Source organism: Lactuca saligna, chromosome 7 (genome assembly GCF_052625555.1).
Source record: "Lactuca saligna cultivar CGN05327 chromosome 7, ASM5262555v1, whole genome shotgun sequence".
In the NCBI taxonomy this organism is placed as follows: Eukaryota; Viridiplantae; Streptophyta; class Magnoliopsida; order Asterales; family Asteraceae; genus Lactuca; species Lactuca saligna.
Window position 1 is genome coordinate 56,498,114 of NC_136423.1, and position 72,089 is coordinate 56,570,202.

Sequence of the window (72,089 nt, forward strand, 5' to 3'; positions counted from 1 at the left end):
AAGTAAAGACCATGTGGGGTAGCCCATGGCAGTCCAAGTAAAGACCATGTGGGGTAGCCCATGGTATTAGATGTAAGACCATGTGGGGTAGCCCATGGCAGTCCTAGGTGAAGACCATGTGGGGAAGCCCATGGCATTCTTACAGGTTTTTGTATGCATGACTTATATGTTATATGTAGCTTTTATAGCTAGCAGGATATGTGATACAGGTAGCTTTTATAGCTAACATGATATGTGATGTGGATTGTGTGTAATGTATTCTTTGGGAAACTCACTAAGCTTCGTGCTTACAGGTTTTGTTTATGGTTTCAGGTACTTCATTTTCAAAGGAAAGGAGCCGGCTCGATCGCAGCGCATCACACTATGCTTTCCGCACATGAGATCTTTGGGATTACACTCTGATATTATTTTATGATGACATGCTTGATTATTCACACTGGTTTGACATAAGATATTATTATGCCTGTTTTATTATACTGTTGGTTTTGTAATAACTTAATTAAAATGAAAATTTTGGCCTGTATTTTTGGGATGTTACACTATTAAGTTATACTATCTCTTGAAATGTTAATTGTGCATTGAACATAAATAAACTAGGATTGTTGTGATTCTTTCTTCATTTTTGTTTCTTTCCTAATATGACATGTACCAATTACCAGATGAGCATGTTTAAAGGTGGATCAATATTATCTAAATGTGTCATGATGACGGAGAGGTAAGGTAACTAAACTATATACTAGTGATAGTAACTCTCTTGTTTCTAGCAAAGTCATTGAAATCAATGAACAACTCAACATCTATTAAATTATTAGGTTGGCTGACATTTTACAACCAGACAATGGATTGGAGTGAAAATGACATGTTCATGGATTGGGGTATCATTCTAGAACTAAGTAGGAAGTATCGAGGATGCAACAATTGTACACTATAATGGAGTAATGAAACCATGGTTAGCATTGGCTTTGAAAAATATAAAATCTATTGGATGAAACATTTCAAATACGATCATCCATATATGCAACCGTGCAACGTAGAATAGCTTCATATATTTCATATTGTAATTCACTTGTGATTCACATATGAATTACATGTGATTCACATTTAATCACATATGAATTACATGTGATTCACATGTAAATTACACATGAATTACATGTGATTCACATGTAAATCACATATGAATCAGATGTGATACACTTGTAAATCACATGTATTTCACATATTAATTACATATAAGTCACATGTAAAAAACATATAATTTATATGTAAATTACATGTGATTCACATGTAAATCACATGTAATTCACATATGAATCACATGTAATTCATATACATGTAATTCACATACAAATTACATGTGATTCACATGTAAATCACATGTAATTCACATATGAATTGCATATGATTCACATGTAAATCACAAATAAATCATATGTGAGTCATATGTAATTCACATATGTATTTTTGCGAGTGTTTTTCCATCAATCATTTTTTTTAATTTTTTTGTAGATTTGGAAGAAATTTGGTGAATATTGAAGAGGTGACAAATGATAAATTGAAGAAAATATGGAAATATTGACACGAAGATATGAAAACTCTTTGAAATTTTGTAGGTTCTTTTTTATATTTTATATTGTATCGAATAAAATAATTATTCTATTATGTTTATAGATTAGTAAGTAAATTGAGTTTTCTTATGATTTATTACAAATATTATAGTATATGAAATGTGCATATATGCATTTGTAAAAATTAAATGTACCAAAAATGTTGATTTTTTGGTTAAAAAATTATAGTATTTTTTAAATATTCCAGTTTTTTTTATTGATTTTTAAATGCTTTTTAAAAAAATTGCAGTTTTAAAAAAAAAATCAATTTTTTTTTCAAAAATTCATGTTTTCTATAAAAAATTAAAAATACGCACTTTAAAAAAAACTGAAAAATACTATTTTTAAATAAACCCGAAAATTTGATTTATTATGTAATTTTTTAGACATTACAATTAATATTTACAAAAACACAAAAAAAAATTAAACATTAAATGAGATTAATAAGATTACGACCATGCTCTTAGTTTTGATCAAACGCTCCACTTTTAGTTCACGGGTACTCGGAAAACTATGAGTTCTCAACCGGTCTCATATATATATACATATATATATATATATATATATATATATATATATATATATATATATATATATATATATATACTATCTTATAAAAGAAATCTCATTATTTCTAAAAATATATTGAATATAATAATATTATTTTTTTTAAGACGTTCAAATCATTAAGCTAATAGTACAAGTAGTCATCAATAAAATAATATTAAATTTTAACCTGTGTTTTGAATACTTATATTTCTCAACAAATTCTATCTCATTCCCTGAATTTCGGATAATTCAAAATTTAAAACCATCAGAAAATACATGTTGATTCAAATATCCCTCCTGCAGATGACTCTTCTTAACAGATTTTTATTTTAATCCTTACTTGTAATTGATTTCATCATTTTTAACTTTTTTATTTTTATCTTATAAATATATTGGGTGAAGGCTTTATTATATCAGGTTTGTTCCTAAAAAGGTTTTTACTATGTTTCTTTAATGTGTTGGCTTTGCAGGTTCAAAGAACTTAACCAAGAGGGTCAGTTAGAGCATTGTATTATCATTAGTTTGTATATTTTGGCATCTTACTTTTGCAATAAAGAACGGTTAAACACAAGATTTGAAATGAGTAAGGTAGTTTGTATATTTTTCATCTTGTTTAGTCTAAAAATGAAACCTTTTTCATCATTGATCCTTATAATATCAAGTTTCATCACATGAATTTTCTGATTATGGTGATTATTATCCTTATTACAAGGTTCTATATAGATTTTGTTCAATATTTTAAGGTTTTGAGAATCTAAATCAGTATGAATATTTGAATTACATATCATCGTTGAAAATGTTTTAACATATTTTTTATTCGCTGCTCACCGCTTTGCGTGGGTAGACGGCTAGTATATATAGGGAAAAGTGAATATACGCTTAAGGGTATATAAGCTTACGTACCCAAACTCACTATACTACATCGTTTTGTATCATATATATATATATATATATATATATATATATATATATATATATATATATATATATATATATATATATATATATATATATATATATATTGTAATTGTCCAATGTTCTTATAATTCAACTTTTAACTTGATTTACTTCCAAAAATTTTATCAATTTCACATTTATATTCCTCTTACATAATTTTCATTTTCAACTATAATATATATAACCTAGTAGTTGTTCGGCAAAAAGACGTGATGTAAAAGGAAGATAATAATGAAATATCGAAAATTTTGAAAGTAAATCAAGTCAATGGTTGAAGTTTAAGAACATTATAATGAATATATTAAACAAAATGACGTATTATAATCGGTTTGGATACCTAAACTTATATACTCTTAAGGGTATATTCACTTTTCCCATATATATATATATATATATATATATATATATATATATATATATATATATATATATATATATATATATATATATATATAATAAAACTTACATGAGACAACCAACAAAATGTAAAGTAAATCAATGATGCAAACAAACATAATTTAGAGAAAATCTATGCTTGATCTAGTTGAACGAATCTATGCTTGAAAAAAATCAACAAATGACGTCCATCGGTTATAAAGAGAGCATCTTTTTGTGTTGAATGCCAAACCATTATGAGTTTTCCAACATAACCCAATCAAGCGAAAATAAATGTGTCTGAAAAAAATCTTCTTTCTCTCCTTGCAATGAAACGGGGACTTCAGAACTCCAAAAAAATCATCTATTAGTCGGTTTAAAAATGGCCAGCCTCCTCCAACTTAAGAACCAATCCCGTATATGAATCTAATTTAAAAGGAAGCCAACCCCAATATTTTCTTAATTTAAATACTCAAGATTATTACTTTTGGTATATTATTAAAATCAAGATTGAATAGTTAACTAATCATTACTTATTTAATTTTATAATAATACTAATATTACTTTTACTTAATTAACAAAAATCAACGATTTTCTTGATGATTTAGCAATAAATTTTCGTTTACACACACACACATATATATATATATATATATATATATATATATATATATATATATATATATATATATATATATATATATAGCCGGTCCAAACTTATATGTGGTCCGCGGTGAAAAGAAAAAGAAGATCCCTAAAAAACAAATATAATAAAGATTAAAAAAAATATTATTTATTTTTCGGTATAGACGTGATTAATTAGCAGTAACAAGCAAGCCAAATTATTTATTTTTTGAGTTAATTTGAGTTTGAACCAACTTTATGCCCTAAAAATCATTTAGGTAATAATTTTTTTTATATAAATATACATATATACACTACATTGTACCCGTGCAAAGTAGCAGATCTTAGTCCAAGCACAATATCCTTCCACCGAAAATCCTGAAACTCTGAACTGAAGAAGCAGATTCCCGAAACTCTGAACTGAAGAAGCAGATTCCCGAATCACCGCCGAAAATCCCGAACTATTCAAAGCAGCAAAACAATCATTAGTCCAAGCACAATATCCTTCCAAGGGTAAATTGACCATTTTACCCTTAACCCAAACTGGTCCAAGACTAAGGCCCAACACCAGAATATGAAGGGCCCAACACAAGGTAGGCTTCTCAAGTCCACTAGTGACCCTCTAATGGCCCAATTTGCTACATTGGACCCAATCCCTTAATGGGCCTCATCCTAAGCCCACAATATATTTCTTGGTCCATATAATATGATTTCTGATGGCCCACTAAGATCTAAAGACCCAAAGTCTAAGGTGCAGCCCACACCGAGGCCCAAATACTCAAGGCCCAACTGGCAGCGTTACGCGGGGTGTAACTCAACGTACGCTTAGCATACCAGCTCCGTGATGAGTACGTTGGGCATACCTGCACGTACGCTCAGCGTAGTGCTCTATTAAGTCATTTCCTCATTAAGCACTTACTACTCCATTCCAAGGGCTACAAACTCAGATCCAGGTCTTATTTCACGACTTAAACCATAAAGTCACTGACTTGGTGACTTAATATGGCTCAAACCAACTCAAACTTCCGAAATGATCTTCTACATCCAATAAGAGTACTAGATCTCATGCATGGGCTTAATAGAACCCCAAAGGTTGGAACTTTACTGCTTATGGGACTCATATGACTATAAGGGAGGCAACCCTGGTCTTAGAAACGAGCTTAACCCACCAAGACCCAAACTTGGGACCAAAAAGGTCCATAAATTTGTACTAGAGGAGATCTAAGAGATTAATCATCAAAATCAAGACTTTTTACCTTGCAGAGGTCCAAAATTAAGCACTTATCCCAGATCTACAAGCTCTAGCTTCAAAGGTCCCTCCTTGCCAACCTTCTTCTCTTTGCTTCGAAGCTTTAGTCCACTAAAATGGGTTCTCCAAGGTCAAACACACCCAACAATGGAGGTGGGACGACTATCTAGGGTTTCTGACGATAAGAGAGTGTTTATGGAGGTGAGGGTTGGAACCATTATGTTCCTTATATAGTGGCTGGCCCTAAATTTAGGGTTTTTGAATGATAGACGTACGTTGGGCGTACGTCGAGAGACCTCCATGACAAGTGCTTGAAAGGTAGAAATATTTTACTGACAAGTGCTTCACAGAGCATAGATAAGAAAGGCTATTCCTTAAACCAAAAAAGAAAAGACGAGCTAGACATCTTCTATCGGCGCCGGGTACCCCTCGGGTGAACCCTCAAGCTTGCCAGTTGATGCTCCATGTTGAGAATGTGTCGTTCATAAATTCTCTGGCAAACCCGGAGTTCTATGACTTCAGCCCGAGTCGCAGCAAGCTCTTGCTGCAGGGCCTCGTGGTATGTCGCACACCTCTCCCCTGCATTTTCAAGATGAATGGTGCGAATGGTATGCATTCTCGCATTAGCATTAACTTCTGTGATTCAGTGGAGAGTTTGTCCTGCCCTGAATTTTGTTTCGGGCAACTCTATGGATCAGGATTGGCAAGACTCTGTCTGCTGAGCCTCCTTCGCTCAGGCCATAAAATCTTCAGTCTCCATTGAATGTAATGGGCTGATTCTGCTCTTGGCTCCATGTTTCCAAGCTTTCTGCCCAAGGAGGCACCGGGCCCTCAAAAGCCGGATGAGAATTAGGATTTGGGACAGGAGCCATCGGGGGTAGGTTATTGACCTCAGGCTCGGAGTCTGAACTATCAGAGAAGCCTTCAGCCTGGTGATCATCCAAAAGGATTAGGTGGTCATCTTCTGGCTCTTCTTCATGTCATCCTGCATTGCCTTGCTTAGGGAAGTACGGGTCGTTGTGGGGATGGAATCCAGCCATGTTATCTACGCGAGAAGAGGAATAAAGAAATAATTAATAGACGTACTAACTAAATAATTATAAAATGATCATTATTAGTTACTTCAATACTTGTATAGTACATACCAATTATATGTAATCAAAACAGGATAGACCTTTGAATAAGTGACTCTAACTCCAAATCCACAAGGAACAGAGAGTTAAGCAAAGATTCACAGATTCTAAGTCTATGACATCCTAGTTACATATAACCGTAGTGTATCCGCTTAGCAATTATTGACCTACTAATAAAGACCTTTAGTTCTCAGATAAGTAATTATGGTAACACAAAATATTCCTATAGTATTTTAGGTTAATGTTCTTTTCTAATGTTATCACTGTAGTAGTGTTGGTAAGTTTTTAGACGTGTTGCCATATCAAAACCATTCTCGGGCATATGCTAATCACTTCTCGGACTATAATAGTTGATCAGGCTATGTCACTCCCAGAACTGACCATACATCCCCAAGCCTACTTGTGACATTCAACAATCGTAATACTTTTGGTTTGTCCTAGTGACACTAATTTTAGTATGAATGCATGTATGTATACTTAGTTAAATATTTTAGTATTTAAAAGTATAAATTCTTGGTCAGAGTATTTTAATCTTGTTGTGTTTATAGTTTGTATATCTTTTATGGGTTGACATGCTCAATTCACTATAAACAATGCTCTGATACCAATCTGTCACACCCCAAAACCGGAACGACGGAAACATTCGTAGGTGTAGAACGTCATGTACAGTATCACAACACAGAATAATAGTAAACAAGCAAACAACATCATCCATTGCATTAATAATGTATTTTAATACAAGTGTTCTGTATAGTTTATAATACACCAAAAACATGAATAAAAAATATAAGATGAGTCTTGAATGTGCTCCATCTTCTCAAAAGCTGGCATCGGTACCTGTCGACTGATGACCTGAGAATACAAGTTATTTTGAAAGAGTTTATCGGCTTTAACGCTAGTGAGTTCATAAGCATTTTAGTTCCATTATTGTATCAAAATGTTTGTAATATTGTTTGAAGTATAAGCTTGTAAATGTTTGTAGTAAAAGTTTGTAAATGTTTGTATCTCCTAGAAAATCCTATATTTTCTACTAATAGTAGCCTTCTACCAAGGCCCGAGTGTTTTTTAAGTTTGTTTCTCGCAAAAGTGTATAATTTTCCCAAGTGTGACTATCATTAACAAAATATAGTTTATACATTACCGTTTATGTGAGAAGATCACAAAGTGAATGCAATGGGAAAATATTATAGTACTATAGTGTTGTATTATAGTAACTACTTTTGTACTAACTACCTTCAACCGGATTTTTATCAAGGTATAATGTGATACGATTGTACCATACTATCGACTAAAAACACGACAATGAAAGACGTCAGAAGAAATGACATTTGGCACCCGAAGACCTGTAGGTCCCACTGTAGCTAGCACCAAGGTGTTGGATAGTTAATCCAATATAGATCTATACGCAAATTCACGCTCTCCCTTCAAGAGACTCTGGATACAAGTCGAGCCATGGCAGTGATGACATGCCTCGAAACAGTGGCTCACATTAATGTTATAGTATACTTGTATATGTAATGTATGTATTAGAGTATTGTTTCTCGTTATAGTATTCTTTATCTGTTTCTCATCATAATATATGTGTATAGTTTCTCATAAGATTAAGTTCTCTTAGTTTCTCATCATAGTATATGTGTATAGTTTATCATAATAGTAAGTTCTTTTAGTTTCTTATCATAGTATATGTGTATAGTTTCTCATAATAGTAAATTCTCTTAGTTTCTCATCATAGTATAGTGGTATAGTTTCTCATATAGTTTGTATTGACTCATGAATGAACTGACTCTTTGTATATTGCATTGAACTAGAAGTAATGAATAGTATTTTCCTAAACTATAACTATTATAGTTTACTAGTAGAATTATTTGTATGACTGGATGTATTGAACTGAGATAAAAATCTTTATATCTATACATATATACATAATATATAACTAAGGATCCAACGACACTCGGACAAATAACCCGGTACTCTAAGTCCACAACCAAACGAGGAATAGGAAATAAAGTGAGTTATCAGTCCTAAGTCCTTCAAACCTTACTTATATGACTATATATGCATTAGACATGGTTTTGACAATATATAAGCTTGAAAGATGTAAAAGAAAAGGTTTGGCATATAAAATTGAGTTTAATAAAGAGTTTAACATGTAGAAGATTTTGATAAATAGTTTGAAGTAGTTTGCTTGGTAAAACAGTTAAAAGCATAGTAAATCCATTTATTTGATAGTTATTAATCGCATGTGATTGGTATAATAACTATAATGTTTCAACTTGTATTCCACATATAAAAGCATTTAAAATCATTTAAAAGGTTGAGTAAGGGGTGTGAACTCACTTGTAGTTTATTAATCGCATGTGATTGATATAATAACTATAATGCTTCAACTTGTATTCCACCTATAAAAGCATTTAAAATCATTTAAAAGGTTGAGTAAGGGGTGTGAACTCACCTGTAGTGAGTAGCTTGGATGAACAGGTGGTGTAAGATGCTAGGTGTCAAGTGAAGAATTGAGCACACACACAATTCCTAGTTATCACATAATGACACATATATGTATCTAAATAGTGATTATACCACTAAGTAAGCAAGTAAAGACACCCTAGAACATGGAAAAAACTTTGATTCAAGTGTTAGAAGATCATAAGGTTGCATCTAAGGATTGTAGGGTCTTGCTTTGGAGTTTATGGTCCAAGAGTAAACTCCCCATGAGTTTACGGCCTAGGGTTTGCAGCTCTAATGGGTTTCCAGTAGTCAACCCATGGTGACTTCTACCATTTGATGTTTAAGGTCATATAAGTGTATTGGGAGTGTTCTAGACTTGGTTCCAAGGCTTAGGAAAGAGTTTATGGCAACATTGCACCCATCATTAGGGTTTACTGCCAAGGGAGATTGCCTTGGCCGTAAACTCCCTTTGCTCTTGGATTCTTGGTGTTTTCAAGTCCTTAATTCATTATCCTAACTAATAAACATGTAAAGGAGGTAAGGAATTACAATTTGAAGGCTAAAGAGTGGTGTTTTCAGCCCAAAACACTTTTGTGTTCTTGGTGTTCTTGAAGATCTAGATCAAAAGATGGAACTTGTGGATGGATTCAAGTATGAATCAAGAAGAAGTGATGTAACAACACATAGATGGAAGGGTTTACTTACATTTGTGAAGATTGGAGGAGAATCTTAAAGATCCTTGGGAGAGAATCTGATTTCTCTAGCTTGGAAGGTGAAGAATGAATGAAAAATGACTAAGTGTCATATATATACAAGGGGTTTATGACCACCTTGAGTTTACGGCCGTAAACTCAATGGTTTTGGCCGTAAACTCCTCTCTTGAGGGCTTAAGGCTGTTTGATAGTTTATAAGTTCAACTGAAACTCCCCTTCACTTATCCCTTTGATGTATTTAAGATTAAAAACACCCAAACGGACTCCAAAAGTGCTAAAAGTTAGCAGAAGCAAGTTTGACTTTGATTGAAATGTAGGGTTTGTAGAAAATAGAAATTTCGGGTTATCACACAGAATCAACAAGTAGTTGGACCTGGTTCTTGTAACTGTTAGGAGAAGATCTGGATCTAGGAGCAAATTCAAACTTTACATTCATTTTTGATAGACAAAAGGTGTGTATCACCTAACTTTTTTTTAGTACCATTTCTAAATACATTTGGGTAACTGATGTTGCATACATTGACTGTTGTTTAGGGAATAATACCAGTAATGGAGAAGGTATTCCCTAATGTAGAACACAGGTTCTGTTTGAGGCATATCCAGGAAAACATGAAGAAATAGTGGAAAGGAAAATACTTAAGTGGCCAGCTTTGGGAGTGTGGTAGAGCAACAACAATAAATCATTTTAACAGAGAAATGGATGAGTTGAAGAATATCAATGAAGAGGCACATGCTTGGGTGTGTGAGATCCCAACAAACACTTGGGCTAAATCTCACTTTAGTGGTAAGTTTCTAGAAATTTGTTGAAAAATGTTAATCTTCCCTATTGTGTGTTTACTATATGTGTAATTGTCTTCTCTGAATATCTATTATTTAGGAAGGGCACATACTGATTATTTGTTGAATAACCTTTGTGAGGTATTCAATTCTAAGCTAGATGAAGGTAGGGATAAACCTATTATCACTTTCTTAGAGTATATTAGAGAGTATCTCATGAAGAGGTTATGTGTGGTGCAAAAGGAAATAGATAAGTGTGAAAGAAGGCTAACCCCTACTGCAGCTACAATGTTTGAAAAGATTAAGACTAATACAGCTAAGTATGTAGCTAAATACAATGGGGCAGGAAAGTACCAAGTGACAAGTAGGGATGAGCAGTTTGTCCCAAATCCCGATCCCGACCGGTACCGTACCAGAACCGGTACCGAACCGTACCGAATTTAAAAATACGGGACGGTACTTGGTACTCCAAATACATGAAATTTGGGAATCGGTACCGTGGGTACCGGTACTAGTACCAGTACCATTCCTGGTATCGGTACCGGTGATGTTAATTCGGTTCAGTACTCGGGATTAACTTTTGATCAAATTCGGCATTCGGGAAATCGGGAACGAGACGGGTTGGTACTGTCACAACTAGAAATTTTGGTGCCATGTAACTACAACACTTATAACAACTATGAATCAATAACATTAAAGCATGCATGATGATTATTCTATAACAACAAAACTTCATCAAATACTTCATTCTAGCATTACAAATGGTCAACAAAGAATTGGAAACCCTTGAAATTCCGGATTGAGTCCACATTGGACTAGGAATTCCTTATTGGGACTAATGGACTAATAAGTTTCCAATTTGTCTGTCTTGAACCTAGAACTCTCAAATGGGCCCTAGTTGGACCCATATACATGAAACTTAATATTTTTGGGCCTTATGAGCCCAAAATATACTAGGTTAACTTTAATGGGCCATAATGGGTCACAACCAATTTATTTTAGCCCTAATGAATCATAAAAATTATACTATGATTTAATTAGGTCAAGCACCATCTAACTTAACTATAATATGGGATTAAGCATGCAAGGCCCAATCATCTTCTCTTTCCCCCTCTCCATTGTCTGCCCAAGCCCACAAAGAAGGAGGAGTTGACTTTTAGTGTGCCACCTCATTTTTACTTAATGGTTTTCCATGCAATTCCCATACATCCAAGTAAACATCTCATAAATCTTCTCTCTTCCCCTCTCTCTCTTTTCATCGAACGAGAGTAAGAGAATACAACACACACACACACCTCACAAAACTCTCTCTCTCTCTCTCTAAATCACTCAAGACTCATCCCTTCTTCTTCATCCAAAAATCTCGAAATTTGCTAGTGTTCAAGAGGTTTTCATCAAGTAATTCATCATCTAAGGTAAGTTGATGTTAAATCTATGATCTAGTTACTTCATTTCATCAAAAATCTCTTCTAAATCTATTCTAACTTGTGATCTTGCACCTTAGAAGTCACTAAACTCGAGATCTACCAAGAAGACTTGCTAGGATCAAAATTTTCTTCTTTTCTCTCTTCACAACCGAAACTACAACTCAAGGTGAGCTTCATACCCCTCTCTTTTCGGTTTTCATATGTTTTATGGGGGAGAATACAAGAAAATGTGTAGATCTATGTGTATATGTATGCTATGTGTGATTTTATGCATGTATGTGTGTGATTTTATGTGTTTTTGTGATAAAAACATAACCAAAAGGGATGTTAACTCGAGATCTATGACATGAGAAAGGAAACAAACATAATGTAAGTTATTTTAAACTAATCAAGTCAAGAAAAATAGCTTATAAGGTTATGAGAAACATATTCTAGCATAAAACCCATTTTAGGGCTTAAATTGTCAAAAATACAAAACTTGGGTTAAAAACTGTCAAGTCACGGTTTCTTGAGGTTCAATAGGGTCAAAACAGTTTCTATAATCATTTTTCTGAAGATTAGAATTTTCAAAGGACTTGAAATGCAAATTTTTAGCTTAATGGGCTAAATTTGGGCTTTTCGGCCCAATAAGCCCATAATTGCGAAATTTGCAGTTTAAAGGGGCTGAAATGTAACATTCTGCAAATTAGGGGATAAGAAGTGTAATAAAACTATTTCAAAGGTCAAAAATGCTTTTCAATTCCAAAAGGACCAAAAATGTAAACTTTTTAGATTTTGGGCCAAAACTGTAAAAGTTACGAAAAATGGGTTTCTAACCGAGAAATGCCATTTTAGAAGGGTTAAAGCTGTTAACAAAAGCAATTTTGGGTTAAAACTGTCTTTTCAACAAGTTTATGATACAAAAGTGCCAAGAAAATGTTTTAAGGACTAAAAATGAAATTCTTTTATATAAAGGACTAAAAGTGTTATTTTTATAAAAGAAAGGTAGTAAAGGTCAAATTCTACTTTTAAACAAATTAATACATTAAGACAAAATACAAGATCCACGACTACCGACAAAACGTAAAACAAATACACATTCAACACCAAATATCGTTATAAACGAATTGATTCGGTCTCGAATCAATACAAAACAACAATCGTTAAATCAGAACTCTTCAATAGATATGTGATGACTACAATGAGTAAATCTACAAACTTTGGGCTTATTAGTCTCAAATCATGCTTTTTGGGCCTTGCAGGCCCACCAACATGATCTTTGGGCTTAAAGGGATAACGCTTATATGTTATTGGGCCTTCAATGACCCAATATTTTATAAAAGGACTTTCAATAGCTTTTCTGTGCTAGTGGGACAAAGTGTCCCATTAGAAAAGCTAGTAAGGTCACAGTAATCAAATGCGAGTTGGACCATCGTTTCTTTCGCATCCATGACAACCTAAGGTACTTACGATAATAGTGGGACATAATGCTCCCCTTCTCTTCGTTCGTTAAGGCTTACGAGAAATCAAAGTAGACAAAATTAGGACGATATACAATGTGGATTAATCAATATTCATTCGTTAAGACAATACAAAAATCAATAATCACGAATACATTTCAACAATCGGAAAACATCGGGTTTTCCAGGGAATTCAATACTACTATTTCGAAATTTAATAACTATAATAAAAAATACCCTTATATATATATATATATATATATATATATATATATATATATATATATATATATATATATATATATGTTTTTGAAATCACTCATGCATCAACTTATGGATCTTCACACTTTGATAAACAAAAGTCTTTTCAGAAAATACTGGATTGTTTGGGTTTTACAAACTACACAAATCATTTTATCACAACATTGCTTATGAACTCACCAACATTTCATATGCTAATGTTTTTCCAAAATAACTTGTATTCTAAGGTAACAGGTAAGCGGAAGAGTAATAAGAAGTAATGTTAGATGTTATGTTGTTAAATGTACTCAAACAATTTATGCTATGAAGGTGTAATGTTAAAACAATGTACTTGATGTGAACAATCCCAATTGTAATATATTGATGCGTGGTGACGTTTATGTTATGATTCATGTATATTCATTGTGATGATATTCAATTAAAGTCACGTGAGCCCTCAGACGTTTACGCCGTCTGGTTCGGGGGTGTGACAGGTTGGTATCAGGGCATTGTTTATTGTGAACTAGCATATCTAACCACACATTGATATGCAACGATAAACCGAGAAGGGACTAACTTAACTTTGAACAAAACAAATAAATAAAAACACAACTATAAAACATCTTTGCCTGTGTGAATTAGGAAACAAAATATAATATCAAACCAAACAAGATAATGTTATCATCTCGGGTAGGCCGGGACTATACATGGTCGTATTAAGGAGAGGATGTAGCCTGATCAACTACATTTCCTCCAAGGTGTAACTATCACATGTCCCCAGGAAATCGCGATGGTAGGAAGACCTAAAAACATACCCCTTTATCACAAAAAAGAGAACATCAACTCGATTTATATGTCTTAGGAATGATATTAGCATGTTTATACACCCTTGCAGACAGCATGGCTAGTTTCCATCACCCAGGAGATCCTTATTTCCCTAATCAAGGGTATAACGGATGGTTGGAAGAATCCAAGGAGGAACCTAAGGAGGAGTCTGAAGAGGAACCCGAGGAAGACCCCGAGGAGGAATCTGAAGGGGAACTTGAGGTGGAAGACGAAGGCGGACCTGCCGAGCCAGTGGTGGACCAGGAGGAGGAGGAAGCCAAAGGAGGTCTCGAGGAGGAACCCAACAAAGACGAAGATGGTGATTCGGACGCAGAGTCTGAAGTCATCAATCCCCTTATCCGGTTAGGGGGGCCGCTTATCGGGTAGGCCCCACTGGTCCTACACCTCCGTAGGGTATCGACCTTTGGAGGTGGACCAAGCAACAGGGACAAGGACCCCCGTTCGACATGTCACGCGAGTTCTATGACCTGAGAGATGGAGGACCGGCCGATCGTGCTCTTCCGATCATGGTGAAACGATTGCGGAACAATGGAGACCTAGCTCAGAGCACCAGATGCGGACTAGGTTCGAGCGTGCAGAGCAGGAGGCCCGAGAGGTTATCCGAGAGTTCCACATGAAGCAGGTAAGGTGGGAGTCTTGACTCCAAGATGCGGAACGATAGGTGGCTCACTTACAGGGAGTATCCACTTCCACAACACCGCCGCCTGGCACATCTCACCAATACTAGGATTAGCCTTGTCATTGCCTAGTATTAGGCACTATGATCTACTATGTACCACCGGCTCTATGTTTAAGTGATTATAACACTACTCATAGAGTCCCTATGCTGCCGAAATTGCACCACTTATGTATGATCTTTTGAGAAAAAAATTCATGTATCAAAAATGCGGATAATATTAATGAAAAGTTTTATGTGTTCCACTGTGATGTTGTATTCTGCTATGCGTTATATATCCATGATTGTACGCTAAATTGTAAAACTGCTTAAGTTCGTACCACACACCTAGTTTATAGGATCACAATCTCACAAAACCATAGGCACTAAACATCTTTCCGTTCCATGACAGAAAGATGCCTCGACGACCAACTCGCGGTAAACTTGGACCAACCCCTCCAGAAGTTGACTCAGCTGCATTCCAAGCAGTTGTGTCTGCTGCGGTCACCGCAGCAATGGCATAGATTCACCAAGGAAACAATGGAGGAGTCAACGGATAAGGGGCAGGAAGTTCGAACAACGGAATCAATCAAGGACCAACCAAAACATGCTCATACAAGGATTTCACCAATGCCAAGCCACAAACCTTTAATGGCATGGGTGGTGTGATAGCCCTAAAAAGGTGGATTGAGAAGGTGGAATCAGTTTTCGAAATATGTGAATGCCCCGAGGAATTGAAAGTGAAGTTTTCCGCGTGCACCTTTGTCGACCATGCTCTCACCTAGTGGAATGGACATATAGAGGCCATGACTCTCCCTGTAGCCAACTCTATGCCATGGACGGAGCTGAAGGAAATGCTGATGGCTGAGTATTGCCCTCATGGGCAAATCCAGAAGATGGAGCAAGAGCTGTAGGATCTCACTGTCCGAAACTCTGATATCGATGCATACATATCAAAGTTTAGCGAGCTGTCATTATTGTGTCGTGGCATGATTACGTCTGAAGGAAAGAAGATTGAACGATTCATCTGGGGATTGACCTCGCTAATTCAAGGGAATGTGATCGCTGCAAAACCTGAAACGTTCGACAATGCCAAGAGATTGGCCAAGAAACTGTACGACCACAACAACAAAAAGTGCAAGAAGCTAAAAGAAATTGAAGGCAAGAAAGAGAATGACAACAAGAAAGGAAAGAACAACAAGAGAAAAGGGCAGCAAGGCTCAGAATCGGCAAAGAAGCAACAAACGGTGACGATCAATGCTGCCACCACTCAAGTACCCTTCACACCACATGCTCCAGCCTCAGCTAATTCAAGTGCTCCTAGGCAGTATTTAGGAACTCTTCCAAAGTGCAACAAATGCAGTCTCCACCATAATGGAGAATGCATGGAAATGCATTCCACCAGTTGCAATCGGAAGGGTTACACAGCAAAGTATTGCAGGACATATCCTCCGCAAAGTCAACCACAAGGAAACAACAACAACGACAACAACAGTAGCAACAACCACAACAACAACAACAAAAATACACACAGGATCAAGCCCCACCTTCTATGGATGTGGAAGGACGGGGCATATCCGTCGGAATTTCCCCAACACCAACAACCCTGGGAATGCAGGAACAGGAAGGGTGCTAGCTATGGGTCAGGGAGAAGCGGTTCAGGATCCCATGGTTGTTACTGGTATGTTTCTCCTAAACCACACTTACGCATGCATCCTATTTGATACCGGAGCAGAACGGAGTTTTGTGAGAAAGAAATTCAAACACTTGTTAAATCAATAACCCCAGAAGCTTAATGAAAACTTCACGGTGGAAATGGCTAATTGGAAGACAGAATCCACTGGGGCAATCTATATTGGATGTACCTTAGCCTTAAATCACCACGTCTTCAAATAAACTTAATGCCTGTTTCCATTAGGATTTTTGATGTTATTATCGGCATGACTTGGTTAAGCCCCCATCATGTTGAAATTAATTGTCACGAGAAGGCCATTCGCCTTCATCTCCCAAATCATGAAACCCTAGTTGTTTATGGGGACAAACCCAGCACGAACCTCCATCTTATCTCGTGCATTAAAGCGTAGAAGTACCTACGAAAGAAGGACTTGATGTTCCTAGTTCACATAGTAGACAAATCCAAGAAAGAGGTCAACATTCAAGACATCCCAGTAGCTTGTGAATTCCCGGATGTCTTTCCTGATGATCTTCCGGGGATACCCCCAGAAAGACAAGTCAAGTTTCAAATTGACCTTGTACCAGGAGCTACCCCCATCACCAAAGCGCCCTACAGATTGGCTCCTGCGGAGATGTAAGAGTTGTCCAGCCAACTCAGTGAGATTTTGGATAAAGGATTCATCCGACCCAGTTTCTCACCTTGGGGAGCTCCAGTTCTCTTTGTCAAGAAGAAAGACGGTACATTCAGAATATGTATCGACTACAGAGAACTTAACAATCTCACTGTCAAAAACCGATATCCACTTCCACGAATCGACGACCTATTTGACCAGCTCCAAGGAGCTAGTCACTTCTCAAAGATAGATCGGCGATCTGGATACCACCAACTTAAGGTCCGGGAGGAGGATATTCCAAAAACCGCCTTCCGAACTCGTTACGGACATTATGAATTTGTCGTAATGCCCTTCGGTCTAACGAATGCTCATGTCGCATTCCTGGACCTCATGAATCGAATCTGCCGACCTTTTCTTGATAATTTGGTAATCGTTTTCATTGATGATATCTTAGTGTATTCCCGAAGCGAGGAAGAACACGGCCAACATCTTTGACAAATCCTGGAAACCCTGCGAACCGAAATGTTATACGCAAAACTCTCCAAGTGAGAGTTTTGGCTCTGAAGCGTGAACTTTTTGGGACATGTTGTTAGTTAGGAAGGAATTCATGTGGATCCTTCTAAAATCCAAGCTATCGAAGGATGGGCAATCCCAACAACACCCACAAAAATTTGCTAATTTATGGGTCTCGCAGGCTATTACAGGAGATTCATCCAGAATTTCTCTAAGACAACCAAACCGCTTACCATGCTTACACAAAAGAGCTTACCCTTCGTATGGACGGACAAGCAGGAAGCTGCATTTCAATCTCTGAAGCAAGCACTCTGCAATGCGCCAGTGCTATCGCTACCCGAAGGAACGGATGACTTTATAGTCTACTGAGATGTGTCAAATCAAGGTTTAGGCTGTGTACTCATGCTGCATGGAAAGGTGATATCTTACACGTCCCGACAACTAAAGACGCACGAAGTGAATTACACAACCCAAGATTTGGAGCTGGGAGTAGTGGTCTTTGCCCTGAAGATTTGGAGACACTACCTTTACGGTACCAAGTGCACTATCTTCACCGACCACAAAAGTCTCCAGCACATCTTGAATCAAAAAGAGCTAAATATGAGGCAACGAAGATGGGTCGAACTGCTAAACGACTACGAGTGCGAAATCAAGTACTGCTGTGAAAGGCTAACGTGGTAGCCAATGCCTTGAGTTGAAAAGAATACTCAAATCGTCGTGTGAAAACTCTCTCGATAACCATCCAATCCCACCTGACCTCACAAATCAGAACGGCCCAATCAGATGCCATGAAGGCGAAAAACAAAACAAGTGAAGCGATGCGTGGAATGGAGAAGAATTTGGAAGTGAAGGAAGACGGGACATATTACTTCATGAACCACATATGGGTCCCTAAACTTAGGGGATTCAGAGAGGTAGTCACGAACGAAGCCCACAAGACGCGATACTCCATCCATCAGGGTTCAGACAAAATGTACTTGGATGTTAAGCAACATTATTGGTGGCCAAATATGAAGGCAGAGATTGCCACTTACGTAAGCAAGTTCCTTACTTGTGCTAAAGTAAAGGTGGAATATCAGAAGCCCTACGGATTACTACAGCAACCAGTAATTCCATAGTGGAAATGGGAAAGGATTACCATGGATTTTGTGACCAAACTACCCAAGTCGACAGACGGTTTGGACACGATCTGGGTAATAGTTGATAGACTAACGAAATCCATCCATTTCCTACCAATAAAAGAATCATACAAGATGGAGCGCCTGACAAGAATCTAAGTCAAGGAAATCATGAGACTCCACGGAGTACCGGTATCTATCATCTCAGATAGAGATAGTAGATTTACTTCACGCTTTTGGCAATCTCTTCAGAAAGCTATGGGAACACAACTCGACATGAGCACTGCCTACCACCCACAAACGGATGGTCAAAGCGAGCGAACCATTCAAACACTAGAATATATGCTTCGAGCATGTGTGATAGACTTTAGAAGATCATGGGATACCCACTTGCCTTTGATCGAGTTCTCATAGAACAACAGTTATCACTCGAGTATTAAAGTTGCTCCTTTCGAAGCATTATACGGGCGTAAATGTAGATCACTGTTGTGCTGGGCTGAGGTAGGAGACACCCAACTAGCTAGAGGGCAAACGCCAAACAACGCCTTAACGGGACCAGAAATTATATGCGAGACGACCGAGAAGATAATTCATATCAGAGCACGAATGCAATCGTCCCCAGACAGACAAAAGAGCTACACCGATAAACGACGAAAGCCCTAGGAATTCGAATTCGGAGATAGGGAGTTACTAAAAGTCTCTCCTTGGAAAGGAGTGATTCGTTTTGGGAAGCGGGGCAAGCTGAACCGTCGATACATTGAACCCTTCGAGATTCTTGCCCGAATCGGTCCAGTAGCTTATAGACTGCAACTACTCGCCGAGCTCAGCAGTGTACACCCTGTGTTCCTCATCTCCAACTTGAAAAAGTGCTTATCCGACAAGACTCTAGTCATTCCATTAAAGGAAATCGAAATCAAAGAGAACCTTCTGTTCATTGAGGAGCCGGTTGAAATCATTGACCGAGAGGTAAAGCGTACCAAGCAAAGCCGCATTCCAATTATGAAAGCTCGATGGAACGCGAGACGCGAACCATAATTCACATGGGAACGCGGAGATCAAATGAAGCAGAAGTACCCTCATCTATTCTTGCATTCTCAAATCTAGCTTTTATAAGAATTTCGGGATGAAATTCCCTCTAACGGGGGGATGATGTCACAACTAGAAATTTTGGTGCCTTGTAACTACAACACTTATAACAACTATGAATCAATAACATGAAAACATGCATGATGCTTATTCTATAACAACAAAACTTCATCAAATACATCGTTCTAGCACTACAAATGGTCAACAAAGAATTGGAAACCCTTGAAATTCCGGATTGAGTCCATAATGGACTAGGAATCCTTATTGGGCCTAATGGACTAATAAGTTTCCAATTTGTCTATCTTGAACCTAGAACTCTCAAATAGGCCCTAGTTGGACCCATATACATGAAACTTAATATTTTTGGGCCTTATGAGCCCAAAATATACTAGGTTAACTTTAATGGGCCATAATGGGTCACAACCAATTTATTTTAGCCCTAATGAATCATAAAAATTATACTTTGATTTAATTAGGTCAAGCACCATCTAACTTAACTATAATATGGGCTTAAGCATGCAAGGCCCAATCATCTTCTCTTTCCCCCTCTCCATTGTCTGCCCAAGCCCACAAAGAAGGAGGAGTTGACTTTTAGTGTGCCACCTCATTTTTACTTAATGGTTTTCCATGCAATTCCCATACATCCAAGTAAACATCTCATCAATCTTCTCTCTTCCCCTATCTCTCTTTTCTTCGGACGAGAGCAAGAGAATACAACACACACACCTCACAAATCTCTCTCTCTCTCTCTCTCTCTCTCTCTATCTCTCTAAATCACTCGAGACTCATCTCTTATTCTTCATCCAAAAATCTCGAAATTTGCTAGTGTTCAAGAGGTTTTCATCAAGTAATTCATCATCTAAGGTAAGTTGATGTTAAATCCATGATCTAGTTACTTCATTTCATCAAAAATATCTTCTAAATCTATTATAACTTGTGATCTTGCACCTTAGAAGTCACTAAACTCGAGATCTACCAAGAAGACTTGCTAGGATCGAAATTTTCTTCCTTTCTCTCTTCACAACCGAAACTACAACTCAAGGTGAGCTTCATACCCCTCTCTTTTCGGTTTCATATGTTTTATGGGGGAGAATACAAGAAAATGTGTAGATCTATGTGTATATGTATGCTATGTGTGATTTTATGCATGTATGTGTATGATTTTATGTGTTTTTGTGATAAAAACATAACCAAAAGGGATGTTAACTCGAGATCTATGACATGAGAAAGGAAACAAACATAATGTAAGTTATTTTAAACTAATCAAGTCAAGAAAAATAGCTTATAAGGTTATGAGAAACATATTCTAGCATAAAACCCATTTTAGGGCTTAAATTGTCAAAAATACAAAACTTGGGTTAAAAACTGTCAAGTCACGGTTTCTTGAGGTTCAATAGGGTCAAAACAGTTTCTATAATCATTTTTCTGAAGATTAGAATTTTCAAAGGACTTGAAATGCAAATTTTTAGCTTAATGGGCTAAATTTGGGCTTTTCGGCCCAATAAGCCCATAATTGCGAAATTTGCAGTTTAAAGGGGCTGAAATGTAACATTCTGCAAATTAGGGGATAAGAAGTGTAATAAAACTATTTCAAAGGTCAAAAATGCTTTTCAATTCCAAAAGGACCAAAAATGTAAACTTTTTAGATTTTGGGCCAAAACTGTAAAAGTTACGAAAAATGGGTTTCTAACCGAGAAATGCCATTTTAGAAGGGTTAAAGCTGTTAACAAAAGCAATTTTGGGTTAAAACTGTCTTTTCAACAAGTTTATGATACAAAAGTGCCAAGAAAATGTTTTAAGGACTAAAAATGAAATTCTTTTATATAAAGGACTAAAAGTGTTATTTTTATAAAAGAAAGGTAGTAAAGGTCAAATTCTACTTTTAAACAAATTAATCCATTAAGACAAAATACAAGATCCACGACTACCAACAAAACGGAAAACAAATACACATTCAACACCAAATATCGTTATAAACAAATTGATTCGGTCTCGAATCAATACAAAACAACAATCGTTAAATCAAAACTCTTCAATAGATACGTGATGACTACAATGAGTAAATCTACAAACTTTGGGCTTATTAGTCTCAAATCATGCTTGTTGGGCCTTGCAAGCCCACCAACATGATCTTTGGGCCCAAAGGGATAACGCTTATATGTTATTGGGCCTTCAATGATCCAATATTTTATAAAAGGACTTTCAATAGCTTTTATGTGCTTGTGAGCCAAAGTGTCCTGTTAGAAAAGCTAGTAAGGTCACCGTAATCAAATGCGAGTTGGACCATCGTTTCTTTCGCATCCACGACAGCCTAAGGTACTTACGATAGTAGTGAGACATAATGCTCCCTTTCTCTTTGTTCGTTAAGGCTTACAAGAAATCAAAGTAGACAAAATTAGGACGATATACAATGTGGATTAATCAATATTCATTCGTTAAGACAATACAAAAATCAGTAATCACGAATACATTTCAACAATCGGAAAACATTGGGTTTTCCGGGGAATTCAATACTACTCTTTCGAAATTTAATAACTATAATACAAAATACCCTTTATATATATGTTTTCGAAATCACTCATGCATCAACTTATGGATCTTCACACTTTGATAAACAAAAGTCTTTTCAGAAAATATCGGATTTTTTGGGTTTTACAAACTACACAAATTATTTTATCACAACATTGCTTATGAACTCACTAACATTTCATATGCTGACGTTTTTCCAAAATAACTTGTATTCTCAGGTAATAGGTAAGCGAAAGAGTAATAAGAGGTAATGTTAAATATTATGTTGTTAAATGTAATCAAACAATTTATGCTATGAAGGTGTAATGTTAAAACAATGTACTTGATGTGAACAATTCCAATTGTAATATATTGATGCATGGTGACGTTTATGTTATGATTCATGTATATTCATTGTGATGATATTCAATTAAAGTCACGTGAGCCCTCGGACATTTCCATCGTCTAGTTCGGGGGTGTGACAGGTACCAGTTCCGTCCCACGCTCATCCCTAGTAGCAATCACATGTCAAGACCAGTATGTGGTAAACTTGAATGACCAAAGTTGTAGTAGTAGGTTTTGGGAGATTACAGGTTTCCCATTTAGACATGTTGTTTGTGCTATATGGGACAAAATTGAAAATGGTGAAAATGCCCAACATGTTGATGAATGGGTCCATCCTTGCTATAGGTTATCAACATGGAAAGCCATGTATTTCAACAAAATTGATGCATTGAATGGACGTTCAATGTGGCCTAAAAGTGACTGCCCATTTACTTTACTTCCACCGAAACATAAAACACAAGTTTGTATTTCAAGTAGACCAATTATATAGTAAACATGTGAACATGGAATGAATTCAATTTTAACTATAGTGTATCAATATGTGTAGGTTGGAAGGCCTAAGAAGAAGAGGAGAGGTGTTGATGAGCCAAACAGCCAAGCTGGTAGATTGAGCAGGAAATATCTGGCAATCACTTGTTCTAAGTGTCATAACAAAGGGCACAATTCCAAAACATTTAAAGGGCATGGAGGTAGTGGTGATGTTGGAGGGGGCTAAAAAGTATTTTTATTAGTTGGACCTGGTGCTAGTGTTGTAGGTCTTTTGAAACTAAATTCATGTATAATTGTTTGAAGATGTGTTAAGAACTTTTCAGGAATTGCATGTAATGCTTGTGTTGCAGGTCTTTTGAAACTTCAGTCAAGCTTGTGTTGTAGGTCTTTTGAAACTTAGTATGATGGTTGTGTTAAGAACTTTAAAAATTTGCATGTAATGGTGTGTATGCAGTATGCACATTTTGGTAATGATTTAATTTATTTTGTGTACTACCCTTCACAGATCAATTAATAACATTGTACATTTCAATTGCAAATCAAAACCATCTTAAATGAGCATTTACAATACACTTAACAATTGCATTTCAAAAACATTCAAGAAATTGAACAATTACTATTACAAACTACAGTTCATTACCATTACCACTCCATTACACATTAATCTAATACATAAACCAAATACAACAACACCAATTCCAAAACCCCTTACATAAACTGAAAGCAAAAAAACCCCTATTCGATTTAAAAAAAAAAACCCTGCAATGGTTACATACCAAAAACCAAAACTCCATTACCATCCAAACCTTCACAAGATACTTAGAGATTAAAATAAGACCAAAAAAAACACCCATGAATAAAACAACATCAGCTGGTAGTTCCACAATTCTGCACTTGCAATGGCAACCATCTCTTCCAATCGGTTTATTGATCTTATCAAACTTGGAATCACCACCAATACCCTAGCACACATAGGAGGATCAGACCATCGAAGGAACCTACATCTTCTACAGTTCCAAAATTGTCTTCTAGGGTTATGATCCGTCCATGAAGTGATCTTCATTGCTTCATTCCCACATCTGCAAGTCACCATCTTTGAATCAGAAGCATTTGGATGTCGTGAAGGGTGCAACGGTCGAGAAACAGTGAAAGGGAGAAGAGAGATGACGACTGATAAAGGTAAAGAGTTTGCCCAAAAATCGGACATGCAATTTCTTTTAAAGAGAGAAGGTTACAACTGAAATGACGAAATTACCCCTGTAATATAAAATTAAAAAATAAGTTAACGGTGAAATGCAAATAGAGTGAGCCGGAAGGACAAAATGTTAAAAGTTTTGAAACCACAAAGACCATCTGTGTGGTTTTTTGAACTTAGGGACTAAACTTGATATTTTTGAAAACCACATGGATCATTTTGAAGTTTTGTCTTCTTAAAATAATTATTTCTCCTCTTTTGTGTGTTTGTGGAGACAATGATATGATACTCTTACAAAACATTTAACAACTTACATCTTCTTTCTAAGAAATATATTATGTTGAAATGATTATCTTATTCACATTAACTATGAAATAATAATTGTTACATGAAGTATTTGATAATCTCTACCCGTAGACGGCACGTTAATAAAATTAAAGAAAAATATTGAGTCCGTGTTACTTTTAGCTATTCTTACGAATAATTAATTTAAAAATTACTTATTTACTATTTTGTTAAAAAAATGATCATTATAATTATTTGAAACATTAATATTTGTTTGTAAAGTTTTTTGAAATAACTATAGATTCTGATTTATATTTAAATATTTAGTCATTTTTTAGCTATTTTAAAAATATTTTTGATAATTTTTAAATTCTATTTGGTATTTTGATTTATGTTTTTGATTTACCATTATATTTTAATTAACAAATTAAATATATTATACTGATAATTCAAAAAAGTTTATAATTAATATGATAATATTTTATTATTAATAACATATTTAAATTAATAAATTTTAATATATAATATAGAAAATTGAATGGTTAGAGGTTTCAATTTAACGTGTTCAAATGCATAAATATTTCCCTAATAATATAATATAAATAAATAAATAAATTTGTATAAATTATTTATTTATAAGTGCTTACAAATATGCAAGTTTGTACAAATAAAACTTTGGTTTCAATACTCTCATCAAATAATTTTCTAATTTGCAAGAGTTTTTTATTCTAAAAAATCTTACCGTGATATTGCAAAGTAAATTACTAATTTATTCTAAATGAAAAATAATAAATTATAAAATTTGAATTTACAGTAATATCAAGTTGTGAAACAGAAACACCCATAGGTACATAGATAGAGTCGACTGTGAACCTGGTCCCACGAATTTATAATAGATATTTATAATTCTTATAAATTACACATTTTATCAAATACACTCATCACATACTATCCATTTCCATTTCCTTTCGATTCTACTTCAAATGGAGGCCACCGATAAATCTCCACAGCCGTCACTCTCCTTACCATTGCGAACACGCATTGCTCTCTCCGCCATCTCCACTTTCACCGACGCAGCTTGCCGGAAAAACGGCACCGTAAACCGTCGTCTCATTACCTTAGTCGACTTCAAGAGCCAGGCGACATTAAAATCAACCAACGGCGTATCATCACACGATGTCGTTGTAGATGAGACTCGTAACCTCTGGTTCCGAGTCTACGTACCTACAGAACACGCCGGCGAAGATCTCCCGGTGATGGTGTTCATGCACGGCGGCGGATTTGTCTTCCTCTCCCCCGATGCTCTTCCTTACGATGCCGTGTGCCGGCGCTTCGCAAGAAAAGTCCCGGCTGTCGTTGTTTCTGTGAACTATCGCCTTGCGCCTGAGCATCGGTATCCAGCCCAACATGATGATTGCTTCGATGTGCTGAAGTTTCTTGATGATGAAGAGAACATGTCTAAATGTTTGCCGGAAAATGCGAATCTGTTGCGTTGCTTTCTCGCTGGAGATAGCGCCGGTGGAAACCTAGCTCATCATGTTGCTCAACGAGCCTGTGAATACAACTTCCGACGACTCAAGGTATATATATTAATCTTGTTTTTCCCCACTCATATATTTCGATGAACCACATTTCAATTCTTCAACTTAATCTTTATCATGTTTGCAGGTCATCGGAGTTGTAGCAATTCAACCATTCTTTGGCGGCGAGGAGCGAACGGAATCCGAGACCCTGCTCGCCGGAACACCATTAGTTTCAGTTAAACGAACAGATTGGATGTGGAATGCGTTTTTGCCAGAAGGGGAAGGGTTCAATCGGGACCACCCAATCATCAACGTTAGCGGCCCACAGGCGGTGGACATATCGGAAATAAATTTGCCGCCGGTCATGGTGGTGGTGGCGGGGTTCGACGTCCTACGTGACTGGCAAAACAGGTACTATGAGTGGCTGAAAAAGTCAGGGAAAGAAGTGTATTTGTTTGAGTATCCAAACATGTGCCATGCTTTCTATATCTTCCCGGAATTGCCTGAATCTGGACAACTTATTGACCAAGTGAAAGACTTCATTCATAAAGTATCGAGTAATGTTGCCACTTTGTAACAAATTAAAACCTTGGTTAATAATTCGTTTTATTACAATTTACGTATGCATAAATAGTTGTATCAAAATCATTTTATATTGTATGATTTGAGGGGGATGATTTTGGGTTCTAAGTAGTTTTAGACCATTCGAAGCTATTTTTCTTGTGGCACATATTTGGTCAAAAAAGACGGTTTATGCTGTTTTCGTAAAATTGATCTGATATGATACCATTATATGTATAAGATAAGAAATATGGAGTTAGTTGTTTTCGTAAAATTTATCTAATTTGTTAAATTATAATTTCTTTAAATTATAAAATTTATCATCCATCAGACTTGCGATGGATTTTCTACAAATCTTTACTAAATTTACATTTCATATAAAAATTTGAAAGGTATCCCTTGCTACCATGTGCAAATTAGTAGATTCTTCCATGGGTTTGATATGCAAAATTACTAGTGATATTAAAAAATTATAGGTTTTAAATAAAGAAAAAAACATTTTTCTATATTATTTTAGGACAAAAACCTTCAAAAATTATTTTTCCACCAAAACAAAGCTTATGTGGTGTAGAGTGATGTTTTCTGAAGTTATTTTAAAAAAAATATATATTTTTTTTCATAAAACATGATGTGAAAATGAAGATAAACAACGAAAGTGGATGCCTTACGTATGGGAAACTACTTGGGACCTGTTAGCATAATTTTTGCAGCCTTTTATAAATTTCGCATACCATTAACCAATTGGCAACTATTTGCAAATTTTCATCCTCATTTGTGAAAGTGATGGCAATTATCGTAAATCCACTAACTTTTATCTAAACTAGTGAAGTACCCAAGGGTCACAAGAAACATTTTATCCACTCGGTTTTAACCAAATTATTGTTGTTTGGTCATTATATACAACAACTGTCACTTTCTTGCCATACAGGGCGGAGTCAGGATATAAGATTAAGGGGCTCACATCGTAATAATATATTAAATTATAATGTTATACCCGTATAAAGTAATAAGTCTGATTTTTTTTATAAAAAAATGACAAAGAATTAAAAATTTGTCTCCTTTAACCTGAATCTTCAAACGTTGTCAACTAACTAAAAGCATCGACTCATATTCATCATCAAGTATTAAAATAAGTAATTATAACATAGATACATATGGTTTATTTTACAAAATTAATATATATATATATATATATATATATATATATATATATATATATATATATATATATATATATATAAACATAAAGAAGTAGTACCTTATACACTTTAATGAAATAGAAATCATCTATAATATCATCCGTAGGAAATGTATCAACAATCTCTCTCTCTCGATGTTAACAAGCAAACAACTTTTAAGAAAATCACCATTCATGGTATTTCGAAGTCGTGTTTTCACAATTTTCATTGCTGAAAATGCTCTTTCAGATGTCACAGTAGAAACAGGGAGAGTCAATATAAGACGAATCAATCTATCAAGCAAAGGATAAGTACTAGATTTTCCTGTTTCATGTAGGCCTCTACACAACTCAGAAATTGTAGAATTTTTCAATTGTGGGTGATTTTGCACATCTAGTTCATAATGTTGTAACTCAAGTTTCAACAAATTCCTTTCGTGCTCCGTAAAGTCCATAGGATAATATGATGTTGCCAATTTACATATATCCTCAACATTTAAGGATTTTCTTGGATCTAGCATAATGCTCAGACGGCGAAGCTCTATTGCAGACTCATTAAATCTAGAGTTCAACTCTTGCAACTGACTATCAATAGCAGCAATGAATACTTCAACTCGGTAGTGATGCTCTGTGGTTATATTGTCTTTTTCACGACGTTGGCGAATTACATATCTATAAGTTTCATTCATGTTAGGGACAAGAATGCTATTTTTCTCACAAAAAGAAACCACTTGGTCCAAAAGCGATTCCCAACCTTCATCTCTCAACTTTTGAATCAATATTTTTGTTGTAGAAACCAAGGATAGAGCATTAACAATATCAATAGATTTTTGTTGTAAAGTATGGCAAAGTTTGTCAGTTATCCCCATTATTTCTTTCATCATGTGCATAACATTGACAAAATCGAATGATAAGGCATGTGTAAGTGCATATGCCGCATCACCTCTTTGAGAAGATGTAGAACCTTTTATAGCAATGTCATTCAATACTATACAAGATGGACCAAACAATCTCATCAAACTGCATATTGATTTGAAATGAGAGCTCCACCTAGTATCTCCAGGCCTCTACAATGTGCATTTGATTTATGCCTTTTCCACTCTCAATATCTCCAACCTCAGTTAAATGAGAAATTTCAGCAATTTGAGCATCTTGCAATTGATCATTACGTTTGCAAGAAGAAGATATGACATTAACTACAAAGTTTAAGGTTTTAAGGAAATTATGTACCTCAGTCACATCTTTAGACGCTGCAACTAAAGTCAATTGTAGTTGATGTGCAAAACAATGTATATAATAAGCATATGGATATTCCTTTAATAATAAAGCTTGCAACCCATTCCATTCTCCACGCATGTTACTAGCCCCATCATATCCTTGACCCCGAATATTTTGAACACTAAGGTGCTGTTTGTTTTTTCTGAGGCAAAATGTCTGCAGTCTGCGGACCACATCTGTAGACCTCTGCAGTAGAAGAGGTGGACCAAACGTCTGCAGTCTGAAAAAAGAAGACTGTTTGTTTTTTTAACATCTGCGGGCTATTAAAATAAACTGAAATCTAAATAAACTGATTTTTTAAAACTTCAAAGCGAATTTTTTATATATTTTTACGACTTTATTATAAATATATAATGAATCTAGATCAACTTTTATGTATTATTATATAAAAAATAAAAATAAAAATGGTATTAATTCATATACATATTTGATAAAAACCAACAACTTTGATTGCAAAGTTATAACTAAACATTATAATTAGTGATCAAAGAATTTGATACATAAATAAATGGAAATAAACTTCGATTTTTTCAAATAAATCTATTAAAAACGTACGATAAATATTTTCTCGAGAAATTGATGATACTCTATTAAATAAAGTTTTACAAAATTTTGGCAAAAAAATATAAGAATATATTATGATTTTTTTTTCATATTTATATAAACAACTTCAACGAATATTATTATAATAAATTTTTATTTATAAATTTGTTAAAAATATTATGTTTGTATCGTCAAATGTTTTTTTTTTAAGTTTTGTAATTTTTTTTTCATATTGTTTATCATTAATAAAGTTGGAAAAAATATAAATTAAAAAAAAAACTTTAAAAAAATAAAGATATATATGTTTTTTTAAGCTAGAAGATGTCTGAAGATGTTAGAAGACTTTGGTCCACATCTGCGCCAAGAAGAGGGCGCGCAGACATTTTTAGGTCTGCAGTCTTCAAAAAAACAAACAGTCTGCGGAGACTAATGTCTGCGCGTGGTCTGCGCGGCGCAGACAGAAGACGTCTTGCAGATCTGCAGACAAAAAACAAACACTACCTAAGTTTATGATAAGATAAAGAACATAATATCTCATTTTCAAGGTCAATGAAGTCGTATCTTTAACATGAATTAAATCCAAAAATCTTTCTTTGACATGCCCATCTTGGTCAACAAATCTCACGACAATAGCCATTTGCTCTTTCTTAGATTCATCTTGAGACTCGTCAACTATTAAACAAAATTTTGACATCCCGATTTCATCACGAATTGCTTTTTGTACATTTGTAGCTAAAACATGTAAAATTTCTTTTTAGATATATGTTGATGTGTACTTTGCATTGTGAGGAGCATTTTCTAACATAACATCAGCAACAGTCTTGTTATAAGAAGCAAAGAACATTATTATTTTAAGAAAATTCCCTTGATTTCTTGAGTTAGGTCGTTCATCATGACCTCTTAAAGCACATCCTTGAAACGTGAGCCATTTAATGGCTTCAATAGAAACTTTAAGGTGTAGTCTATTGTCCATAACCTGTTGAGTCGTTTGCTTCTTTATCATATTCTCTATGTGACATAATTGGTTTTTTAGATCTTCATAGCACCTAACAGAAAAATTATGCGCTGAGGCGGAACTCTTACCTTCATGTAAATTGAAAGCACAATCATTACCACAATTTACCTTTTTCCATTTATTAAACCCTGATACGGTAAATGTATCTGACCCCGAATTTACCTTTCTCAGAATATTCCAACCACAAAAAATTCTTGAACCAAGCTTGTTGAAAACTGCGCATAGATCCTCTTGGACCACTAGGACTGTATGTATACTTTGCTTTTTGTAATTGCTATGGTCCAAGTTTAATATATAATCGTCTAATCTCATCACGCTGGTTACTTAGATAGCTTAAGATTGAAGGTCGTTCTACTGGATCACGAATCAAAGAATCTAACATATTATTTTTTTCATGTTCAATATTATTGGGCTCTTCAATGTTACTATTCCAATCAGGTTGTGGGTGTGTATTTTGAACATCTTCTTCAATATTATCACTAACCGGATGCAATTGTGGGTCATGCGCATCCTCTGTTCGTTTGAAAAAAGAATCGATAGTTCTTTTCTTGCTCATTATTTATCCTATAAATTTATAATTATAATAAACCAAATTATAAAATCATAATTAAATTATTAATTACAAATAACAATAAATAAAACATGCAATAAAAAATAAAATTTACCTACTTAATTAAATAACTGAAATCGCTGTAACAGTGTTGCCGAAAAACAAATTTAACCACTTCCATAAATAACAATAGCTGCGATTGAAAGTTGATCCCTTGATGAAGCGTCGATTAACAAACCTTTTTTTTTATTAAAAAAATAGGTATTTTGGTGTAAGTATTGATTCATAAGATCATATCTAATAACCAATTAAATAATATATATATATATATATATATATATATATATATATATATATATATATATATATATATATATATATATATATATATATATATATATATATATATAGAGGTTCAAGTTCATTTGAGATCATTCTAATTTTGTGAGACCGTGAGATCAAATCTAAAAATAATTTTAAAATGCAAAATAAATGGAAAAATCCAAAAATTCTTTTTTTAAATATTATTTTCGGAGCTTGAATTAACTAAAAAAATAATAAAAAAATAAAAAAATAAATTAAAAAAATCCTTTTTTTTTAAAAAAATACGTGAAATATTCTAAATAGAATATTACACTGACATATTCTAAAAAATAATTTTAAAATGCAAAATAAATGGAAAAATCTAAAAATTCTTTTTTTAAATATTATTTTCGGAACTTGGATTAACTAAAAAAAAAATAAAAAAAATAAAAAAAAATTCTATTTTTTTGAAAAATCCGTGAAATATTCTAAATAGAATATTACATTGTACATATTCTAAAAATAATTTTAAAATGCAAAATTAATGGAAAAATCAAAAAAAAAAAATTAAATATTATTTTCGGAACTTGAATTAACTAAAAAAAAATGCGTCTCACGGTCTCATAAAATTAGACCGTCTCACATGAACCTATATATATATATATATATATATATATATATATATATATATATATATATATATGGGTAAAGTGAATATACCTAACAACCTTATATAAGCTTAGGTACCTAGCCACATTATACTACATTGTTTTGCATTATATTTCCATTGCAATCATCTAAGGTTCTTAAACTTTAATCCTTAACTTGATTTACTTCCAAGATTTTCATATATTCACCATTATATTCTTCCTACACCATTTGATTTGTAACGGTAGTATATAAAGCCCACCAGGGGGTCTCCGATAGAAATACGTCATTTGAAGGAAACTAATGGTGAAAGTCCAAAGATTTTGGAAGCAATCAAGTTATGAGGTTGAATTTTATTCACTTTGGGTGATTACAATGCAAATATGATACAAAATTACATAGTATGGTGTGGTTAGGTACCTAAGCTTATATAAGTTTGTTAGGTATATTCACTTTACCCTATATATATATATATATATATATATGTGTGTGTGTGTGTGTGTGTGTGTGTGTGTGTGTGTGTGTTGAGACGATGATTGTAAAATAGACATGGGGATGGGCTCTCATAATTCTCATGTCTTGACTCATTTTATTATTTGTATAATATATAAAATAATTGTTTTTTTAAAAGTGGCAGGGTTCAAACAATGAAACAAAATTAATTAATGGATGTGGCTTAATTTTTCTATCAGTAGGCTTATAATATAGCAAAAAAATGAAAAGAGATTGGGGGTGGGGGTGCGGGGGGAGAGAACACCCGGCAGCCCCCCGAGTGCTTTCGCCCCTGTTGCCATACATTATCTCAAGATTTCATAACTAAACGTTAACATAAGGTTTTTTTTTTTTTTAAATTAATTAATTCCATTAAACTTTGGTAAAGTCAACTGCTATATTGAAATGTAATTTTTTTTTTGTTATTTTGCTCTATGTTATATCTTTTTAGAAGATATAATAATAAATATTACTGAGTAAAATGAATTTACACTACTAATGTGCGATCATCACTTAGATATTAACCAAGTCAAACTTTTAAATTGTTATTAAAATAACTTGAATATAATGATCCTATAATATCCCATAAATAACATTTATTTTTACATATTAAAATATGAAACTGCCTTACAAAAGTTTCTAAATACCATATCTTCATTCCAAGAAAATTCAAAGCCGAACGAAAATAAACTTTAAAGTTTTTATACAGCATATTGTCATTCCTCCTATTCTCGAAACTTCAAGCATGCTTGAATAAGCCAATCGCAATCGGCAATAACTAAGAAAAGACAATATTGCCATTTGTTCTTATTTTTGCACCACACCAATTTTCCCTTACCTACCAAAGTAATGACAATTTATGTCACATTTGACAATAACCAAAAAAGGACATAATGCCCTTCATGTCTAAATTTTTGCCAAAATTTCAAATTATTACATTAGCTCTTTCTTTTCCCTGCATGCTAAAATCACAAAAATTCAATCAAGCTTTATAACTCAATCTCATTTGACAATGATTAGAGAAAGACCGTATTGCCCTTTCATCTTGTTTTTTGCAAATACCATCAAAATCCATAAAACGACCATAATACCCTTTTATAATCTTATCAAACCATTTCATTACTTTGTAGTACCAACCATGTGGATGAAAGTGGAAAACCGTATACGGTAACAAAGTAAGAAAATGAAAATAAATTCACTTGGGCTCTTCACTTCCTGACTCTTCAAAGCTATATGAATTCTGCAATAACTTGGGATTGTAAGAGTTGATGATCTGAAGGAATTTCTAACCATTGAAGTGCAATCATCATAAAGATCATAATAAGGACCAAGTTACAAAAAACATTTCAAGTAACAAACATGATAAGCACCAACTAAATCAGAATTCACAACTCCTAAACATATTACACAAAATAAAATGCCTTTTTGACATATGGAGGCTTTCTTAAGATAAATGCAACCAAATTAACACAAGTTGAATATCTTATGATAAATAATGTCAAAGTAATTTTAGAAGCCTCACTTAAAGCATATCAAAAAATTTATTTCACTATAAAAAAATTAATCATATTGTTTGTGTTTTGTAACTTTGTTTTGAGCAAATTTAACCAAAAAATGATAATTAAAGAAATTTTAAGAATAATAAAGTTCTTACATCAAGTTTCTAATGGATTCAAAGTAGCTTCAAAAGTATTAATGTCACCCACAAAACCTATCACTGCATCTCCATGGATTCTTCTGTCAAACTATTTGCTTTGGTATATATCTGCTCCACCATGCATGTGCCTTTCCTGCGAGAACACACTTCTAAATAAGCATCAACATAGTTTGAAAGATTCAAAGGTAAAAAAAAGCTTAAATTTTACATGTTCTTGGTTTTGGTGAACACAATAGCTTCCACTCGTATGTCAATTTCTAGGAGATAACTCATACATCCTTCACTCTTCACCCTATTACAACTGTAAAATAAACAATATCTTAATACCATAATCAATATACAAAGCTTAACCGAACAACTAAACCAGATAATGATTGAGAAAGTGATTCGTTTCGGAGATCTAGGGGACAGTTTGGTAGTGGTCCGGGAATGATGGTGGTCGTGGATGAAACATTGGTGACGACGGTGTTAGCGGTGGTCAAGGGTGTTTAAGATTCATTTAACCATACATTGGTGACGATGGTGTTAGCGGTGGTCAAGGGTGTTTAAGATTCATTTAACCATGGTTGCACCTGCAATAGAACCTCAAACAATCAATTCAAGCTGACCAAGCGGAAATTAGGGGAAAACACAAATGAGGTTTAAATTTTGAAGCCAAAGGTTAAAATTCCAAACAAATTCAATGGAATGTTATGCATAATAGATGAGAATAATTCATGAAATGCACAACATCAGTCAAAGAAATGTGGTGTATTCATTGAGGCAATATCACAAACACTTGGCATGCAATATTAGAACAAAAAAAAAACAATGGATTGTTACCCATACTCTTTACCTACAACATGATTTGGAATAAGGAATTTTTTTAGCATTATTGGTCTCTCAGAAGACTAATTCTTTATGATTCTTAGGGGTGTTCGTTTGGATGGATCAGTTCGATCCGATTCGAATTGATTTCGGTTTTCAAAATATGGATCCAAATAGTTTAAACTAAATTCAAATTCTTTCCGATCCGATCCAAGTACAATTCGGTTAGATCGGTTTTTATAATTCGGTTTTCAAAAAACCATAACATTTTAAAATGACATAGAATTATAATATGATCTAATTTTACAGAAGAACAAAAATAAATTATTTACTTGTGATTTAAAATTTATAAACAACCACTAAGAAGACATATTATACTTTATTATTTAATAGACAAAAAACTTTTAAGAGAAAGTACATATTAATGTCTTTTATTAGGTAAAACTTTTTGAACTTATTTAAAAAAAAATTATAAAATTAATAAATAATTATAGATATACTGAAAATAAATACATAACAAACTATTATTCGTTTTTTTTGGACTATTCGGTTCTTATTTTATAAACCAAAACCAATCCGAAATCCAAAATAATAATTCGGTTTTATTAAAAACCAATCCAAAAATCCGAATATCCGAACCAAATAGTCCAATCCACATTGTCCAAGTGGACAATTCGGTTTTATCCAAATAGTGAACAACCCTAATGATTCTTGACATTAATGGAGGCAATATGTAACATCCCAAAAATTTTAAGGTAAAACTTTCATTTATAATTCAATCGTAAACACTATTTGGCCTTTTCAATCATTTGAAAATATATATCAGAGCAAAAATAGTTATCAAAGTATAATCCCAAAATCATAAAGTTGCAAAAACACGGGTGGATGCAGTGCAATCACGTCGGGCCCTTCCCTTTTGTACCGGAAGTACCTAAAACCATATACATAAAATCGTAAGCATAAAGCTTAGTGAGTTCCCTAAAATACCACATACCATACATATCAAACATACCATGGGCCATGCCCAACAACTATCGGGCCCCGCCCGACATCGAGCCCCGCTCGGAACAGATCTGTTAATAAGAGGAGATGCCCCCCGCTTCATCACATTCATCAGGCCTCGCCCGACATTCATATAGACACATAAAACACATGCAAGAATCAATAAGACAAATAGCATACATTACGCTTATAAGGCCCTGCTTGGCATTAGACCCCGCCCGGTATACATATCACATACTACATATGCATGAGTCACACAACCAACTAGCATCCTAATCATAATAAATCATGGGCCAACATTGGTGCCTTCAACCTGCCAAACACAATGATGTGACTCACCTCAATCTGAGATAAACTGAGACACACGCGTTGCTGCTACCGAAAACCTCACACTAGACATAATCAAATATCTTAATAAATAATTAAGGTCATTTCCCAAAATCCAAGTCCAACCATATTTCAATGGGTAAAATACCATTTTACCTATCTTTTATTTGATCCAATAACCCATGACCCAAACTCCAAAAAACCCAAGACCCAAAAGAAGACCTCATGAGTACACCCTGCGTACCTAACTCTTACGCCCCGCGTACGGTCCACTGAATCACAAGGTATAACTCGCTAAAGCTCAAGGCAGGGACTTCTTGTTTTAAGTTGAGTGTATGCAAACGTACGCCCAACGTACTCATCAAATGTCCAAAACTTTATATTAAGCACTTAATGCTTATGACCAAAACGTCCAAACTAAAATCTAACCTCTAAATAAGGTCTTAATCTATAAAGTTGCCAAATTTATTCCTTTTCATGTCTTAATGGGATCCAAACCCCATTTTTATCCATCTAAACTTATAATATGAACATCAACTTAAGCATGATTCATCAAAACCCATCAACATGATATTTTTATGGTTCCTAATAACTCCTAATGGATAAAGTTTCCAACTTTATCCATTAGAATGGTCCAACCAACCAAGATCTAGTCTTTAAGTGTCAAAGAGACCAAAAAATGCATCTTGTCAAACTTAATCCATTAAGTCCAATTCTCAAGCTTTTAGATCTGAATCAATGTGATGTTTAAATGGATAAAGTTTATGTGACAACCCGAAACTTCTGTCTTGTACAATTAATCAATTCTATCAAGGTTAAACTCGATTCTATCACCTTTTAACACCGTTTAAGGGTTTGTTCAAGTGTTCTAAGCCTAGTACAATCAAAATTTGGGTTATAGGTCGAGTTATTCCAAGTCATAGAACAACATTCGGGCCAAACACCCCTCTAGGAGGAGTGTACGGCCGTACACACGGGTGTGCGGCCGCACACCCACCCCACGACCGCACACTCAGGATGAGGGTCACCCATCCATATATATATATATATATATATATATATATATATATATATATATATATATATATATATATGAGAGGAGACCCCCTTCTTCCACTCTTTTCTTCTTTTGGTTGCACACTACTACTTTCTCTCTCTAGAATCTTCATCCAAGAACCCTCCAAAGGTTTCAAAAACATAAGTAGATCATCCCCTAACTTGTTATAATTGAAGGACCTTTTGATTTTTCATGTTTTACCAATGTTCTTCATCCCCTTGAAGGTGTACGGCCACACACCGTTATAAGGTTGGCCGTAAACACCTTAAAGGTCCTCCAAAGTGTGAGTTTGGCCCCTATATTCAAGTTGGATATGACCTTAGCCCTGATTCACCTAAAAATCGACATTTTGAGCATGAATGGAAGAATGTACGGCCTCACACCCCTCTGTACGGCCGCACACACACCGTTAGGATCACCCACTTTGATGATCATATTTGGCCTCAAAGTTGCAATACCACTAAGTATGGTACATAGAACACTCCTTGGATGCTAGTAGGACCTTGGAAACACCACAAAAACACTTCCCTTCATGAGTGTATGGTCGTATACTCATGGGCTATATACCCATGGCCGTACACACCCAAAGGGTTGTCGTACACCTCCCTCATTCGATCGTATATGGTTCCGACACTTACTTCTAGTGTTTCCAGGCCCTTAGAGTGGTTTCCTATCATGTTTAGTCATGAAATACCCTAATCTAATACATGTATGTGTTACTATATGTTAATAGGATCCATTTGAGTTCAAAACTTCAGTTGACACTCGGCATCCACACCGATCTTACGCTCGAATCCTACGTCAAATAGTGAGTTCATACCCCTACGCTTTTAAGGTTTTTAAACGTTTTCAGGGGGAATACAAGCCAAACACAAATGGATTTTTGTGAACTAAACAGAAATCTTTTCAAAAAGCTAAAATTGATGCAATTGATACGATCTAACATGTTTTATAAAACATATAGACAATTATTCCCTTTTGTATTATGCAGAGCATAAGGGATGTTCTCTAAACATAATTGCATAGTTTTCAGAACAGTAATGAACATAACATATTATTCAAACTATAGTAGGTATAGTTTAGGAAATTCATTACCAGTTTTATAGATTCAAACTACAGACACGGTCGAACACATAAACTATGATAGATTTAGTTTATCCATTCCTACATACAGACAACAAGAGTATCATACTAAATAATTATTTTATGTATAATTATTTATAGTCTACTCAGTACACAAACGATTTCAAACATGAGAATGACAGAACAACACTTAAACTAGTTAATACAGGATTGAGAGACAACTCTTCATTGTACCCTTCGGGGTACTGGTAAATCCTCTACATTTAGTATAACCAGAGTCTCCTAGAGGGAGAGCGTGATATTTGTGAATAGATCTATTCGGGACCGACAATCCCACACCTGAACTGTTAGCTACAGTTAGGCAGGCATGCCTGGGGTGATAAATTGCGTAACATACGACACCTGAAGAAACATCGCGGGGGTCATCAGTCACATTAGCATGGCTATACGAACTCACAATAGTATAAACTAACCTTTGTTTACAAGATTATAATTCTTCAATAGTTTTATTTTAATTAATAAAACTACCTACATATTACACTGGAGGGTAATCCAGGGATACATCAATTTGTTTTATTTTAAGTAATAAGACTACTTTACATACTGGTTGTAGCCAGGACTTTCAAACGTATCACACCATTTATATCGAATTCAACAAACATGATAGAAAATATTGGATTTTCTGGGAAAGAAATCAAACATTTGTACAAATGCAGCGACTAGTTTTCATTACAAAAACATGCTTATGAACTCACCAGCTTTATGCTGATACATTTTCAAAATCGCTTGTATTCTCAGGACAATAATAGATAGGTACTCTTGCCAACTTTTGGAGAAGACGAAGCATTTTTGGAGTCTTGTCTTTATCTTTTACTACTTTTGATATATATACAAAATTGTACTTAACAATCAATGTAATATTCATATTATATTGTAATGGTTGTGTTTACTGTGATTACTATGATGCAATTGTTGTGATACTACATATGACGCCATCCACCTCCAAACGTTTCCGCCATTTGTTTTACGGTTCGGGGGTGTGACAGTTTAGAACTTTATCCATAACAAGGTCACAAAATTACAAGATCTAAAATTTATGCACTAAAGTGACCAAAAGGTCATAACACCCAAAAACAAGCTAGATCTAACAATTTCATCATCAAGATTCAAACTTTATACCTCCAAAAGAAAGATTAAGGTGAATAAGGTATGTATCTACAAGCTCCAGTGCAACCAACGATTCTTAAATGAATTCCTTCTTCTCCAAGGTGCATCAAGAAAACTACAAAACACTTAAAAACACTTTTTTTTCTCACAAGGCTCAAACTAGGGTTAGGGTTTCAACGAATGGTGTTGGAGAGGTGGAGGTTGAGAATGGAATGGGTATAGGGAAGTTAAGGAGCTTAAATACGGATCAAACCACGAAAATAGGGTTTGGCCATTGATCGCGTATGCCCATCGTACTCAATTTATGCCCAGCGTACTAGGGATGCCCTAGTACACCCAGCATACTCTCCGTACACCCAGCCTACGTGACTAACGCAAAAATTATCCAAACTTCAAACGGTCGTAACTTCTTCGTTTCAACTCCAATTTCGACGATCCTTATATCCATGGAAAGGTAATGAGAAGCTCTATAACCCTATCAACTCTCCATTGCCTTCAAACTTTCCGAACTTAAATCCAAAATTTATAAAATGCCCAGACTATCACTTTACGGTTATACCCTTGGGCTCCAAAGCACCAACGAAACTCTCTGATCACCTAATCTACATTACCCACATCCAAAGGGGTCTAAATCTCTCTTTACCCTAAGTCCTGAAGCCTTATGATAACTAGTCCTTGGGTCACGACTCCGAATTATGAAACGATTCGAAACAAGGTGTTCCAACTCTCCCCCACTTAAATTAGATTTTGTCCTTGAAATCACTCCTTGCTACTCTCTAAGAAATCAGACAATCCAACCAACTCTTCCAGATCCCTAATGAAAGTCAACCCCATCATACGGTGACCTTCCAATAATCGAACCCATTCTTAGCAGAATTGACATACTTATGACAAATGAATGTTTGCTCCCACTAACCTTAACCAATGAAGGACAATCATCACTACTTAGCTCAGATGCAGGAATTGAATACCTTATCCAACTTCCCAACATGCAAACCATTCTGAAATACTATCAATAGGACCTATCTCTGCAATCCAAACTGAAAGAAATAATTCCGGTCCTAAATCATCTAGACAACACTTTTGGCAGACAAAATCCTAACCATATATTGTTGTTAAAAAAATCTTTCATATAAAAAAGCCGACTCCCAACATGATTCTCAGCCCCTTGTTTCAACCGGGAACATAATTCACATCCTAAAATCCAAGATTCATACTTGCATTCTATCTGAAATCTCCCACCACATTGTTACAAACCACCGACAAAAGGGTCATCCCACCTTAAACGTGATCTAATACCTTGGCCAATCCAATCTCCACTAGGTCTCACCCACTCTATCAAAACCAAATGGGACTCACGCACGAGTCTCACCCAATATGCACAAATGAACAGGCCTTTCCCACGGGTCTCACCCAAATCGAGTGTTGTACAGGCCTAGCCTCGCCTCGGATCCAATGATCCTCATTCCAAACAAATAGTAATCCTCCGACAATATTTTATGTCTCAACCCAGGCATACGTTAGTCCTTTTTCAGTCTAAGGACCACTCTTACAATAACCTACCTCATTTTGGTGAATGCTACAACTACATCGCAGACTTACAAGATTTCTGTGACAACCTATCATCCTTGTGTATGCTACAAATACCCCGCAGTCTTACAATACTTCTATACTGCCATGGTCCTACCAATGGTCTTATAGTCCATCTAATATACCAACTGTAATCATCTTGAGTTAAACCCGCATCCAACTATACACCAACCAGGTTTTTGGGTTATGCATCAAACCCCACACCCTTAATCAGACAAGAACAGGCAGAGAGGCCCTAACACAACCCTTAACATGTTCTTGCCCACATACCCACCATGCATGTAAGATTCATTTTCGAGTATGTCTCTTCTTAACCCTAAGTGTAAAATCCTTTCTTTTTGGCCTTTAAGCTAGTAGGTGGGGCGTACAGGGTGGTATGCTTAGCGTACTAGCCCGAGGATGATCATGCCTTTGGACCACGTATATTTGGCATACATTGTGTATGCATGGCATACTTGTGGTTAATGAAACCCTAATTTTTAGGGTATTTCACCCTATTTAAGCCTTATGATAGCCTCATTTAGTCATATTTAGACAGACTCCATTCCCTCTAGTCTAGAAATCGAAACCCTAGTGAGTTCTTGAGAGTTTTGAGCCATAATGTGTGTTTGTTGGTGCTTTGTGAAGGATAAGAAAAAGTCAAGCGTTTGGAGTTGTGCTTGGAGCTTGAGGATATGGGATTTATTCATCATTTTCTATCCTTGTGAGGTAAAAAGCTCCCATCTTGCTCATATATGATGCTAGATCTAGTTTTGTGCCATTTTGGTGCTTGTTGAGTCGTTAGAATGATTGTGGAGCCTCTTAATTCACTCCAGTAGTGAGTGATAGTACATCTAAGGTTCTTTTGGTCCCTTTTCCCATAAAAATGCAAGCTTTGAGGTTTTTATGGACTCATGCATGTGTTAATACCATTTATTAAGTTCTTTTGAGCTATAGAACCCCATTAAGCCATGCATGCACGTAAAGTTGCCAACTTTACGTGATAACCCATCTTAAGGAAGTCAGATTTGAGTGTTGGGTTAAAGTCTTAACCAAATAGGAGCTTAACGATGGAAGTTGGCCAAGATGGGGAGTACGCTGGGCATACAAGCTGGTACGTTGCGCGTACAAGCCCCAAAGTGAGTACACTAAGCGTACGAGCTGAGTACGCCCCGCGTACTCAACAGTGGGCTTCGAAATTGTGGGATTTTTGGTATATGGGCCATGTTGGACCTTAGTAGTCTTGGGCCTTGTTGGGCCATCAAAATTCTATTTTTGGGCTGATGTTATTTTATTGAACTCTCTTGGTTGAAGGTCGATGAAGGGATTTGGTCCCAATTTGTAAAATTGGGCCAGATTTGGGTTTTGGGTGATTATTTTGGAATTTAGGCCTTTTGGACAATCAGTTTGAGCCTTGGATTTAGGCCAAGTTAGGTGATTAGTAAAAATGTATTTTACCCTAGTTTGGACTCTTAATGTTAGTCGAGATCCAATTATTAATTAGATGTTATTTTGTGATTGATAGTGTGGGGATTTTAGCAGGCCAGTAACCAGAGATGTATCTGTGAGATTCAGTTGTATGAGGTGAGTTTCCTTACTGGGTTTAGCGGGTTAAAGGAACCAATGCTAACCCATGATTATTATGTTAGAATGCTAGATGTATGCATGAATCTTGCATATGTTAAGTGCTGGTATGTATACCGAGCAAGGCTTGCTGTCGGGCGAGGCCTGATGACTGTATTGTATATTATTGTTCTTGTGATTAGCATACATGTTAGAATGATTATATGTTTAAATGTTTATATGTGTACTGGATGGGGCCCAATGTCAGGCGGGGCCTAATAAATGATAGATTTGTAACCCGAGTGGGGCTCCATGTCGCATGGGACTGGATGCCGGGTGACACCTGATGTAAGGAGGGGGCCCAATATGTGTTTATTTGTGTATGATATGTGGTATTTTGGGGAACTCACTAAGCTTTGTGGTTACAGTTTTTAGTTTATGTCTCAGGTACTTCAGGATTGAAAGGGAAGAGCCCAGTATGATTGTAGAGCACACACCACCTTTTTCTGTATGAGATTCATTGAACTTTTCAACTGCATGTTTAAATCTCGATATGCCCCTCGATTTGTGACTGGGATGTCGAGGATCACAAAAAAGGGTGTGAATAACCATGAAAACTTACATGGTGCCCCCAATGTTACAGTCACCTATTCGATGTGCCGGTTAACCACACACGCTCCACCAAACTATGACAAACATCGAGTCACCCTATGCAACCTTTGCTTAGAACCATTTAGTGTGCTGGTTAACCACACACGCTCCACTAACGTATTCGCAAGGGTACAAAGTGTAATTTCATGGAATTGCATCAATTCACTTTTACTTAAAGTAATTAAGATTGGGAATTTTGTAAAAACCATTTAGTTACTTTATACTTCATTATACTTTTAATGGAAAGGGTTTGCTCTATCCTACCCGTTCAGCTAACAACACTCCACCAATCAAGGAAGCGGTGAGTGAGAGTGGACACCCATTAAACGACCATTTTATAGGCCATAAACTTATAACCCCCTTATAGAACGGCTTCGTGAATGAGGCATACTAACGGTAAGACTAGCAGTTTAAGTTATACATATATAATATTAGACTTTTAATGTTATATATCGTATAAGGGTGTATTTTACAATTTTAAAATACTAAGCAGTCTAATTTAATAAATTATACTTTTAATTTAATTAAATGTAAACCAAATCACTATGGATTTATTAACTTTCTTTTAATTATACACTTAATTAATTTAATAAAACCATAAGGGTGCAATTTGAACTTTTTCAAAATTAAGGTTTTAGAATTTTGCATTTTAAACTTTTAATCAAAATTTATATTCCAAAACTTGAGGACAAGTTTTGAAACTTTTCAAAACATTAGGGTTTAGAATTTATATATTTCAAAAATTAAACTTTTTAATCAAAAATTTAACTTCCAAAACTTGAGGGTAAATTTTGAAACCTTTCAAAAACATTAGATCAAAATACAAATAAGGCAATAAAACAATTAATTGGTCATTATCTAGTTTTGACCTAATCCAATTTATTTGCAAGATAATTTACCAAATAATTTAAATAATCATCTTTTATCATATAATGAAAATATTATTCAAATAATTAGAAATTATCTTTTGCTTTGGCAAGGATAATCATAAATAAACAATAAAATTTGGATATTATAAGTTAAAAACGATTTAGGCAATTATCCTTAAGCAAAAACAACATAAAATCTTGAAATATCCTCTGCCTGACTCCCGGACTCGCCGAGTCACTACTTGGACTCGCCGAGTCCAGATACTGACTTGCCGAGTTGGGTCGGGCAAAGGCCAGAAAAACAATTTTTAGCAAATAAACATTCGTTGCATCACATACAACAAAAACCAATCAAGGCTCTGATATCACTTATGGGTTTTAGCCATAAGAACATCCTATGTGCTCATGCAAACCTTAATGCTTGGATCTAGGTTTCTCTATTGTATATGCATTCATCCAAGACTTTAAACCCTAGATCTAGCATGTGATAATCGATATTAACATAAGAATAGGGTTTAGATCTTACCTTGATTGTTATGTAGCAATAACAATCTCAAATCCTCCTTGTAATGGCTTCAGAAAGCTAAGAGTCACAAGTGTCACTCCTCTAATGGCTCACAAACACCAAGAGCAAGAGGAAGAAGAATGAGAAGAGGAGAGACACCCAAAAACGGCTAGAAACCCTAAGGAAACTCTTAGCCACGTTTTTGGGTCTCAAGGGTTCTTTAAATAGGTAGGCAATTAGGGTTATCTAACAAGGAAACCCTAACTTGACTGCTTAAGCCGTAAGCAGCCTATGGACCCCTTCTGAACATGCCTTGGACAAAATCATATGGGCTTCCCATAGATTTCATTCAACCTATATTCCAAGGTGATCCATAGCCCAATTGTAATTATCTTATAATTACAATTCTAGTCCCCTAAGTTTAATTAATCTCTTTTAGCCACAAAATTAATTCTTAATTAAGTATTGGCTAATATTAATTAAACAATATGATTTCTCCTTTAATATATTAATCTCATAATATATTAATAAATCATAATTAAACCTCTCTCTCCATAATTCATCTTATCAAGTTGCTTTGGTGAAGGCAACCGAAAAGGACCATGCACCATCGGGTCAAGTACATACCAAAATAGTTATGGACTTAGACACTAATCCAACAATATACACTTCCCGAAATCTCAACAAGCACAATAATCCCAAGTACTTCCCATGATACAACTCCAAATCCTTAAGTCATTTCAGCTCATGACAAAGAACTATAACCCTTGACCGGAACAGACGGATCACCAATCCAACTACCCACTTATCGAAAAAAAATCGATGCACTCTATATATTTATATCAGTGCCCATTTAAATCCTTTAGACAATCCAAACACCTGAACAAACCTTTGTGATTAATTCATTACTCACACACTTAAGTGATGGTGTACTTCGGTACTTGGCCTACCGACAACAATAATCGATTCAAAGCTTGTCAACAATCAACTGACATCCCTCATGAGCGATACAAGCTCTCCTAACTTATGACTTTATTGTCCCAGGTGGGGACAACCAGTTTCTTCTAGATCTTTTCCTTAAAGCACATGATGCGAGTACCACCATTGCATCTAGAACACATGAATTTGACAAATACCCATCCGACACTTGCGTTCTGAATAATCCTTTATACCTATCAATAATGATAGATTTTCACCACCTCGAGTTTAAATATTCCCATAAACTTGACGACTACTGATCTTACACCCACGATCAAAACCATTCCTTGTCGCCTTGAAACCGTGAAGAACCTTTACATTTCCTGCATTCAAACCCGAAATGCCCACCTTGCGGATTTCTTGAATTCTTGTTGATACCACCAAAGATTGGATCAACTGCTAATATTTTTTCACTTTAAGCTTGTTTTGATTATGGTTGATGCCTTCCACATCAATATCCAAAACTGGCTCACCCAAAATACCCTAAACACGGTCCTCGATATGCAAAATGGCATATGAAGATTCACAAGATAAAATGTCTAGACCATCATGAAGAGAGTTCTAATTTCTTAGTGGAGACTTAGATAAACCACATATAGCGTCTCATAGAGAATCATACAATCATAAACACAATTAATAAGAGCATGAAGGAAGTGAATACAATACATACCTACGATGCCAGCTCATGGAACTCAGACCCCAACAACCTGTGACTGCCATGCACGACTTCTCACCACATGAACCTCCACTCTGCCCTTGTGACCATCAGTAATAATCAGAGTGGCTGGAGCAAGTGACCTCACTACTTCTCTCATCGAATCCGAACAATCGACCTTCTAGTGGCCCACTTTGTTGCAGTGAAAACATAACGGGCTCGTTCCTTGGGGACAATCCCTACATACATGATCATTCCTGCTACACTTGTAGCAACCCATACCCCTAGATCGACAAATCCCACCATGCATCTTCCCGCACGTGTTGCACTGACTTCGGCCCTGCTGACCCTTACCCGCTGATCCTGAGTCTTGGGCCTCTTCGCCTGCCCCCCTGTGGTCTGAACCTGCTCTGCCTTCCCCTTCTCAAGGTGCTCCAAATCAATCTCCTCCTCATGGGTGCCAACAATCACATCATTTAGTGTCTTCCACCCTAAGATCCTCACAAACTCCCTTCCCAACGGCTGCACTATGATAGCTGGCGCAACCTCCGTCCTAAAATGGGTCAGAAAATCTTCCCAAGACATAGTCTCCAACTCAGTAAGCGTAATAGATTGTGAAATCAATTCTCAAAAACTCCTTGCCGCATGATGCAAGAGATCCAAGGCAAATCGAACCTTGGATCATATGAGATAGGGACTAGTGTGGAAGACACCTTCCAGCTCCACAATCCAATGCGAACTCAGAACCCTGGAAGTCCTCCCACTAGTTGGCTCATCACCTGAGCTTGAACCAAAACTTGAACCTTCTCCATGTGTGCGCATCACCATTCTTGAAAAAGCAATCATACACATGATCAAAACATCCCCCAAATAACCCTCATCCCACCGGCTTCCTAGATTCTTCATGACTCTCCTCAAGTTGAGTATGGATCATGTGCTTTTAGTAGTACGAACCCAATACTACCTTCCACACCTATCCATTCTTTCCTCAAAAATCACCATGAATCCTCCAAGTCACTTTTTCAAACTGATACTCATAATACCCGCTAAGCAGCGCAACCAATCCACTACAGCACATTCTAGGCTCTCATAGGTTCTCGACCTCACCTTGCCATCAGCTGCTAAAGAACTCCCAATAATGTCAGTTAACTACTTCATGAATACGATCACATGTAACAAAGCTTAGATAATCCTTCGAGTAAAAGACTCATCCCTACAACGGTTAGACTCAGATAAGAGCTATGAAGTAGGGTCAAATCTGTCACTATGAGATTATTTAACCTATAGAGCATGTGACTTGACATATTCACTAAATAGTTAACTCACATCATCAAGAGTCCCACAAAGCACAATGCAAGCAAGATTCATGTCGTAACACTCCAATCCATAGCCACACAGAGGACATTTGAAGCTCACTTCTTACCAAGAAAGATTCCAAATCTAGTATAACATCCAATTCCTATTAGGTTACAAAGGATCACATGTCGGCCAATCCATCCAATCATATGAAATCCATATTAGCATGCAATTCTAAAAGCTCAAACAATCAGACATATAAAGGCATCTCTCCTAGCACGAAATCCCGAGTAGATCCTTAGCCTTCATCTAGCATGCAATTCTTATAACATATAACATAACAAGCATGTACGGGTATTTTGGGAATCACTTACTTGAGCTCAGTTGATTGCACGCACCACACCCCTATCTTTTATTAGAAAATCGTTAATTAAAACTTTGGTTTAATGAAAAATCTACCAAACACTCCGTTTGAGTACAGACACACCCAAGAGTATGCCTGAATCCCTCAAACCAAGGCTCTGAAACCAACTTTTAACATACCAAAAATTTTAAGGTAAGATTTCATTTATAATTCAACTGTAAACACTATTTAGCCTTTCCAATCATCTGAATATATATATATATATATATATATATATATATATATATATATATATATATATATATATATATATATATCAAAGAAAAATAGTTATCAGAGTACGATTCCAAAATCATAAAGTTACAGAAACATGGGTGGATGCAGTGCAGTCACGTCGGGCCCTTCCCTTTTATACCGGAAGTACGTAAAACCATAAACATAAAATTGTAAGCACAAAGTTTAGTCAGTTCCCCAAAATACCACATAGCATACATATCAAACATACAATGGGTCATGCCCAACAACCATCGGGCCACGCCCAACATCGAGCCCCGTTCGGAACAGATCGGTCCAAAATATGAGATGGGCCCACCTCATCACATTCATCAATCCCTGCCTGGCATCGGGCCCCACATAACATTTATAAATACACATAAAACAGATGCAAGAATCACTAAGACAAATAGCATACATTACACTCATCAGGCCCCGCCTGACATCGGCCCTTGCCTGGTATACATATCATATACTACACATGCAAGAGTCACACAAACAACTAGCATCCTAATCATAATAAATCATGGGCCGGAATTGGTGCCTTTGACCGGCCAAACACAGTGAGGTGACTCACCTCAATCCGAGATAAACTGAGATATACGTGTTGCTGCCACCGGAAACCTCACACTAGACATAATCAAATATCTTAATCAACGATTAAGGTCATTTCCCAAAATCCAAGTCCAATCCATATTTTATACTTCCATTGGGTAAAAGACCATTTTACCCTTGTCATATCTGATCCAATAAGCCATGACCCAAAATCCAAAAGACCCAAGGCCCAAAAGAAGACCTCGCGAGTACGCCAAGCATACCCAACTCGTATGCCCCATGTACAGTCCACTGAAGCACAAAGTAGAACTCACTAAAGCTAAAGGACGGGGACTTCTTATATTACGTTTAGCGTATGCATACGTACCCATAGCGTACTCATCAGATGACCAAAACTTCATATTAAGCACTTAATGCTTATGACCAAAATGTCCAAACTCATATCTAACCTCTAAATAAGATCTTAATCCATAAAGTTGCCTACTTTATTTCTTGGCATGTCTTAATCTGTGGCATCCCCATTTACACGGCTAGAAAAGACCGATTTTGTTTATGCTTCATAAAATTAGAGTACTTCTTTTAATAAAAATGTTGCGTAATTTGTTCCCAGAAAAACATGATAAATACGTTATCAAAGCATTTCCGAAGAAATGTATTTTTATTCATTTAAAACATTTGGGATGTCATCGTCAATATAGAAACATAAGCATAAACAGAACTTACATTCATTTACACTAGTGATCTACATCTCTTTTAAATCTCTTAGTGCAAAGTAGCTTCGTATTGACACCTGTGATACAAATAAGCTGGAGTGGGTCAGGTTGGGAAACATGGTGAGTACATAGGGTTTTCAACCCACAATAATATAATTATTATATTTAAACATAAAACAATCAACCCGATTACCCATCTTTGTTATCTTCTTTAATATTCCTTAAATAATTATCTTAAGGGTCATCTCCTATATCATATTTACCTCTCATATTTTTACCTCACATTTCCTTATATGCTCGTTCCTAAGGCATGAATACGTAGTTACAACGTCGCCTGAGCTTGTAATTCATAGTAAGGGTTAGAGTATCATCACATGAATATACAATCACAACATCAAATGGACTCGTAATTCATCACCTACAGGTTATAAGTCTGCTAGTGCTTCCATGGGTTGTCTAGAATAGTCTGTGGTCGCCATTTATACTCTAGTAGATGACTACATCTCCAAATTGTCGGACAAGGTTATTGTATCTTTCATCCTACATCACCGATTCATCATCACCAATCCATCACCTAATTATCATCACCTATCTCTCATTATTTTATTTCATCACACACCAACTATTTCATCTACCTATGTTTTATCCCGACATACTTGTAGATATAAAATAAATATATATTTAAATCATTTAAAACATGTATGAAATCATTCATCCATCATAGATAGCAAGTATTCAGATAATATGCACACATAACATGTAATTTATATAAAATACTTCATATCTATGTGTAAGATGAAAGGGACCATGCACTCACTTGAGAAGGTGGTGAATCCGAACTCAAACAACGCTTCACTGCTTAAAAAAATAATTTCCTTTGACGAAACAGCGGGTTTTTTTAGAAAACTGGGTTTTGCTTGGAGCAGCGTTCCTGAGCCGAAAAGCTCTTCTTCTCGGAGCCATCGAGCACTCTGGGTCTTCCACCTCGTGCTAGGGAGGTTCCATAGGCTTTTCCGGGGGGGGGGGGGGGTTCAGGGCTAGAGAAAGGTTCTAAAGAGAGAGTAAAGAGAAGAAAGAATGGGAAATGTGTGAAAAAATGAGGGTGAGAGAGGTTCTATTTATAGGGTGAAATATGGATGAACTTGGTGCCACATGTCACCATCTGGTGGCAAGACTTGGGGAGAAAGCAATGGCCAAGATTGTGCCACGTTACCCATTTTTGCACAGGACACTTCCGACTTCTAAAATCCGTAACTTTCACATACAAGCTCCGTTTTTGACGTTCTTTATATCCACGCGTAGGTAAAAATAAGATCTACAACTTTGATTTTGACTCTGTCAGCTAACTCTCGACCAATCTTAGAATTAGCAGTACGAGAAGATTATACTGTTAAATGACCGCGTGAAATTCATAACTTCTACATACGGACTCTGTTTTCGTCTGTCTTTCTACCGTTGAGTTCCTATTAATGAGATCTTCAATTCTCATTTAGGCTGCATAGGCCAAAAACTGCTCGATCTAAAATTCGAGTTTCAGGTTGTGCACTGCTAAGCCAAATCTTAGAAAATTCATAACTTCCTCATGTGAAGTCAGATTTGGGCGTTCTTTTTTTCTATGTTCTTGGTTTAACGTATACTAAAACTTTTGTTTATATTTCTAAGGCTAAAAAGTCCTTCATCGTAAATTCACTATTTACGTCTCTCGGTGTCTTGTCGGTTTTGCCGTAAAACTTCGATGGACCATAACTTCTTCGTTATAACTCGGATTTCGGAGTTCTTTATATGAACGAAAGCCTTGAGACGTATTCTACAACTTGGTTAAGATTATTTATTCTAAATAATCTTTTGTAGAAATGTATTTTTCGACCCCTATTATCTCTAAATTGACTAGCTCGGATGTACAGGCGTTACATAATGGGACCCAAAACCGTTTTTATCCATCTAAACTTATAATATGAACATCAACTTAAGCATGATTCATCAAAACCCATCAAGATGATATTTTTATGGTTCCTAATAACTCCATAATGGATAAAGTTTCTAACTGTATCCATTATATTGGTCCAACCAACCACGATCTAGTCTTTAAGTCTCAAAGGGACCAAAAAATGCATCTTTTCTTACTTAATCCATTAAGTCCAAGTCTCAAGCTTTTAGATCTGAATCAATATGTTGTTTAGATGGATAAAGTTTCCAAATTTATCCATAATAAGTCCACAAACTTTCAAGATCTAAACTAAAGTGACAAAAAGCTCATAACACCCAAAACTAGCTTGATCTAACAATTTCATCATCAAGATTCAAACTTTATACATCTAAAAGAAAGATCAGGGTGCTCTAAGAACACTCCAAAGCACTTAAAAACACCTTCTTTTTGCTCACAAGTCCCAAACAAGGGTTAGGGTTTCAAGGGAGGGTGTTGGAAAGGTGGAGGCTAAGAATGGAATGGGTTTGGGGAAGTTAAGGAGCTTAAATAGGGATCAAACCACGAAAATAGGGTTTAGTCATTGATCGCATATGCCCATCACACTCAATTTACACCTAGCATACTAAGGATGCCGTAGTACGCCCAGTGTACTCCCCGTATGCCCAACATACACGGCTAACCCAAAAATCGTCCAAACCTCAAATGGTCGTAACTTCTTCGTTTTAGATCTGATTTCGATGATCCTTATATCCACGTAAAGGAAATGAGAAGCTTTAAAACCCTGCCAACTCTCCTTTACCTTAAAACTTTTTTAGCTTAAATCTAAATTCATAAAAGGCCTGAACGATCACTTTATGGTTATACCCTTGGGCTCCAAAGCACCAACCGAACTATCAGATCAACTAGTCTAAATTACCCACATCCAAAGGGGTCTAAATTTGTCTTTAACCCAATGCCTGAAGCCGTATGATGATTGGTCCTTGGGTTACTACCCTGAATTATGAAACGATTCAAAACAGGGTGTTACACAATACTAAAAGGTAATCAACTTTTTGGTTTGCATTTCTTTACAAACTCAAAAAAGAGAAATATATTTCAATCCTTGATTCTCTATTTAGTATAAAACCCTACCACTAAAAGATGAAACATTACCTGAAGGCTGAAGTTGTTGCTCATAGAGAAGAAAAGACCATCAGTAGAGAACCTTCAGTAGCAAATTTACTAGAACTTATCATATGGTAAGCTGCTGGCAGATTTAACCTAAATTACAAAATTAGAATTCCATCAAGCACCGTGGTATGTCTGTAGGAAAGAAAGTTTCACATATATTTTAGATATTAAAACATAATCAGATGGTATGTGACTAATAATTACCTTGTAGCAAGTTGGTCTAACATATGAGAGGGTGTTCGTATGGGTTTTGTCTGGCTATTTCAATGTAACCGTAGTATTAGTAGGATCATCGATTGCAATAATTGGTGATTGAGAAAATCCTCGAAGCGTTGCAAGGAGCAAGTGAAAAGGATTATACAAGGTACCTGATTAAATAGAAAAGGAATTAGGTCATCTCGCTCATTCCAAGTCGCACAAAAACACACATAAAAACATAGACACACAGTGAAAGACATTGAATATGATAATATTGTACAATGGTGATCAAATTCTTACAACAAACGTAATTATGATTCCGGTTGATGGTAACACCTCCTTGAAAGACCGATTGTTTTCGAGATAGAGAAGGCATCAGGAAGGCAGTGTGTATTTGCAGGCCCAGAGTGGGATAGAAAATTCACTAAAATCCATTGTTTTGGTGAATGGGGGATTGGTAGAAAATGGAACGCATAGCAGAAATCATACCCCAAAAGAACCACCGATGAAAGAGGGATGATCTTTAATGGGATTGGTTCCAATGTTGAGGAGCCGGTAGATGAGATGTGGAGGAGACGTATTGGAGGGTAATGGCAGTGGTGTAAGGAATCAACACATAAGCACCAAGGAAATACACATTGTTGGAATGTTGGAAGAGATTGATTGGAAGCTTAAGCTTGTTACTGTTAACCACTCCACTGGCCACAATTATGGCTACAATTAATAAAACAAATGGAGCAATACAAGCAAATTATTGTTCACAAGGGAGTCTCCCTTTTATATATATATATATATATATATATATATATATATATATATATATATATATATATATATATATATATATATATATATAATGAAAAAGACTATTCGAACATATCTATTCTAGAAAGTTTATAAATACCATCTATGAATATTTTAATAGTTTACGAATGATTTCGCATTCCTTATAGCATTTTATTTAGACAAAATTTAAGAAATGGTTCTTATTGTTTGTATAACCGCAAAATAGTTCTTATGAAATCTTTCCCCCCCCCCCCCCCCCCCTCTCTCTCTCTCTATATATATATATATATATATATATATATATATATATATATATATATATATATATATATATATATATATATATATATATATATATCTTTGCATGAATGGTTCTTTTGGACAAGACATTACACTCCAATGGTCCTTATTGTTGGAATAAGTGTTGAAGGTCATAATTAAATTGGCCAATATCATTACTAAATTGATATACCTTTATGCAATAAAAATAAAGTCCTTTTTAGGTTACCGTCATAATCATAAATAATTAGAAATGACTATAGGAGATAAATAAAAGGATTTTTTTAATTTATTAAGTGACTAATAAATTAATTAAAAATAGTTAAAATTAATTAATTATCGGTCAGGGTTAATCTGGAATCAATTTGGGATTAATTAGAATTAATTAAAGGTGCAAGGGTGATTTGTAATTGTTCTATAGTTGAGCAGAAGAAGCAATTCTAGAATAGTCCAAGATATGGACGGTTTTGAGGAGTTTTGGAAGGGTTCCAAAAGCCTCTTGGTTGCTAATATGGTCAGGATTTGAATATGATAAAATATGATTATTTTATTATTCAAATCAAGGCTTATCTTAGATATTTACCCACTAAAAATAGGACCTTTAACATGTATTTTTCGTTCCTATGGCTTCAAGGAAGATAAAATATGATTTTCATCTTGTATCTTCACTCTCCAGTTGATTTCAAGTTAACTAGGGTTTTGGGTGTGAACCAAGAGAGATATGCACGCTATTAAATGTTTGTTTTCCATTCAGAATCTGAAGAATCAAGGGTTAGTATATTTGACTATACTAAAAAGTATGAATCTTATCCTTGAATTTTCGATTTTAGTAGGTCAATAGTTCTTTCATAAAGTATGGTGTTATAATAGCGGAAATGTCATAGAAGTTCTAGGTTGCATGAGCCCATATGATTTTGTAAAAAATCCGTTGTGCAAATCTCTTTGTTGTAAGCTAGAAAAACCATTAGTTGTATCAGAGCCTAGGTTTTCCAATTGTTAGTGCATGTTATGAAACTAGAAAACTAAACGTGAAAATCAAAATTTTGTTAAGACCACGATGTGGTCAATCCTTTGCCATGTCGTGGTGACCTCCTGGAATTTTAGCTTCGGGATTTACCTGTCTTTTAAGATTATAGGATAATTATTAGTTTTTAATTGTTATTTTAAATGGTTAAAATTCTAAACACTAAATGTAGATAATCATGAAATTCAAATTCGAAAATTGAGGAAGTTATAAATGGTAATTATCTAATTATAAGCTAATTCAGATAATGAAATTATCCTTTAAAAGATTTAATAAAAAGTAATTAGCTTTTTAATTAAAAAATAAATATTAAATTTAAATGGTTTAAAAGATTAATTAATTAAATTTTAATTAAGATAACTAAATTTAAACTTTTTATTTTTAAAAGGTTTTAAAATACACCATATATATATATATATATATATATATATATATATATATATATATATATATATATATATATATAAAAGAGTTATAATGTTTTATGTAAAACATAATGTCGGCCGAATCAAGAGTAGGCCTCGTTCACAATGTCAGACTATACTAGAGGTATAAGGAAACGACCTACAAAATGACTGTTGAATGGGTGTAATTTTCACTCACCGGCTCTTTGTGTGGTGGAGGGTCGTTGGCTGAAAGGGTTTGACAGAACAAGAATCACATTAAAAGTATAATGTAAAAGTACCAGAGCATTCTATAAAAATATCACTTTAGTTATTGTAGGAAATATGTGAAATTGTATGCTAATCCATGAAAACACACATTATTTATTTGTGAGTCGTTATTCGAGCATGTGTAGTTAACCAACATACTAATTTAGGACTAAAAATATGAAATGATGGTACAAACTTGAAATGTATGGTTGTTGATTGAGCGTATGTGGTTAATTGACACGTGAATGTGAGATCATAAACATCATCAAAGGTGTCACACGGATTTACATGGTTATTCATATCTTTTTCTGATCCTTGACATCTTAGTCACAAATCCAAGTTCATAATCCGTTGTTAACACGGCACTGATTGTTCAATGAATCTCAAGAGATCTAAGAGTTTCATTGTGATTGAAATTGGTAAAGCGTTTTACCTACCTTAAATAGATTTGTGATGTGATTATGGCATCCTTCTTCATTTTACAAATCATATATAAGGATCATAGCCTTAATTTAAACTTGGGTTAATAATTAAGGATTGAATCAAGTTATTAGAACTTCATTTCTAAAAAGTTAGATGGAAATCCTCTCTCACATCCTCGTGCATTTTAGATTCTAAACTTCTCTCTGTTTCTCCCTTGGGAATGGCTCATTTGTTATGAGATGGTCCTCAATTTTGATATTGGCAAAGATACCATGATGAGAATATCACTAAAAGCAATTATATATTAGCTTTGATTAAGTTGTTATTCCCATAAACAAGTGGACTTGTCAAATAAGGTCTCTTGGATCATTATGTCTACGTCCTAAATGTTTCAAAGGATTTTTGTGAACATGTGAGCATATGAAATGAATTTGCAATTGAGTTAAATGTTTCACCAAAAGGAAAGGCAAGAGTGATTTTGAAAATTTTGAAAAGTTCCTAATTGCAATTGAATTAAATAAAAGAGTTATTTTTGTGATCAATGAGAGCTACATAGACAAACTAGTTATAGATCTTGTGTTTGGATCTTTCATTAGTTCTTATGATCATTTCAACTTAATTTATCAGATGATAGTATGGAGAAGACATTGATGCAATTCTTAAACCTTGTCCAAACCGAGGAAATTGGAAAGGAATTAGATTTCTTATCCAATTCTATTTATCACCTTTCTAAATGTTGTTGAAAAGTATAGGAATTGTTCGAATCCTAATGTGACATCCCCATTTTCACGGCCAGAAAAGACCGATTTTGTTTATGCTTTATAAAAATCAGAGTACTTCTTTTCATAAAAATGTTGTGGAATTTGTTCCCAGAAAAACACGATAAATACGTTATCAAAACATTTTCGAAGAAACGTATTTTATTTATGTTAAAACGTTTGGGATGTCATCATCAATACAGAAACATAAGCATAAACGGAACTCACGTTTATTTACACTAGTGATCTACATCTCTTTAATCTCTCAGTGTAATGTGACTCCATATCAACACTTGTGATGTAAATAAACTGAGTGGGTCAGGTTGGGAAACCTGGTGAGTACGTAAGGTTTTCAACCCACAATAATATAAATTATTATGTTTAAATATTTAAGCAATGAACCCAATTACCCATCCCCATTCTCTTCTTTATTCTACTCTAAGAATTCAGCTATTTCTCGTTTATTTATTCCTAAGGGTTCCCCTAAGGAATAGGCACGAAATCCATCATTGCCAAGGTTTACTCAACGTGCACTAAATCCATAGTTCCCAAAGTTTATCTTGTTTATTGACAGTATCGTTTGCGATACTCCTCTCGCAATACAGGTCAATGGGTTTTATCTCGTTTATCGACGGTATCGTTTCCGAGACTCCACTCGCAATACATTTCGATGGGTTTTTAGAGTACACCTGGTGAATACACAGTTCAAAACACCTACAGGTTACGAGCCAGCTAGTGTCCACTGGACTGTCTAGAATAGTCCGTGGTTGTCATCCATACTCTGCTGGATGACGGGGCCATCAATTGGGAAAAAAACTTCTCTCATGGTTCACCTCTCACCCTTACATCATGGTCTATATTACCTCTTCCTCATTTTATTTTTGTCACACAGAAACTATTTCATCTACCCATGTTTATCCCAACATATTTGTAGATATAAAATACATATACAGTTTAAATTATTTAAAACATGTATAAAATCGTTCACCCAGCATAGATAGCAAGTATTTGGATAATATGCACACATAGCACGTAATTTATATAAAATACTTCATATCTATGTGTAAGCTGAAAGTAACTATGCACTCACCTGAAAGGTGGTGACTCGGCACTCGGACAGCGTTTCGATACTCTCAAAACGATTTTCCTTCGATAAAACCTAGTACCAATACCACTATGGTTTAGTCTAACGATAACCGCGACAATTTGATTAATCTAACTATTATTATTATTATATAAGCGTTAATAACACTCAATATAACTCATAATAATAGCCCAAATCATTATTTTAAGGACCTAATAACATTCCTATAATTATTAGAAAGCTATATTAAAAATTGCGTAAGCGTAGCACATTTACAGCGAATTTTATCGAAAACCGGAACTTAATTGGAGCAGCGTTTCAAAACCGAAAGACTCTTTTTCTTGGGACTTCGGGAGCCTCGGGGCTTCCCTCGGGAGCTAAGGGTTTTATCTAGCGCTTAGGGGTGGTTGGGGAGCTAGAGAGAGAAAGTATTTTAGAGAGAGAAGGAGAATTGGTGTGAAAATGAAGGCTGCCCTCACAGCTATTTATATGCACGAAGCCTCTTGGATTACGCTGGGCGTACCGAGGCTACGCTGGGCGTAGTCTCGGATATGGATGACAGCTCGCAGCCAGCTGTCTCGCACACCGGTCAGATAGGAAGCGAAGGTATGCTGGGAATACTAATCTCGGATGCAGGGCGTAGGGCGAAGCCATGTGGCGTTGATCGGATGCGAGGTTGGCCTTCACCGGACAGCTCAGATCGAGCCACGTCATCTATCTCGCATCAAATTTCGTGATTTTCTACTCCGACTTCTAAAAATCATAACTTTTGCATACGAGTTCCATTTTCGACGTTCTTTATATCCACGCGAAGGTGGGAACGTACTCTACAACTGTTGTTTAGACTTCTTCGGCTAATTTTCACTCGATTTTAAATTTTTTATTATTAACATGCCGGGACAGGATTGGTCCGTTAAATCCTCATAACTTCTTCATCCGATGGCCGTTTTCGCCCATCTTTTTCTCGTTATGCTAATCTTAATGAGATATTTGATTCTCATTCAGGTCGTGTTGGCTAAAAACCACTCGATCTATTATTCGAATTTCGGGTTGTACACTGCTAATCCGAAACTTCGAAAAATCATAACTTCCTCATACGAAGTCAGATTTAGGCGTTCTTTTTATCGATGTTCTTAGTTTAACATAATCTATGAATTTCATTTAGAGCGATAAGGCTAAATCTCACTCTATCGTACATTTACTATTTACGCTTCCTGCTACCGTGCCGGTTCCGACGAGAAACTTTGATGGGTCATAACTTCTTCGTTAACTTGGATTTCGGCGTTCTTTATATGTACAGAAACCTTGTGACATAATCTACAACTTGGTTAAGATTATTTATTCTAAATAATATTTTGTCAAAAAGTCGTTTTCGACCCCTATTTCCTCTAAATTAACTAACCCGGCTCTACGGGCGTTATAATTATCTCCCCCTTAGGATGATTACGTCCTAGAATCATCAAGGAAAAAGGGCTCGTATAATGACTTCATACGTCATCTCTTCATCCTTGGTAATAATTATAACTTCTATATACCTTCAAGTCTATCTCTTAGACTTATTGACTGTAAGCAGTACTTAATCGTGCACCTGCTCTCTACCTCAGTTTAGACTCCAACTTATAACCTATCATCATGTGATGCACGTTTAGACTCAGGTCTCTTAGAGTTAAATTCTAAAACAGACTATGCCTTCCTTCATGTTATAATGTGATATAATTACACTTAAACATGTAGCATTTCTAGCTACCAACTTCTTTAACAACGAGCGCGATACTTCTATTGATCGCTTTGATTTCAATCGTTTGGTTTAAGTCGGATGCTACATCGAACTCGATTTTTCTAAACCACATAGCATACTTAGCATAGTCGGACTCAATATGATATGACCACTCGGGTCAGGATAACAACAATTTTCTTAATCATTACCGAAACAATGGTAACGACATACTTGAATAAAACGAAATCAATTACTAGCTTCTTGGTAACCTTGTGACTTTCCCTGATCCAAGTGTGAGTCCTATGCTTCCGGTAGTATAGGCCTCTACTACCATTCACACCTACTCATACTCATCCCAAGTATTGTCCCGCAGTTTTTCGAAGTCACCATACAAGAAAATCACATAACGGCTTAACACATCAAATATCAAAACGAAGGTTTTTATTATTCCTTGAAACTATTACATAGGCGTTCAAGTTCACCCTAGACTATGCCTCTAACAAGCTACATTGTGAGGTACTATCTACACGGCCTCTTAATAACTCGATCTTTGGATGTCAAGCCTTCACTCTTGAATCCTTGCATTGTCATCTGCTTCGTCAAGGATCATTTGACATGCTCTCACCTTTGGCTTTGGCAGCACATTTGGCTTTGTAGCCCCTTCTCTCTTTGGGCAGTCTTGCTTGAAGTGTCCTTCTTCACCACACTTAAACGAGACTTCCCTCTTGGTTGTGCATTCGTTGGCGTAATGACCAGTCTTCCCGCATTTAGAGCAGGTCATCTCTTTAGAGAATTTCCCAATGTTCTTCTTTCTGCACTTGTCACACCATTGCGTTCCTTCTTCAGACTTCGAGAATTTTCTCTTCTCGCTAGACCTTGAAGATCCTTCAAACTATCTCTTCTCGCCAACCTCCATCTTGCTAACGGCTCTTCCCTTGATCATATCCTCAACAGACTTGGCAGCCCAGATAGCTACCTCCAGAGTAGGTGCTTGACGCACTGGCACCGCATACTCCCATGGGAGTCCTTTTGCATACTTGTCGATTTTTGTCAGCTTATCCGGAACAAGACGTAAGGCGAACTCCATCTTCTCTGTGAAGTTGTTTGTGTATTCATCAATAGACATGCTTCCTTTCTTCAAGGTAAGGAATTGCTTTTCTAGCTCGATCAAATTTTGGGCTAAACAGTACTTACGTTTGAACTGCACCAAAAACTCCGCCCATGTCAGTTGCAGGGGCTCATTGGGGCTTAGAGTCTTCCCCAGAGTGTTTCACCAACGAACCGTGCCTCCTCTAAACTGGCATACCGCAAACGTTTTTTGTAGTTTGCCTCTGCAACCACACGTCATGAAAGCTAACTCCATCTCCGAGATCCAATTCATGACCCCGATCGGATCTTCCTTTCTAGTGAAAGTCGATGGCTTGCAGGTCTGAAAATCCTTGTACTTACATCCATTCCTCTCGACTTTGTCATCTTGATTGTTCCTTCTAATCACCGGTGGATCAGCTTGACCAACGGTCCTGCTGTCGTTCCCTTCCTCAAACTGCCTGTCATTCAGCTCGAGCTGCTTAATAGGCATCGTAAGTTCCTCTCGATTTTGTTGAAGTAAACGCCTTGTTTCCTCCATTTGACAATCCAACATCGCCTGGATCATCGCTTGCACTCCGGCCATCGTTATTGGTTCAGCAGTGGCTAACACAACCGGTATCTGCTCAATCACCGGGGGCTGATCTCGGTTCCCATTTGCATTCACGTTTCCGCTACGGGTCCTTACCATCTTGATCTATACACCGAACAAAGTGAATCTAGATCTTTATTTAGGATTGACGTTTAAATCATCCTTATCACCCTGAAACGTTTATATGCTAGTTCTAATATCGTAGTTAAACGCTTAGAATCCTAAACACGTAAGGTTTCCAGATCCGGTCGGCAACAGACCATAGATCCGAATAAATAACAGCATATCAGGCACAAGCATTTAGCACATAAAAGCATTTTAGGCACAATCCCTAAAATAATCTAGTGCTCACACCTCACAATCATCGCTTAGCATTCTAAGTTTAAGTCTAGAAATAAATATGTATTCCTAGTTCACTTAAACTAATGCTCAGATACCAACTGTGACATCCCCATTTTCACGGCCAAAAAAGACCGATTATGTTTATGCTTTATAAAAATTAGAGTATTTCTTTTCATAAAAATGTTGCGAATTTTCTTCCCAGAAAAACACAATAAATACATTATCAAAACATTTTCGAAGAAACGTATTTTATTTATGGTAAAACGTTTGGGATGTCATCATCAATACAGAAACATAAGCATAAACGGAACTCACGTTTATTTACACTAGTGATCTACATCTCTTTAATCTCTCAGTGTAATGTAACTCCATATCAACACCTGTGATGTAAATAAACTGAGTGGGTCAGGTTGGGAAACCTGGTGAGTACATAGGGTTTTCAACCCACAATAATATAAATTATTATGTTTAAATATTTAAGCAATCAACCCCATTACCCATCCCCATTCTCTTCTTTATTCTACTCTAAGAATTCAGCTATTTCTCGTTTATTTATTCCTAAGGGTTCCCCTAAGGAATAGGCACGAAATCCATCATTGCCAAGGTTTACTCAATGTGCACTAAATCCATAGTTCCCAAAGTTTATCTCGTTTATTGACAGTATCGTTTGCGATACTCCTCTCGCAATACAGGTCAATGGGTTTTATCTCGTTTATCGATGGTATCGTTTCCGAGACTCCACTCGCAATACATGTCGATGGGTTTTTAGAGTACACCTGGTGAATACACAGTTCAAAACACCTACAGGTTACAAGCCAGCTAGTGTCCACTGGACTATCTAGAATAGTCCGTGGTTGTCATCCATACTCTGCTGGATGACGGGGCCATCAATTGGGAAAAAAGCTTCTCTCATGGTTCACCTCTCACCCTTACCTCATGGTCTATATTACCTCTTCCTCATTTTATTTTTGTCACACAGAAACTATTTCATCTACCCATGTTTATCCCAACATATTTGTAGATATAAAATACATATACAGTTTAAATTATTTAAAACATGTATAAAATCGTTCACCCAGCATAGATAGCAAGTATTCGGATAATATGCACACATAGCATGTAATTTATATAAAATACTTCATATCTATGTGTAAGCTGAAAGTAACTATGCACTCACCTGAAAGGTGGTGACTCGGCACTCGGACAGCGCTTCGATACTCTCAAAACGATTTTCCTTCGATAAAACCTAGTACCAATACCACTATGGTTTAGTCTAACGATAACCGCGACAATTTGATTAATCTAACTATTATTATTATTATATAAGCGTTAATAACACTCAATATAACTCATAATAATAGCCCAAATCATTATTTTAAGGACCTAATAACATTCCTATAATTATTAGAAAGCTATATTAAAAATTGCGTAAGCGTAGCACACTTACAGCGAATTTTATCGAAAATCGGAACTTAATTGGAGCAGCGTTTCGAAACCGAAGGCTCTTTTTCTCGAGACTTCGGGAGCCTCGGGGCTTCCCTCGGGAGCTAGGGGTTTTATCTAGCGCTTAGGGGTGGTTGGGGAGCTAGAGAGAGAAAGTATTTTAGAGAGAGAAGGAGAATTGGTGTGAAAATGAAGGCTGCCCTCACAGCTATTTATATGCACGAAGCCTCTTGGATTACGTTGGGCGTACCGAGGCTACGTTGGGCGTAGTCTCGGATATGGATGACAGCTCACAGCCAGCTGTCTCGCACACCGCTCAGAAAGGAAGCGAAGGTACGCTGGGCATACTAATCTCGGACGTAGGGCGTAGGGTGAAGCAATGTGGTGTTGATCGGATGCGAGGTTGGCCTTCATCGGACAGCTCAGATCAAGCCACGTCATCTATCTCGCATCAGATTTCGTGATTTTCTACTTCGAGTTCTAAAAATCATAACTTTTGCATACGAGCTCCGTTTTCGACGTTCTTTATATCCATGCGAAGGTGGGAATGTACTCTACAACTTTCGTTTAGACTTCGTCGGCTAATTTTGACTCGATTTTAAATTTTATATTATTAACAGGTCGGGACAGGATTGGTCCGTTAAATCCTCATAACTTCTTCATCTGACGTCTGTTTTCGCCCATATTTTTCTTGTTATGCTACTCTTAACGAGATCTTCGATTCTCGTTCAGGTCGTGTCGGCTAAAAACCGCTCGATCTAATATTCGAATTTCGGGTTGTACACTACTAATCCGAAACTTCGAAAAATCATAACTTCCTCATATGATGTCAGATTTGGGCGTTCTTTTTATCGATGTTCTTAGTTTAACATACTCTATGACTTTCGTTTAGAGCACTAAGGCTAAATGTCTCTCTATCATACATTTACTATTTACGCTTCCTGGTGTCGTGCTGGTTCCGATGCGAAACTTCGACGGGTCATAACTTCTTCGTTATAACTCGGATTTCGGTGTTCTTTATATGTACGGAAACCTTGTGACATATTCAACAACTTGGTTAAGATTATTTATTCTATATAATATTTTGTTGAAAAGTCGTTTTCGACCCCTATTGCCTCTAAATTAACTAACCTGGATCTACGGGCGTTACACCTAAATGGGAAGGAATGGTTTCGGCCAAAACATCCCATTATTTGGGAATGGAATTAATGTCCAGAACTTCCCATTAAAGAAATGATAAGGATCCTAGGAAACAAAGTTTCCCGAAGTACTTGGAGATGGTAAAGTTAAATGTTTGACTCTACATCAAGTACTTGAATAATCAAACTCTAAATACATCTGATTCATGATTCCTTGATGCATGATGTAGTAATCACATTTGGATGGAATTATAGGATCTATAGGAAATAAGAATCCAAGCACCGATGGGTAAACCTAATAATTAGAATGGAAGAATTTTGCATTTCTTAATGATAGAGGATTGCGAGCTTGTACTTAGTAATGGAGTTAGGATAAATCGAGTTATTTGCTATTACTCTTAGGAAGTGTTTAAAAAATGCATTGTATAAAGATGAATTTCAAATTTCATTTAATTGTTGAAAGGTGACAATTCTAGCTTATAAATATGATGCTATTATGTTTAAAGGGCCTTTTTGTAATTGGAATTCATGATATTGTAGCTTGTGTTTCGAATAGTGATGACTTGAATTTTATTCCTCTAATAGGTTAGATGTAATCTCACTTGTGGCATAATCATCTTGGCTACATAAGTAAGAATCACATCACCAAGATCCAACTGGACCAGACTTGGAATCATTTAAATTAGAGTTGAATGATGTATGCGAATCTTGGTTGTTGGAAAGATAACTAAATCACCATTCACATGGATATGTAAATCAGGTGAAGGATTGTTGGATCTTGTCCACAATAATGTTTGTGGACCCTTTAGATCTACCACAAGGGACGTCACACACTACTACGTCATATCTAATGTTAGTTTCAGTAGATCTGATTATGTTTATATATTTAAGCATGAGTCATATACTTTGAAAAGGTTTCAAAGAATATCAGTACAAAGTAGGGAATCAATTGGGCATGAACATAAACAGTCTTCAATCTGAATAGAAAGGAGAATGCCTTTGTAGGTTCGTTGATAGAGGTTGATTAACATAATAGATAAAGAATAATGGTTTATCACAAAGGTTTATAAGGTTTGACCTTGAAATATCCCTCATCAACGTGATCAAAACCCGAACACTTCTTCATAGGAACGAATGTGATCAACGTGACTTGGTTTTTAATTCATCAGTTTATAAGGTTTGACCTTGAAATATCCCTCAAGCTGATGATGTCAAAATCCGAACACTTCTTCATAGGAACGAATGTAAAACTCATCAACTTCTTCTTGCTCTTCTGGATTGACCCAAAAGTAAGTAGAAATTTCTAGATCTTTCTTTCTCTTGTTCAACTCCATTGAAATCAGGAAATGAAAATTATTTTTGAGCTCTATGTGACTCATGCACTTAATTCTTAGGTGAACTGAATGCGTAGTGGGGGCTTTGGCAAGATCAATTGTGTAACACCCATTTTAGTAAATAAATAAATAGAAAAAATTAATAAATATATAACAAACCCTAAGATCACGAGATGTATTTTATATTTTATTTTATTTAGCCCTAAATCATTCGTAACTTATCAAGGTTGGCGTTAAGGAGCTAAAAGTTATAACTTCAAGAAGTCGGGGTCCATTTTGTAACATTTGGACCATAATTGGGAAATAAATTACAAGAGGAGGGGTTGTTGGTAAATAATGGGCTTAATTCGAAAAAAGAGGGACGAAGGGACCAGATGCGTTAATATGGTAAATGCTTGAATGGGTGGAGGCGGGGCTAAAACCAGTCACCCCCTCACCCGTGTTCCTCACTCACCAACATCATATCTAAAAACCCTAACCCTAATTGACGCCAGCCGCCACCCTTATACCCCCTCGTCTCTAGCCGCCACTCCCTTCGCCGTCGATATCGTAAACCATCGAGAGTCGAGCATCATTGTCGCGGTCCGCTGCTAACGATGATGTGAAACACTGATTGATGATGAGCTGAGGGTTGCTGGAAGATGGAAGCTCGTGGCCATCGTTCCTCCCCCCAGTAAACGTTCCCCCACCCTCTTCGTTTCCTCTTCTATGGTGTTGTCTCGCGTCGTCGCCGCAACGATCGGGGGTCCAGTTATTCCGGCTAGCGTATACTACGGAAAGTGAATGGTTGCATGGTGTATACTGCATGTGTGTGTAGCATTTGCAACTCTTTCTCTCTCTCTCTCTCTCTCTCTCTCTTCTCCCTTCTTTCTGAAGGTTGCAGCTTTCCGACCACTGTCGCCACCATGTGGCTGCCATCGCAAGCCACTACCTACCGCCACAAGATTTCCGATGGGGTGTGTTTTTCGTGTCCAACTCGGGTTGTGTGTGTTATGTGTTGCTGCTATAAGACGAGAGGTGTATGTGAGTGGGTTTATTTTGTCGGAAAAGCCACCACCACCACCATGAGGTGGTGACTGGCACCATCTACCACCGTCGGCAACCACTAGGGTGGTTGTGTGTGTGTTTGGCTTAGTGTGTGTGTTATTGGGATTTTTATTTGTATGTTGTAATTTGTAACGGAATAATGAAAGAAAAACTTAAACCACCACCGTGGGATGGTGGTTGTGGCCTCCTGCCGCCACCAACCACCATGTTGGGTGGCGGTGTGCTTTCGCTTGCATTTAGTTGCTTTTTGGATGCTTGGACAAAAAAATGGGCTAGGAGCCATAACCACCACCGTAAAGTGGTGGCCGCTGTTGACCACCACTACCTGAGGTGGTAATGGGTGGTGCCCAACTAGCGAAACCTTAATGAGCCTAATGAAATGCTAATGGATCTAAGGATTTAGCTTTTGGGCCTATTAGGATGGGACTGGGTTGGAAACCCTAATTGTGGAATTATGGGCTTGGACTTATCGGGACCCAAATTTTGGGCTACTAGAATGGAATTGTGAATTACACCCAATCACACCATATGATTTATCTAGTAGAGTGATGGGCTTAATGGATTAAGTCCCTAATGGGTTAAGTGAGAAACACTTAACCCTAATTATCATTTTAGGTGAAACCATAATTTCTTGTGGGCCGTAAGTTGGGTCTTGATGATTAGGTCATTAGTGGGCCATCCAAGAATAATCACATGGACTAGAATATTTAGATGGGCATTAGGGTAAGGCCCATATGTGAGGTTCGGGCCCAATTTGGAAAATTAGGCCATAGATGGGCCTTTATGATTATAAGATACCGGGCCATTAGAAATGCCAAATGTTTGGACTGGACTAAGTAGCTGGGCCTTAGAATAAGACCATGTAAAGGTTTGGGCCCAATTTGGAAAATTAGGCCATATGTTGGGCTTTGACTCATAGTTGACTTTTGGGCCTTTGGTTTGGGCCTTGGGCTTGAGTAAAGCTAAGTTATGGGTAAAGTAGTATTTACCCCAAGTATGTACTTATGGTTATGTGTTGGAACCCAATTATTAATTGGTTGTTATTTTGATGTTGACAGATCAGGAATCTGTCATCCAGCAGCTAGAGTTTTCGTCTGCGGGACTTCAGTGGTGTGAAGTCAGTTACCTTCCAGTAGAAATGGGTCTAAGGCACCAAGACCGGCCCACTAGTAGAAGTTGTTTGATAGATGATTATCTTTTTGATATTCATCTAGGTTTGCTAATACCTGATATGTTTATGTGTTAGCATGATATGATGTTATGTGATAGTAGTTAGTAGGGGGAATAGTCCCCGGGTCCGGTTGTAAGGACTAAAGGGTAGGTCGGGCACCCAAGATATGCCTGATAGTATGTTTTTGTTATGTTGTTATGTGGTATTGCTAGGGGGTGAAATAACCCGCTTAGTCGGTTGAGATAAACTGGAGGGTAGGTCAGACACCTCAGAATTGCCTGGTAGGGTAGGTCAAGCACCCCATAATTGCTTGACATGGGTAGGTCAGGCACCCCGGAATTTCCTGGCAGGGTAGGTCGGGCACCCCATAATTTCCTGGTAGTATGTGTTTGGTATAGTATGTGGTATGATGGGGGAACTCACTAAGCTTTGTGCTTATGGTTTATAGTTTTGGTTTCAAGTACTCATTTTTAAAGGAAAGGAGCCGACTTGATCGCAACGCATCACATTATGTTTTTCGTACATGAGATCTTTGGGATTACACTCTGATATTATTTTATGATAATATGTTTTGATTGTTGACACTTTGGTTTTGGCACGAGATATTTTTATGGATATTTTTATACTGTTGGTTTTATAATAACTGAATTAAAATGAAAATTTTGATCTTGAATTTTGTGATGTTACAAGTTGGTATCAGAGCCTTGGTTTGAGGGATTCGGGCACACTCTCGGGTGTGTTTGAACTCAAACTAAGGACTTGGTATGAAAATTTTCAAAAGTAAAATCATTTTATAAAAAGGAGTTTAAAAAGAATTTGAAAAGAGAAAATAACTTTGAAAAGAACAATGTGTGTGATGCGTGCAATCAGCCGAGCTCAAGTAAGTTTTTCCCAAGATACCTATACATGTTATGTTATGATATGATATGATTATGAGAAGAGCATGCTAGATTAGGGCTAAGGATCTAGGAAGGATGCCCTATATTCCTATTATATGTGCTTGTAGACCTGCATGCTAGTACTGATCAGTTAGTGATATAATGACCTGTTTAGGTTATGCCTGATAGTATGAGCCTTTGAATTGTATGTACTGATTCCTGATTAGAGGATAGAATTTTTTGATTGGAGTATGATGGTTAGATTTACCATTGTCTGAATGTTGTTTGCTTTGTGCTTTGTGGGACTCTTAGTGATGTGAGTTAGCTACTAAGTGAATATGCTAAGTCACATGTGACACCTGTGGGATAATCTTAGAGTGATGGACTTGACCCTATTGCGCAACTCTTGTCTGAGTCCAAATGTTCTAGGTATTGGTCTTTTACTCGAAGGATTATCTGATCTCTGTTGCATGTGGCTATATTCATGAGGTAGCTAGTTGACATTACTAGGAATCTTTCAGTAGCTGAGGACTGGGTGGGTTTAAGAACCTAAGAAAGCCTAGGATATGTTTCAGTAGGTTAGTAGTGTGGTTTAATGAGACTTGGATGTATTAGTTTGAGGAAGTGACTTGGAGGATTCAGGAGGATTGCTGAGGAAAGTATGGATATGTGTGGAAGGTAGTACTGGGCCCATACTACTGAAAGCACATGATCCATAATCGAATCGGTGAGAGTCTTGGAGAATCTGAGAAGCTTCGCGGAGGAGTTTGTGACCCAGTTTGAAGGAAGGGTATGTCCCAACTATTGCAGATCAGGCATTGGCAAGTGAGCCAGTGAGCGTGACAGGGTATCAGACCCTGGAGGATATGACTTTCAAAGTCTAAGGATGCGAGATCGATTTGGAGAACCTTGAGAAGAGAGGGTCATGTCAGATGCATATAGTAGAGAGTCCTAGGGATAGACCCAAGACTTCCGAACATCGGGTGAAAGGCCAGCAGGGCTGGAGTCAGTGCAGCATGTGTAGGAAAGTACACAAAAGAGTTTGACATTCCAAGGGTTTAGCCTGCTACAAGTGTATTCGGGTGGGACATGTCAGTAGAAGAAGTCAAACCCTGCAGTGTCAGACAGGAGAATTCAGAACTCCAGCAGACAATGTTGCCGGTATGTAACCTTGCCTTCTTTCAGTTTTACCTGCACATTGTTGTGGGAATTGTGTTGTGGTTTGGGATACTATAGTAGGATGAGTAAGTGTATCCCTGGTTTATTTCTTTGCTCCTGTTGGGTTAGATCATCAAATATAGTCCTATGCCAATTGCATATCGTGAATTACTAGAGGTTAGTGTAAGATCGTTTCCTTTTGTTGGTTCAGGGTGTCCTTTGTTCTCTCGGTTCATAGTATAGATCGTGGGGCAATTAGGGGCTCATTTGAAGCCTAAAGTCCGCGTATCCTTATAGTCCTTCAGGAAGGAGGATCCTATTGTTAGTTCCTATCATTGAGATTAGAAGCGAGTTTTGCACCATGCTCTCAGGATGCTCGGAGTATCTCTGGAGAAGGTGATCAGGATACCTTCGGATATTGCGGATGTGTTATTTGCTTTTGCTTCCAAGTAGATATCTGGAAATTGTACCACTTGGTAATTTTGATTGAGTTTGGACAAGTCATATCTCGGGTCGGTTCTCTGCAACTGTCTGGGTTATCAAGAATTTTCATATGCCAATCTGCATGTCGGAAGGTCCATGATGAACCTACTATCACACCCCAAAACCGAGAACGGCAGAAACGTTCTGGGGTGGATGATGTCATATCAAGTATCACAACATATGCAGTATAGTAATCAAAGTACAACAATCATTTCATTAATAGTAATAATTTTACATAGGTTACATTTCATAGCAACATCAAAGTAAATACAGAACACAACATAGATGCAGCTTGGTTCTAGGCTGACTTCGCAAAAACTCCCGGGATGTACCTGTCTATCGATGACTCAGAATACAAGTTATTTTGAAAGATAGTATCAGCATTTTTATAATGCTGGTGAATTCATAAGTATTTAATGACATTAGTATAAATACACATTTTTATTCAAAATAACCTCATGAAAGATGGTAGTTTAGAATCTACAGAGTATTAGAATTCTTTCCAGAAAATCCTATGTTTTCTAAATAAAAGTAGTCTTCTACCAAGACACAATTGTTTTGTGTTTAAACCAAGGAGTATCTCTATTAAAAGCAGTCTTCTACCAAGACCGGACGGTTTTATGTTTAAGGAGTAATTTCCCCAAAAGTACTATCATTATCAAAATATAGATTTTACTTTAAAGGAATTGTGAAAAAAGTCACAAGTAAAAATAATATTTTACCTCAACAGAAATACAGTTGGCTAAAAGCAAATAAAACCTAGACTCCAGGCAGGAAGCCTCGCAAAGCTTAAAGGTAAATAAATCATAGACATCAGGAGGGACGCCTTGCAAAGTCTAAAAACGTAAATAAATACATAGAATCCAGGGAAGTATCGAATGGGAAATACGCCTGGCCCAGTCTAAAGGAGAATAATACATAGACTCCAAGAGGGTATCGAATGAACCATACGCCTGGCTCAGTCTAAAATAGAATAAAACATAGACTCCAATGGGTATCGTATGAACAATACGCCTAGAAAAGTCTAAAAATAAGTAAAACCTAGACTCCAGTAGGGTATTGAATGAACAATATGACTGGCTCAGTCTAAATGAGAGTAAAACATAGACTCCAGGGGGTATCGAATGAACAATACGCCTAGGAAAGTCTAAAAATAAGTAAAAGCTAGACTCCATGAGGGTATCGAATGAACAATACGCCTGGCTCAGTCTAAAGGAGAGTAAAAGGGTGAATGTGAACTCGTATGTAACCATGTTGATTGACGATTGAATCCTTGATGACCCTCCAGGTCACGCGTAGAGTTAGTAACATTATGTCACCCATGGTCCTTACCGGCTCAGACTGTAGCTAGCA

At 36.1% G+C, this 72,089-nt stretch overlaps 2 protein-coding genes across 2 annotated transcripts; one reads left to right on the forward strand and one right to left on the reverse strand.

Annotated features, from left to right (window-relative positions):
- The first annotated feature begins 25,798 nt into the window (after window positions 1-25,798).
- LOC145006112 (putative carboxylesterase 18) lies at window positions 25,799-27,100 on the forward strand. Its single transcript, XM_078965206.1, has 2 exons — window positions 25,799-26,443; window positions 26,532-27,100. The coding sequence occupies exons 1-2, from the start codon at window positions 25,847-25,849 to the stop codon at window positions 26,961-26,963; spliced, it is 1,029 nt and encodes a 342-aa protein (XP_078821332.1). The 5' UTR covers window positions 25,799-25,846; the 3' UTR covers window positions 26,964-27,100.
- Window positions 27,101-28,234: 1,134 nt separating this feature from the next.
- LOC145006962 (uncharacterized) lies at window positions 28,235-29,480 on the reverse strand. The gene is made up of 2 exons (XM_078965974.1): window positions 29,216-29,480; window positions 28,235-29,112 (listed from the first exon to the last, which is right to left on the reverse strand). The coding sequence occupies exons 1-2, from the start codon at window positions 29,478-29,480 to the stop codon at window positions 28,235-28,237; spliced, it is 1,143 nt and encodes a 380-aa protein (XP_078822100.1).
- Window positions 29,481-72,089: the final 42,609 nt, after the last annotated feature.

What these genes read in the sequence shown, in the direction of transcription:
- LOC145006112 (XM_078965206.1), top strand. Translation starts at nt 25,847, where the DNA reads ATGGAGGCCACCGATAAATCTCCACAGCCGTCACTCTCCTTACCATTG. An exon ending in ACAACTTCCGACGACTCAAG is followed by an intron (nt 26,444 to 26,531) that starts GTATATATATTA and finishes TCATGTTTGCAG; the next exon opens with GTCATCGGAGTTGTAGCAAT.
- LOC145006962 (XM_078965974.1), bottom strand. Translation starts at nt 29,480, where the DNA reads ATGCGTGGAGAATGGAATGGGTTGCAAGCTTTATTATTAAAGGAATAT. An exon ending in AGATATTGAGAGTGGAAAAG is followed by an intron (nt 29,113 to 29,215) that starts GCATAAATCAAA and finishes CATCTTGTATAG; the next exon opens with TATTGAATGACATTGCTATA.